A 72,089-nucleotide genomic window follows, 5' to 3' on the forward strand; every position below is an offset into this window, starting at 1 on the left:
AACTGCTGTGGAAATTAATTCTTAGTAAGAAATTAATCGAAAAATGATACATTCACATGGAACAAGATCTGCCATACTTCTATAGGGACAGCAGCCAGATCCAAAGTTGTTGATATTCTAGTTTACAAATGACTGAAGTGCAAATACATACATATTTTACTTTCCACGGAAGTCTGGAATAGGGCTATAAAGACATGGGTGCTATTGTGTTAGTGTATTGACAACCTGGAGATTGCAGTTAGTTCAAATCAAAGCTGCCCATGAGTTAGGTGGGGCAGTTTAATGTGAAAATATTACATTAAAAAAAAATCTATATCTGACTGCATAGTCGGTAATGGGGCCATTTCAATGTCCAGGCTCTTATCTACTACAAAGGGACCTCTCACTCCATGCCCAATTCCAGCAGATGTATTTGATAGGTACAGAGTGAATGAGAGTGTCCATGTTCAAATTGGCAAGGTCAGGATGTCCTCAGTGGACAATCTTGAGCAGTGGATTTCACTTCTGCTGGAGGTCAGAGCGACTCTAAGGGCTGGTCCACACTACCCGCCCAATTCGGCGGGTAGAGATCGATCTTCTGGGATCATTTATCTCATCTGGACGCGATAGATCGATCCCAGAAGTGCTCCCCCGTCGACTGCGGAACTCCTGCTCGCCGAGAGGAGGAAGCGCTGTCGACGGGGGAGCCTGCCTGCGCCGCGTGGACCCGAAGTAAGTAAATTTAGTTCGATATAGGAAACGTTGACTTCAGCTACGCTATTCTCGTAGCTGAAGTTGCGTTTCCTATATCGATCCCCCGCCCCAGTGTGGACCTGCCCTATGTGTTACCACTTTTACTGCACTAAGTAAGGCCTGAATCCTGCAAACGCTTATGCATGTGCTTGACTTTACTACCATGAGTAGTCCCATTGATTTCAGTAGAACTATTTACAATAGTCATGTTAAGCATTCATGTAAGTGTTTTTGGGATCAGAGCTTAACTCGTTTTCCAGTAAGCTTTCTTAAGCACTGAGTGCCAAAGGGTATATCTACACTGCATCTGGGAGTGAGCCACCCAGCCCAGGTAGACAGACATGCACTAGCCCTGCTTGAGCTAGCATGCTAAAAATAGCAAGGTGGACATAGCAGCATGGGTGGTGGCTCAGGCTAGTCACCTGTGTCCAAGCCTGCCTCATTCCCAGGGTCTGAGCTCAGATAGCTAGCGTGAGCTACTGCCCATGTTGCAATGTCCACAGTGTTATTTTTAAAGCACTAGCTCAAGCTGAACTAGTGAGAGTCTGTCTACCTGGGCTGGAACTCGGGAGGCACTCTCCCAGCTGCAGTGTAGACATACCCAAAATGGCTGTGGCTGCATGCCCAAGGAAATTGCTCTTTTTCTCCTCAGTCTTGTCTTAAATAAGTTGTTTTAGTCTTTTAGGGAAGGGAGCAGTGTACATTTTCCTTGAGAAAATTGATGTACTTCTGAATTAGCATACAGGCATCTAGATAGCATGATAATGAGATTTTTAGAAATACTGTTATGTTATTATTTTGGTACATGTATTTATAAGGTCTGTAGTCAAGGGGGAGGCTTGCATTTTTGTGTGGACATTTAAGGTTGAATTTTGACCCTGTGAGGATAGGGTGACCAGATGTCCCGATTTTATAGGGACAGTCCTGATTTTTGGGTCTTTTTCTTATATAGGCTCCTATTACCCCCGACCCCAGTGCCGATTTTTCACACTTGCTGTCTGGTCACCCTATGTGAGGATCACACACAAACTGATTGTGAGCAGCTTCCCCCAAAGGATAAAAAATAAGACAGGTGAAAAACTATTATTTTAAAAAACTTCACTATTTTAAGCCAATTTCATGAATGGGGGGGGGAGGGGGCTTTTGAACTTTTGGAGATCCCTTGGGCCAATGCATTGATCACTGTAGGGTCGCGGGCCTAGTTTCTTGACTCCTAGTCCCTACTTGCACCTCTAAACTATGCTACTTCCTCTTTTAGGCTGAAGGTTGGAAAACAGTTTATTATATGACATGACTGGTTTGCACCAGTGACAGGTCTTCCATGTGGAAATGTACAGCCACCATATGCCACTAGGCTGGCTGCTAGAGTCTTTTCAAAAGCATTATAAAATACTCATCTTTTCAGTAATACACATTAACTTATATATGTATAGAAACACACTTTTTAAAATCATACACCCAATTGCTTGACAGAAAAACCGCTGCTGATCAACGTCTAATGTGAGTTTCTCAACCTGTACACCAAAGCCTTTTCTTTTCTTTGAAGAGACATGGTTTGTAAGATTGCTAGATGGGAGCTGTGCCCATAATGCTACGGGCTGAATCACCAGCCTGTAGCCTCAGCTGGTAGCACTACCCTTGCCATGTGGGAGTCCCAAGTTTGGAGCAATCTTTGCTCCCTGCGCTAGCTGAAGGGTAAACACAAAAGCTTACACTTGTTAGCTTAAGTCTGTTAAATTCCACATTAATTTTCAAACGTTGGGACTCCACAAAAAAGTTGGGTTTTTTTGTTTAAAGTAGAAAAATCAAATACTTGCGCGGGCCTCCACTTGTCCATTGCACGGGACACCCCGGCTACGAGCCCACACCGTGCAGGCTCTATCACCCCGCCTCACGCCCTGAATGGGACGCAGCCCAGCTGTCACGCGCGCAGGCCCTTGAAAGGGCCTGGCTCAGCGGGCCAAGCAAGAGCGAGCCCCGCCTGCTGTGCGCTGCCTAGTGGGGCGGCCCCGAGGGCAAACAGAGACGCACGCAGACGCCGCTGCTTGGGGCCCGGTCATGTGGGGCTGCCGTGGGCTGAGCTGCGCAGCCCGGGTTCTGCTTGGTGTCCCGCGGGCGGCCGGGGGCTGGACCAGCGGCCGCCGCCCGCTGCAGCCCGGTGAGTAGGCGCCGTGCAGCCGGCTGTCCCGCTGGGAAGAGTGCCGGGCTTAGGTCGGAGAATGTTCCTAGCCCTTTTTGGAGGAGCGCCGGCAGGAAGCCGAGGCCATTGTGTGCGGCAGGCGAGGTTCCATTCTTAGCGCATTGCTGCGCGTGACAGTAGCAGTGCTGGGGGGCGTGTGTCTGGAAGCTGCGGTGTGATGTTAAAAAATATGGCACGGCTGGGACTGAGCAGGCTCATGCGAAGTGAGGTTACTCAGTAGCATCTGCTGAAGCTGCTGCCCCGCCACTGACTCTGGTATTACAAGTTCATAGATTTTGTTTGCAGTGTAGTTGTAGCCTTAGGTCCCAGGACATTAGAGATCCATGGTGTGTGTGGTGATACGGTAGCCAAGTTATGAACTGACTGATCAACCACACATCTCATTTGGAACCGGAAGTATGTGATCAGGCAGCAACAGAGACAAAAAAAAAGAGGCAAATACAGTACTATGTTAAATGTAAACTACTTAAAATTTCATTTGACAAGGTAAGGAAACTGTTTCTGTCCTTGTTTCATTTAAATTAAGATTGTTTAAAAGCAGCTTTTTTCTTAATTAAAATTAATTAATTTTCTTAGTAAAATTCCAAAGCTGTATTAAGTCAATGTTCAGTTGTAAAATTTTGAAAGAACAACCATAATATTTGCTCAGAGTTATGGACATTCCCTTATCTGTAATTGCTAAGGAAGTTCTAAGAAATGTTGGCTTTCTATAATCAGGCACACAAGGCCTGAAGACTATAGAACAGAGGGTAGTGAATAGGCAGACCATGAGCCAAATCCAGACCATCAGATGCTTTTGAATGGACTTGGAAATCTTTTTATTTTATTATTATTATTATTATTATTATTAGCATCATTATTGTTGGGTTGTGTGTTTGTTTTTTCCTCTCTCTCTTTCTAGAGTCTGGACCTTGACAAAAAACTATACCAGGTTCAAGAAACTTGGACCTTGACAAAAAATAATTGACTACCCTGGCTCTAGGATGACTGTAAAGGTAGACAAGTGGTATCTGGAACATCAAGAGAATTTTAGCAATTAAAAAGGAAAGTGACTCTTAATCACTGTTAAATTTTATGTGAATACTTCTCTAATTTAAAATGCCTATGGCCCAGATTTTTTTTAAAGGTGTTTAGGTGTTGCTGATCTCAGTCCAATTGACTGTCAATGGGATTTTGGCTCCTAAGTGATTAAACTGCTTTTGAAATGACACAGGCTCCTAAATCAGTTAGGTGTTGGAATGCTGAGCGCAGCAATACCAAAATACTTAGACTCGATTTTTAAGGTATCAGTCCTTTATCCAAAGTGGTAATTTCAGAAAATTTGTTCCTTCAGTTATTAACACTCCCAGTCAATATGCATCATACCTTCAAGATGTCTTCCAGCAAAACACAAAACAAGCACACACAACCAAAATAAGTGTCTTTTCAGGCCTTTTTCTTATACATCAAATTGCTTTTTAAAGAAGATTTCTGTTTTTATTAACCTGATGGTAGCAATAAAAATGACTATAAGTGGAATGGGTCTATGACCAGCCAGTAGGAAACCAAGGATTTAAAATACATTTTAAATAAAAATCCATGTTTTAGTGCTGAAGAGTGTATTTAACCCTTTCCTGCTAAGAGTTTTATTAAAATACAAATGAACCTGAGGGACAAGCACAATCATTAACATAAATACTAGTAGAAAATACCAGGGCTTTGGAGCTATGCTCCAGCTCCAGGCAAAAACCTGCAGCTCCTCTGCTCCGGAACTGCTCCAGCTCCGGTCTCCACTCCAAAGCCCTGGAAAATACAGCCTACATTTTTGTGGTTAAGGCCTGCACCTGTGTTGATAGTAGGTTTCCCTCATAATTCTCAAGTTGCAAAAAGAAACAATTTCATTGTCAGTATTGATCAAAGGTAGGAAGCAATTCCCACTTCTTTGATTAAGCCATCTTACAATACCTTTTAAAATCCACTTTAGAACCTCATCAGAATAAACAGCCCAGTCCTTCCTGACTCTTGGGAAGAGAGAGAAACGTATATATACTTTATTTCTAATTTTGGGAGGCACTAGGATAACCATGGTGACACATAGTGGAATAACTCAGGCTCACCTTAACATCTGTAAACTTGCCATTTAGTGAATTTTCAGTGGGAAATTCCCCCAGATTGGAGCATCTTAATTTTTTTAGCATGATTACTGGTAACCACCTTTTCCAAGATTTTTTTGAATTTTTTTTTTTTTTTTCCTGCTTCTTGTGGGATAACAGTCCTTTTTCTTTTCCTAGGTCTGAGAACTGTAAATGTGATCTTTCGTAATCTTGACACTGCTGCTGATTGTAGTCTTTCCTATAAAGAACTCAAAGGCTTGCTAAAATCCCAAACAACTCTTATTGATGTTCGAGAGAAGTGGGAAATTGGACAGTTTGGAAAAATTCCTGGATCCGTCAACATACCATGTAAGTTATATGTATCACTACATAGCAACAAGATCAGAAACCTTTAAACCTAAACTTGCAAGTGAACCCTGGTGACTTGACAAAAACAAGTTGCAATACATATGGCAAACTCTTCTGGGAAACTAACTAGTGTAAATCTTCACCAACAAAACTCCTTCATTAATTACACATAAAAGAGGCTTTGCATCTATTCTTGCAGTGGGTGAGGTTGTGGAAGCTCTACAGATGAACCCAAAAGACTTTAAAGAACGGTACAATCAAGATATGCCTGCTAAATCTGACCATCTAGTCTTTTCTTGCATGGCAGGAGTGCGAAGCAAGAAGGCATTGGATATTGCTATGTCTTTGGGCTTCAGCAGGTAAGCAATTGAGGTGCTGGCTGGGTAAGCTCCTGTATAGAGAACAGGATTAATGGGGGGGAAAAGTCACTTTCTGAAAAGTAGACCCCTTCCCTGGTGGGCTCGGAGATTAGAGAGGCTGCAAAGACAGATGAAATCCCCCATTATTATTGACTGGGTACATAACACCTCAGGAAGGAATGCAAATAAAACTCCTAGAACCCATAAATGACTGCCCCTTCTCTTGTGGGTGCCAGGACAAGCAATCTTTTATTTCAGGGGTAGGCAAACTTTTTGGCCCGAGAGCCACATCGGGGTTGCGCAACTGTATGGAGGGCCGGGTAGGGAAGGCTGTACCTCCCCAAACAGCCTGCCCCCTGCCCCCTGACTGCCTCGACCCCTATCCACACCCCCTGCCCCGTAACAGCTCTCCTGGGACTCCCACCCCCTATCCAACAGCCCTCTGCTCCTCGTCCCCTGCCCACCCCGTCCCGGGACCCCCCGCCCCTAACTGTCCCCCAGGATTCCACCCCCTTATCCAACCCTCCCTGTCCCTTGACTGCCCTCCCAACCCCTATCCACATCCTGCCCCCGAGAGGGCCCCCCGGGACTCCCACTCCCAATCCTCCCTTTTCCCCATCCCCTGACTGCCACGCCCCCCCCCCCCCCAGAACCCCCCGCCCCCTTACCAGGAGCTTGCAGCCATGATGCCCGGCCAGGGCCAGCTGCGCTCCCCACGCTGCCTAGTGGGAGCGGCAGGCCAGAGTGTGGCCCGCGCGGTGGCGTGGCTGCGAGGGAAGGGGGACAGCGGCCGGGGACTAGGCTCCCCGGCCGGGAGCTCAGGGGCCAGGCAGGTCAGTCCGGCGGGCCGTAGTTTGCCCACGTCTGTTTTATTTAGTCCTAAGTAGGAGCACAGCCTCTGGTCCAGGAGGGAAATATAGCTGGACTGTTTGGTAATAGTGAGCATAATGTAATTAAACTTAACATCCTTGTAGGGGGGCAAATACCAAAGAAACCTACCCCAGTAGCATTTAACTTCAAAAGGGGGAATTACACAAAAATGAGGAATGTAGTTAAACAGAAATTACGAGGAACAGTCACAAGGGTGAAATGTCTGAAAACTGTAGGGAGTCTAATTTAAAAACACCATCATATAGGCTCAAACTAAATGTATACCTCAAATCAAAAACAAACAGTAAAGGAACAAACATAAGCTAAACAGCAGTGTAAAAGGAAATTACAGGCAAAAAGTCATCTTCTAAAAATTGGAAGTCAGATCCTAGTGAGGAAAATAGAAAGGAGCATAAACTCTGGCAAATCAAGTGTAAAAGTATAATTCACTGTTTCTCAAACTGGGATCACCGCCTGTGTAAGGAAAGCCCGTGGCGGGCCAGGCAGGTTTGTTTACCTGCCCCATCTGCAGGTCCGGCCGATCACGGCTCCCACTGGCCGCGGTTTGCCACTGCAGGCCAATGGGAGCTGCTGGAAGTGGCGGCCAGTACGTCCCTCGGCCCACGCCGCTTCCAGCAGCTCCTATTGGCCCGGAGCAGCAAACCGAAGTCAGTGGGAGCCGCGATCGGACGGACCTGCGGACGGGGCAGGTAAACAAACCGGCCCGGCCCGACAGGGGCTTTCCCTAAACAAGCGGCACCCCAGTTTGAGAAACACTGGTATAATTAGACAGGCCAAGAAGAAAACTGGAAGATCAACTTGCAAAAGATACAAAAACTACCAGTAAGAAAAATTAAGTACATCAGAAGAAGGATGTGCCAAAGGATGATCAAGGTGCTAAAGGAGCACCCAAGGAGGACAAAGCTGTTGCAGAGAAGCTAAATTAATTCTTTTCATCGGTTTTCACTGCAGAGAATTTGGTGGGATGCAATCCCATACTCAAGGTGTCCCCTACACCTCTAACTGCCAGAAGTATTTGGCACTAGCCACTGTCAGAGACCAGATATTAGGCTAGATGGACCCATAGGTCTGACCTAGTATGGACGTTATCATCTTAAGGGTACAGGTGAAAACAAATAGAATAACTAGTACCTAAATTGTAGCTTTTCTTCTTTAAATTAAAGATGGGCTATATGAAAATGGTACTTTGCAGATATGCTCCCAGAATCTATTCGGAGACATCTCTGGTCAATCAGTAACAAGACTTTTCCCACTGCTGTCTGCTCTGCAAAACTAGAACAGCTCTGGGAGACTGAACTGAATTCTCTTGTTATATCAACAAAACTATTGGCTGACTTGCAATTGCAGTGCCATCTGTGCAATGCTTTGTCTTCAAATCATGCCCTCAATTATATAATCCTTTGCTAGATTGCTCAGGTATATGGTAATTAACTGCATAACATGATTGCACAGGTGTAAGATGAAAGCAGCACTTAACTGCAGAATTCTTATTACTCAGGTTCCTCTTATCTAGCCATCAATCTGACTTTCAGGCCGCAGGCTGAGTTTGGACTGCTGGCAGTCTTTGTTCTTGTAAACTGAGCAAATATTGAAGTGGAAATAGTTCATACCAAAATGGAATCCCACAATTCCAATCTTGTACTCTACTCTTCCGAGAAGAACCAGACTAAACCATCTACGACCCCACATTTGTTATGTGTGTGGTTTCTCTTCCCCCACCCCCACCCCCACCCCCAGTAGAGTTTCAACATCTGTTTTCATATTGCTTCATGGAGAAGGCTCTTGTATCTTTTCCTTTTTTAAATTTGGTTACTTTGTAGATTGGAAAAACCTCCTTAGTTAATGTCAGCACACAGTTCTTTTTAAACTGTCATTCTGGCCCTAAATGCTCCACTACCCACCTACCTGCCCCTTTATGGTATCTTCTAGATCAGTGGTTCTCAAAGTCGGTCCGCCGCTTATTCAGGGAAAGCCCCTGGTGGGCTGGGCCGGTTTGTTTACCTGCCGCGGCTGCAGTTCGCCGCTCCAGGCCAATGGGGGCTGTGGGAAGCAGTGTGGGCCGAGGGATGTGCTGGCCGCTCTTCCCGCAGCCCCCATTGGCCTGGAGCGGTGAACCGTGGCCAGTGGGAGCCGCGATCGGCCGAACCTGCGGACGCGGCAGGTAAACAAACCGGCCTGGCCCGCCAGGGGCTTTCCCTGAACAAGCGGCGGACCGGCTTTGAGAACCACTGGTCTCGATAGAATAGCATCTGGGAAGGTGTCGGAGACCAGTCAGATATTGAACCTTCTCTCCCTCATCTACATTAATATAGGGAATCTCGTTAACAATCTGAAATCCATATTGCAAACATAACAGGTTTTTCATTAGCTAACCCAGGGGTAGGCAACCTATGGCATGCGTGCCGAAGGCGGCACGCGAGCTGATTTTCAGTGGCACTCGCACTGCCTGGGTCCTGGCCACCGGTCCGGGGGCTCTGCATTTTAATTTAATTTTAAATGAAGCTTATTAAACATCTTAAACCTTTTTTTAAACACCTTTTAAAAAACCTTATTTACTTTACATACAACAATAGTTTAGTTATATATTATAGACTTATAGAAAGAGACCTTCTAAAAACTTTAAAATGTATTTCTGGCACGCAAAACCTTAAATCAGAGTGAATAAATGAAGACTCAGCACAGCACTTCTGAAAGGTTGCCGACCCCTGAGCTAACCTATCAAACAAGTATGCATGGAAAACATGAGTGGTGGATTTAAAACAAAAATTCCAACTCTCTTAAACTAGTGCACATGTGAGGCCAAAATGGTCTTCACTGTAATGGTTTGAAATGTTAGCACTCTATTACCAAGGCATTCAAGATGTTTATAAACCTCTCCTTGGAGAATGTATAGCTCAGATATAAATCTGGGATAGCTCAGTGGTTTGAGCATTGGCCTGCTAAACCCAGGGTTGTGAGTTCAATCCTTGAGGGGGCCATTTAGGGATCTGGGGCAAAAATCTGTCTGGGGATTGGTCCTGCTTTGAGCAGTGGGGGTTGGACTAGATGACCTTCTATGAATCTGGTCTCTGAAAGTGAGGTTTGGACAGATGAAATATTAAGTACTAAATTGATACCACTTAAATCTCCTAAAGTAAAATGAATCTACTCCTATAACACAACTACTTGTTCAAACTTTATTTAAACATGGCCAGTGCTTTCATTTTTTTCCCTCTGAATGTAATATGCATTGACATATGCCACCACTTGCTTGATATTTAATCCATGTTGTTCATTTTCTCTAATTGAAATAGGATTACTAAGTGAAAGTAAGCCATAAAAATTACTGCAAAATACTTGCATTTTGCTCTGTGAAACCAGGAGCAATTACATTGTTTTGCAATAGTGAACACTGCCACTATTATGCAGTGTCTCTCAGAGAAACTAATTTTTTTTTTTTTTTTTTTTTTAAATATAAAAGCAACTAGGCTTTAATCTTTTTTCACAAGATTACCAGCAGTAGTATCTCTATAACACTGACAATCTTCTGTATACTTTCAGAGTTCAGCACTATGCTGGTGGCTTGGAGGAGTGGGCAAAATATGAACCACCAGAGAAAAAACAATGAAGATTAATTTTGGAATATAAACCTTGTTACATAGTGTCCTGAAATTTACACAAGCCTAGTACTATCTTGTATGAAATAAGATTGAGAATGTACTGTGAAGGGGAATGATTGTTTAGTTAATACACACTATTAAATGTAGCTGGTTATTCTGAATTTAAATTGATTGAGAGTTGAAAATTACTCTAGTAGACTGTTCATTCTCCTTTGGTCATATGTTAAAATTACTGTGGAACTACTCCATGAAGAAAACTTAAAGCTACAGACTTCAATGTAAAAACTGAACATACTGTACATATGATATATACATCATAGTAATGTGTACAACAGGGGATCATGATTAAACTTATGGTGAGGAGTAACTGACTTTTAATTTTGTTATATATTCCTCTTGGCACAGTTACTTTAATTGGGTTGGAATGATACTTTGCAGATAAGTACCAATTTACTCTGAGTATAGCAGCTGTTCTTAACCTGTCCGTCTTGTCAGGAAGGCAAATAGGAAGGGAGGAACAGATCCTGCAAACACAAAAAGTGACACTCTCAACTTTGACTGCAAAATGTAATGAGTTTGGCTACAGAAGCTATGCCTGGGTACGTCAAGAAAGTTTAGTAACATTTCTTTAAAAGCAAATGTAGAGTTTTGGACAGAAAACTACAGACAATTCATATACCTCCCTTATGAGCCTAATGTGAAATAAGAATTTAGGCGTATAACTTGATAGAATAGATGTGATTGATTTAGGTTAGGATTCTTCAGAGCCCAACGGAGTTAGACACTGACTAGATCTACAGTGAGAAACACAAATCAACAGTTATTAGCAACCCTGCTCAAATAAAGTACACTTGCTATTGTATTACAGTAGAATCCCCATTTTATAAACTAATTTGGCATTGAGTTTATAAAATTGAACATTATGAAGTTATAATAGGTATGGTGCACAAGTTGTAGTATGATGCACTGCATCATTTTCTTGTCCTTCATACTACTGCAAAGTGACTTCCAATGCACTGAAGGAATCAGAATATGAAGGGATGTCAACTTGCTGCTCTGACATTTTCATTATGTAACACTTTCCCCATCAGGAAAAATGGTTTGTATAACTTGTAGCTTATAAAACTGAAATTCTATTGTGCTTAAATTTGCAATTTGTTGCAGGTTAGATCACAAGCTACTCAGTGAGCAGCTTTGCCCCATAACTTTCCATGTGCATATAGGAAGAAATGTGGATTTTTCTTTTAGATATGGGTCTTACTGGTTACTTGTGCCTGACTAGACAACTGTAATGCTCTCTAATGGGGCAACAACTATTGAACCGTGGGTTCAGTGTGGGGTATACACCTGTTTATTGTATATTGCTAAATGAGGGAGGGGAGAACTACCAGGATAGATTCTTGCTAAATAGGAATAGAGGGGTTACTATATAGGGAAATGTTGAGAACCACTGCTTAAGTCCATTTGCAAGTTATTGGAACATGATTTAGCAGTGCTTCATATGATAAGTGAACTACACATGTCCTCTAATCTGTACAAATAGCTTCCCTGTGGAGTTGGAGTTTTGACTTAGCCCTGGTCTATGCAACTTCAGCTATGTGAATAACGTAGCTGAAGTAAACGTACTTAGATCGACTCACCGTGATTTCTTCACGGCAGTGAGTCGACTGCTGCCGCTCCCCCGTTGACGCTGCTTGCTCCTCTCGTGGCGCTGGAGTACAGGAGTTGACGGGAGAGCACTTGGGGGTCAATTTATCGCGCCTAGACTAGACGCAATAAATCGATTCCCTGCTGGATCGATCACTACCCGCCAGATTGGCAGGTAGTGAAGACATACCCTTAGCCTTCTTTGGCATACTACTTGACTATCTGACAGACCACCTCTTTATGTGCAACCCCTAAAGGTGGGACTCACAGAAGCACTAAGCTAGCCATCCCCTCCTTTTAAAGGAAGAGGGTGCTTTGGAAAGTGCCCTTCCAACAAAAGAACTCTTCCTCCTCTCCACCCAAGTTGTTTTGACAGAACCTTGATTTGTTGGTGAAAAGGACACACTTAAAAGTTCTCTCTCTTGCAGGTTTTTATTAAGGGTGTTAACATACATTTACCTTAGAGGGACAGTTGGGGTGTTTTTATGTGTATCTTAAATGTTGTACAAATGAGGAGGGACAAGTACTTTAAAAAAAATCTAATTAAAAGGTATAGACATCCTACTAAAGGGTACCAGAAACCAGCTTGTCTATTTCACCTTAGCAAGGCTTTCAGTTTATGCTGTTTACTTCATGTATTGTGTGTGTGGACACAGTTCTGTTTGGAGGTCAGTCTACAGTATCTTAAGTCAGAGCTATTTTAGGTCTATAACCTGTTAAACTGTTTCTCCTCCTGCTCTCCCTCCCTCCCTCCCGCCCCCCAATATCACCTTCAGGTGGGGATTCTCTGGTCACCATTTTCTTGTATCTGCTGCAACAGTGTAATGGCATTTTAGCGCTGAGGACCAGAGAAGTGATACTTGTCTAATGCAATTAGTGAACTCTTTAGAACTACATGGAAAAAATACTTTCACCACTACAATCATGAAAACATATTTACAGGCAGAAGCAAGAAGTTTTGAAAACAAATGGCTAACTTTCTAGTCTAAAACATTGTATTAAAACTGTAGATTGTGTAAAATACTTATTTTGCTAGTACAGCTACTCCTGAGGAATACTACTTCAATAAAGCTTTAGTTCAGGAATAATCAGTGTTAAGAACTACACACAATCATTGTCAGTTTACATTGATTTATTCTTACTCATCATATCCACGTTACAAACAATACACTGTTTAAGTTTCAAGGGATAAAACCAACAAGCCAATTTCCAGGAGTAGGAGGACTAAGTGTCTTTACCAACAAAAGTAATGTTATATAAGGCTAAAATGCCTGTTTTCTTACTATAAAGCAGGTTTTAATTTGCATTAAATGTTTTATAAAAATAACTTGAATAAGTGCAAGTAGCCTCATTGATTGCATACAAAACCACATTTTAGTTGCACTTCATTGAATGAGAGTCCAGTAGAGGACTACAAAAAAATAAGGTGGTTTTTAAATGGTCAAGTTTTAGAATTAACAAGGTCCATCTGGCTAGGTTTTTCAAGCACTTATTGTCTATATTTTAGACCTGTGTAATGTGTTACTATGCTTTGGAAAAAAATTAGATTGGACAAAAACTATTGGACTTCAGTTTTTATCATTCAGCTTTTATTTGTGGGCAAATCAGCATTTTCAGTTGAGAATTAAATAGTACACAAGTTGTTAGGCAAGGGGGACAAAACATTAAAATCTTCAGGGCCAAATCCTGACTTGTGTGGGAAGTTCTGCATGACTCAGGAATGTAGGCTACAACCGGTGGGTTGAAGGAAACTCATTTTGTCCAGCAAGTAGGTAACAAAAGAATCCCATTGCAGTAATTCTTAAGAGCTACTCTTAGTCACATTTTAAAACAGCCAGGACGAAGCTTGTTCCTTTCAGTAAACTTCTACAAAATCTCAAATTCATAACATGAAGGCAGACTAACAGTATATACCTTTTTGTACCAAAAAAATCCACAATAAAAAAGATAATCATATCTGGATAATATTGCTATGTGCTTCTAAAACATTTGAGGATTGCACAGTGTAGTACTTGCAAATAATTTATAAACTTTTTAAAATTCCTAATATTTGAAATGGTGAAGAAAACTGAGGTTCTTTTCAAATGTCCACTATACATATTGCACTTTTCTGGTAAGCTGGGCTACTAGGTTTTGTGGAAAAATATCCAAGCTACATGTACTGAGTAAAACAGCATCACTTCAGTCCAGAAGAGGAACTTAATTTCTTTCCTGCACTGTTTTCATTGAAACTCACAACATTTTTTACAGGTTTTTGCAGCCTTTGTTGCTGAAAGATTAGTTGTTTTTTTTATAATATTCCTTAGCTATAAAACAAACTAGGTAAATGACAAGATTTATACCAGGGGTCGGCAACATTGGCACACGGCTCGCCAGGGTAAGCACCCTGGCGGGCCGGGCCAGTTTTGTTTACCTGCTGACGCGGCAGGTTCGGCCGATCGCGGCCCCCGCTGGCCGCGGTTCGCCGTCCTGGGCCAATGGGGGCGGCGAGAAGTGGCGCGGGCGAGCGATGTGCTGGCCGCGGCTTCTCGTCGCCCCCATTGGCCCAGGACGGCGAACCGCAGCCAGCGGGGGCCGCGATCGGCCGAACCTGCCGCGTCAGCAGGTAAATAAAACTGGCCCGGCCCGCCAGGGTGCTTACCCTGGCGAGCCGCGTGCCAACGTTGCCGACCCCTGATTTATACACTGTCCTCCTTCAGTAACAAACAAAATGATAAAAGACACAGGGTCATTAAAATCAACGAGCTTCGTTACTGTAATTTAAAAAATAATCTTCACTTTAATGACAATCTACATTTTTCTGAAAGCAAACAAACAAAACAGTATTCAGCTATTAATACTGAAGTGGATGTGTGAATCTTTTGAAGCTCTGTTCAAAACTTTTGAATGCCTTACATTGAAAAATCTTGCTAATACGGTTGTTCCAGTGTTAAAGGGGTTCATGCAGTTTTAAAGAAAAAGCTTTCAACATGCTTGATAGAAACAAGCCATTTATTCTTCAAGTTCTTTGTCAAAGACATTATTAAAACCTTCTGTCCATTTCATGAACACAATTAAGTTCCCAGTATGTCTTGATCCAAAGTGGTCCATAATAAAGTTCTTTGGAATGTCTTAAGACTGGTTATAGCTGGAATTCTGACTTCCATTTGGACCCTGTTCTCCTTCACTGTTTGGAGGGAGAAATACATATTTCAGATACAAAATGTATATTCGTTACATTGCTAGCTTTTAAGAAAGGAAGAACTATTGTTGTGCACTAGAAGATGAAGCACTAAAAGCCTCTTGAAATGAAGAATCTTTAGACACAAAATTCAGAGCATTTTTTTTTTTTGCCTCTCCCAACTCTATGCAATTAAAAACTCACTGTTTTGATAACTAGGTCTACATAAATTAATTCCACTAGAAAGCATGCAAAACAACCAGTACTTGAAGGACCTGATTTTCAAAACTGCACATGCAAAAACACCGTGTCCAATTGCGCATCCAATTTACCTCTGCAGTTACCGTAATTAAGCTCACATATTTGCACCTTAGTTTTGATTTGCATGTGCAGATTGTCAATTTACACAACACCCAATCACAGTACCTACACAAGCAAATTTTGCATAAAATTGTACATGCACAGTTCTGAGCAGTCAGGCCTTCCTAGTTATAGTGAACTCATGTAAATGAAGTTTCTTATGTTTGCTGAACTGAATCGAAGATGTTCTCATTAAATGAATTTAATGAGAACATCTAACATTAAAAAAATGTTTAAAACTACTCTCTTATCAGCCAGAAGCAACTCTTCTTCGTGGCTCCCAAACTAATAAATAGGAGTGAGTCTATCATGGAAAGATCTGCACTGTAAACATATTTACTATGCCCCAATGAAATATTCGCTTGTGTTTTAAGAGGAAGTGTCTAGTTTAAGACATTTGTACAATATATGAAGTGGTATGAAAAAAGAAAATTAAAAACATTATAGTACCTGTTTGGAGGTGGTTTCGGTTTAGGCATCTTACTAAGAATAGTAGCCATTTCTTTCCTCTCATCAAAGTTCTTCCACTGTTCGTACAGTTTTAGAATGACCCTGATTATTTCCAAAATCTAATTAGAAAGAGAGATTTGAGATCAGATACTGTAGTGGTTCTGTGTTCATCACTACCCATACAAATGTGTAGCCACCAACCAACCAAAATGTAAGTATGATGCTTTCTCTATATCAGAGTGGCTTTCACATCAGTCTCAACAATTTAGCAATCTTAACTATTTCCACAGATAGCTGAGAGCATCTTGGTCTAGCTCAGGGGTTCTAAAGCTTTTCCTTAAGGTAAATTACATCATAACACTTGTCAGGGATGGTCTAGATTCACTTGGTCCTGCCTCAGGCACAGAGGGCAGGACTTGATGTCTCGAGATCCCTTCCAGCCCTGCATTTCTATGATACTGCAAACAGAAAGTCTCTCTTGGGCCACTTTGCCTCCCATTCAGAATTACGCAAACCACTTTTTTTCTCCCCAACAAAAACTGAACATCCCACCTGTTACATGGAAAAATAATATTAGGAATGTATTTTTAGCTTCTTTTAAGGCTATTTAGCAGCTGGTAACCAGGATAGGCAGTAGCATATAACCAGCCAGCTCTCCATGGATCACCCAGCAAGTGGTCTGCAGACCACAGGTGCTCCGTGGACCCTGGTTTGATAACCACTGGTTTAAGTATCCTAGAGGAGGGGAGGGGCTGAACAGTGCACAACTATTTTGTCCTATGAACTGTAACATTCCCAGAGCAGCTCTTTTGTTTGCCAAAGTACTGTCTACCAATTTTTGATTTTTTTCACCTATTATAATTTATTCTCTTTTTATTCATACCACTTATTTTTGCTCTGTGGTTGTCTTAGCTCTGCCCTCTCTTCCTACTAACCTCTACAAATAAGACTTTCTAGTGCAATATTTTTACTAAGCAAGGATTGCATGTGATGTATGGCTCTCACATTGGCAATCACTGACTTAAAATGTTAGATAGTAAAACAAACAAATAAAAAAAACCCTGAGTTCAGATAAAGCATTGAGCACCATGGAAGCAACATACATCTCTGAAATCAGAGTCACAATTGGCTAAGGAGTCTGGTGATGTGAACTGTTAAGCCTAGACTGTCATTAGTATCAGAAGTGGGAAGTCTAAACACACAAATATGTTCAATAGCAGGAGTAACTTGGTAGCTATGTAGCATCACCCCTTGGTACAGAGTAGTTTCCCCCTGTACTCCCTTTCGTGTTCAACTCATTTTACCTTACACTTGTATGCACAACAATCTGCAACTGTGCCGTGCAGTCAAGCCCAAAAGTGTGATTCATATAGCCTGGTTCAGCAAAGCTCTTAAGCATGAGCTTAAGTGCTTTAATGAATTGGGGTCATAGTGCTTTTCATCCAGAAAGATTTGCTGTGTGTAAAGCACTGTGGAAACTACAGAACAGTTATATTAAAAATAAGAATGGCGAATAAGCAACTGACACTGCAGGAAGAATTAGGCAGAATTGCCCACACTGGGGTTTGCCAGAATGCTTGGGCTAACACCTTTATTTTGTGAAAAATGCCATAGGCTATTTAATGACCACAACTAAACAAGAGCTCAGTTTTATGTTTCATCTGAAAGATGACAACTCCAGAAGCACTCTGTGCTTGAGCATTGGCTCAGAGGACAGAGTGCTATGCACTGAATCACCAAGTCCTCTTCCTGAAATACCTGGGTTTTTCGAGATGTCTCCCATCCAACTCCTGTCTAAGTTTAACAGTGCATAGTGTGCATCATTTAACAAGAGTATAAATCTAAATCAGGGATTGGCAACCTTTGGCACGCAGCCCACCAGGGTAAGCCCCCTGGCGGGCCGGACCGGTTTGTTGATCTGCCGTGTCCGCAGGTTCGGCCGATCGCGGCTCCCACTGGCCATGGTTTGCCGCTCCAGGCCAATGTGGGCTGCGGGAAGCGGCGCAGGCAGAGGGATGTGCTGGCTGCCGCTTCCCGCAGCCCCCATTGTCCTGGAGCGGCAAACCGCGGCCAGTGGGAGCCGCGATCGGCCGAACCTGCGGACGCGGCAGGTAAACAAACCGGCCCGGCCTGCCAGGGGGCTTACCCTGGCGGGCCGTGTGCCAAAGGTTGCCGATCCCTGATCTAAATGATAGGCATGCAAAATATCAATTTATAATATTAATGACATATCTTTCTGGTCAGTATGTATCAAGAAAAAAAAATACCTTCTCCATATCAACAGACAACTCAGCAAACCACTGCCTTGCATCCTTCTGCTGGACAACACAGGCCACATGTAGGCAAGCTGCAAAGTAAAATAAGTGTAGGAACATGTCTACTGAACAAAGATTAGTTTGTTTATTGTAACAAGAACAGATGTTTGTAAATGAAAATAATTTTCAGAATACGTTTTCTACTATTATTTCCTTCTTTATAATTCTGAGTGTTTCTGCCTCCCTTTACCACTGTCTATTCTACAACACTTCCAAGTCATAGTTTTCAAGGATTAAGCTCAGAATCAAGCTTTCCGGTTTCTTGCTAGAGTTTCAAGCCATATGACTGCACGGTCAATAACATCTGATGTGCTAATTGAAGGAGATGGTGGGGATAACAAATCAACATTCTTTAATACAGTGGATTTGCTAAGAAATGCCCATTCATGGAACACTATGCAAGATGAAACCATTCAGATACAGTGAAATAGTTGAACTTGTTACCTACCTAGGGCTATCATGAAGGGAGGGTACAGTAGACAAAGATCAGTTCTATATGTGTCATTCACTATCCTCCTGTGCAAACAAAAGTAGTAGATAAACACCCTGTTGTTCACCTTTATTCTCATTTTACTTCAGAAGTTACCATCCGTTTTTATTTTAAAAGTTAGGAGGACTTTTTTTTTTTTTTTTTTACATTAAGGCAGTCAGAAATAAAGGTGGGGGAAATCATGAATATCTGTATCCATGTACACACACTTCTCATCTTGAATCTTTTGATTCATTCCCAGGTGACCATAGTAATGGTTTGCTTCTAAGCACTACTTAGAAGTATATTTTGCTTCCTAATAAAATGTTGCTTTGCAAAGTATTTTGAAGATTCATCATAAAATTGTCAACATCAACCAATCCTCACAGCTTTCCTGTGAAGTATTATAATCCTCATTTTATGGAGGAGGAAACAAGGGCAAAAAAGCTACAGAGGGAGTCCATGTCTGAGTTTAAGTTATAATTCAGGAGCTCTTGGCTTCTACTAGACAGTCCAGAGTGGCATAGGCTAAATTTTTTATTGCATATTTTTATTTTAAAAACCAAGCTTTGTTAATCTAAACAGTGGTTTTCAAACTGGGGTACGCATACTCTCATCAGGGGGTACGCGAGAAAAATCCTGTAATGGTGCACAATGCATTTTATTTAATACGAAAGTTTTCAAACTATGGGGATCGTACCCCTAATGGGGGACCCTGAAGAAAGTTCTCAGGGAGGGCGAGTGGCAACACCAGGCGACTTGGGCCAGCGCCTCATGGATGGGCTTGAGGAGGGAGTGCCACCTCCACCCCTGACTCAGCTCAGCGGGCCACCCAGCCTGTCTGGGGCAGGGGGAGGTTGCAAGGAGTTGAGCCCCGCTTTTGAGTTACCATTTTTAGGTGCATCCCCCCCCCAACCCAGACAGGTGGGTGGCCTGCTGAGGTGAGTCAGGGGTGGAGGTGGCATTTCCTCCCCGAGCCCCACCGCGCAGGGCTGGCCCAAGCCACCTGGCGTCATTACTCACCCCCCTGAATGTTCCTCCAGGCCTCTGTGTGGGGCGGGGGGGTGCACACACCTCAGTTGGAAATCCTCTAGAAGCTATTGCTAAATGGAGGGCCATTCCAGATTTCTGCCCGTGACCCACCCACCCACACATACACACATAGAATCTGCCTATCTCAGATGGGAGCACTTTGTGTAGACGACATTATTTGGAAAGGGGTACGCAGCCTAAAAAGTTTGAAAATCACTGATCTAAAAGAACAGATCAACTGTATACTACTTCTGACGTTCTACTATGACAAGGTACAACAAAAAGCTTTCACATTAGCAGGGAAAGAGCATCTCTATTCAATGTTCATTATTTAGCAGGGCAGGCACTGTGCTACTAGTTCTGGTCTACACACAAGTTTAAAATCAGTTTAAAAACAGAATAGTTACACCACTGTCAACCCCTATGTAGACACATTTACATCAATAAATTGCTGCCACTTTGTGTTTAGACCTGGCCAAACCAACTTGTACTTGACCATCTCTGAAGTTTTTTATTTTTTTCAAGTTAGCTTTCCTACTGAAAGGATGCACTAGTATTAACCTTTGTCTTCATTACCATGCGAGGGGTAGCAGCATGTCTTCTTGGCCCATATCCTGCACATATTGGAGCAAAGGTCTATAAGGATGATACACTATCAAACAGCAATCCTAGAAACAAGTTTAAAAAAATCAAATTATAATTATAATAGAAAATACACTGTCATCAGTTTGCATTATAAATGTTGATTTAACAATCAGGTTTTTTTCCCTTTATTTTCCCTTTCAGTTTCATATATTTTAGCATCATGACACCCTAATTCTGGGATAATGAGGGAAGCACTCTCCTAAAATACCATTATATAGACTGATTGCCAGTCTGTCAATGTCCTTTTCTTTTCCCTGAGAGAGGCAAAGTGCCACATCTGCAGCACACTGAAACCTTCTTTGCCTACAAACCCGTAATTCCCAACTGAAAATTCAAAACGCTGCCAGAAAACAGTCTGTCACTAAATAATACCATACATGAGAAGCTTGCCAGAATAACTGACACTGGTTTTAAAAGTCTACACAGCTCTGAATTTTCTTCCTTACTCTTAAGGTTGGAGTATACAAGGAAGAACAAAGACCCCCCTCGCCTCCCAACAATAGTTAACTATAGGTATGCAACCCTGGAGGGCTGTGTCAGTGAATGTGTGCTACACACAAAGCTGAAATCAAATATTGCCTGTACATTGTTTCAGGGGGGAAATGTTAATTGTCACAAAAAGTAACTTTCTGTAAATAAAGTCAGTTGCAATTGATGTCTGATTAATTATCAAGATCAGAGACTGTTCCTAAGTACAGCACAGGACACCGATATTCAAAACACCTCTTTCTCAACAAAAGAAATATTACTCCTTTTACAAAAACACCGAAAGTCAAATACAGGGAATTTGGGACATTTCATTGCTGCAGTACCTTCAACTATTTGTTTTTCCATATTTACAAAAATTAACCTATGTTTTATATCCTTATCATGCATTTAAAAAGGCTCCTCTTTCTGGTACTAGTTATGTGAAGTGTAGTCTAGTTATCTGAGCTGACTCCCTCTGCAGCCTGGGACAAGTCACTTAACCTCCCTGCCTCCGTTTCACTTCCTCCACTATAAAAATTAAGATAATCCCAACAACCACCCTAACAAAGAGTCAAGTTAATTAAATATTGGTGTGATGCTCTGAAGATGTAGACACTAAATAAATTATTTAGTATTTGGGCAATTCCAAGAACTGCACACCTGTATTTGGTACATTTAAGTGCTTTATAGTACTGGATACAGGTAGTGGCAACATTACAAATGTATACAATTACATATTTAAAAACCTATGTTAAAATAACATTATTTAGGTTGTAGAGTAGGCATTCAAAAGTTAGGAAATGTCAAATTTTAGGTTCCCTATGCAACCTTAATTCGGCCTCCTGCACTGCATCATACTACAGTCTCTAGTTACATGATCACATACTATTTGAACACTAAATATTTAACTACATGATTGTACTGTTCCACAGGACCTCTGCCTCATTCAGTGCACAAGATGGACAATGTTCAGGGAATGAGGCAGATGTTCAATATTTATTTTTATCTTCATTATCAACATGTGGCCATGTCTTAAAAGGACACCATCCAACCCCTGCAATGAATACAGAATTATTAATTTCCTTGTGGTATTTTCTAGAGCACTAATCATTCTAATATCTGAATGCTTCAAAAATATTAATGAATTTATCTTCAGATTTGCACTGTGAGAATTTGAATGTTCACATTCAGTTATTATTTTGGCATGCTGCCAAAGTTTTGCTGAAAGGAAAATAGTGACTTTCAAAAGTTTCTCTCTGCCAAACCTGAACAGAATTTCTTGGTACAAAAGATACATCTCTATCTCTGACCCTATGGTCTTCAGCCTGTTAAATTTCAGAGTCCTTCTGCACATAATGGAAGTACTGTATTCGAGTTTTTCAAAAATGATCACTAGAATCTTTACAGTGCAAAATGGTAAGCAACCTAAATACAGGGAGTCGCTAACCTCCATATATTCGAAAACACAAGTTAATTGAGAAAAGGGGACAATAAGAACCTCAACAATGAAACTCAGGTTGAAAAAACAAATGGCAGCTCCATACATATTATTTCATATGTACAGAATCCAGAACATTCTTGCTAGGTAAAAATAAACTAATGTGGTAGTAAGAGAAAGAAAGACACCTACCATTAATTCTAAAAGATAGAATTCACATTCTAATATCTGCAAAGAATTAAAAATATAATTAAGCAACAATTTTCTCATAACAGGAAAGAGAGTAAAGGGTTAATCAGTATCCAGACCAATACATTTTTCTACATATAAGCATTTCCATATACTACGAATTGCACAAGAAATCCCAGTCATTCCCAAGAGCTTTCACCAATTCCAAAATATCTTTTATAGAAATACTACAAACCAATTAAGAAATATCTCAACAGAAAACATCTTTAGTTAGTCAACTGTCTCATCATTTTAATAACCACTCCACTTCTAAGGACAGTTTTTTTCTGTCACTGCTATGTACGTAAGTATTTTCATTTAACTGTTATATGAATATGTTCTGTAGACTATTTCATTTACAGTACTTATGCCTTTGTTCATGTGGGGCCGGATCTTTCAAGGGGTTGAGTGCCCCCAACTTCATTGGAGGTTAAAAACAGTTGAGGGCATTTGCGCCTTTGTAGGTTTAGTTTCTCTACTGTTACAGCAAAGACTGAAATGAAATATAAGGGATATCTGGCATATTGACAGATGCATAGGATATTAGAATATAAAATGTTACTAAAATATTCTGTCAAATTATAGACTTCAAGACAAGATATCTCATATTCAAGACTCAGGATGATGGTTTAGCACCACAAGAAGGGGACTAGACTGCATTTGTTCAGTTAAAGCAAGCAATATTTTCCTGTATATTAAGAAAGTCTATGAACTATAATGATGGCAATGTGTTACACTAAACTAGAAGACATTTAACATTTCTAATATAATTATGTGGCGAGTAGGAATGTCAGTTACCAGCCTCCAATCACATATTTCATTACCAATAAGTAATTTCAGAGGTATCTACTAAGAGATTGGGTATGCTGAAGTTTCCTGTGGTATCGGTTCCAGGTACCACACCTTGATGCATCATACAATTCTATAAACTGAATGCTGACTCAACAAGAACCAGAATAGCAGTGCTGGTCAATATTATACTTTTATGTGGCTTTGAGTTTGACCCTAAAATAGCAGCACAGCATTGCCCCAGGGATCTATATCAAGATTTAAAGAAGAATTAATATATAACATAGGGCTGGCCAGCTCTTTTGGAGAACCGTACAAATGAAAATGAAAAAATATATTGAGATTAGAATTTAGTAGTATCTTATTATATATCACAGTTACCAAGAGTGTATGGAGACATGCTTGGCCTTTGGGAATATAATAGTAAAAGCTAAAAGGAAGTAAATTTGAAAAAAATATATTACATTAATAAAATCTGCACCAATCCCCTCATCATTGTGAGGCTGCATTACCAAAGATCTTGCCTTCAAAACACTTGGAAATTTCTTAACTCTAAATAAGAGTTGTAGAAAAATGGACAGATTTTTACTACAGATTAAATATCGGGGACAAAAATAAAAAACCCTTAACATGAGCCAACTGTTCCCATGTGTAGGCCTGGTGAGTATCCCAGGAACTGGAATTACTTTGATCTACCCTGGAGCAGTGTACTTGGTAACCAACTGCTGTATAATTACTGCTATTTTATTCAGTCCCACTTTATTTCTCTATTCCCTTTATAATATTTCTTTCTACTAATTTAAGGAAAGTAAGTGATACAACAAGTAACTCTTTCATAAAGAAACTGCAAGCATGGATGTGGGTTACCCAAAGAAAATTTCCCTACAACCAATCCAAAGTTAATTGTGAATACTTTGAAATAACAGTGAAACTATATTGCTTAGAAATTGTTTAGCAAAGAATAGGACTTACTTTTCCATGGAAGACCTGAAAAAAAACTTGTTTCCAAAGGATTGCCTGGTGCAATTTTTGCTCAGTTGGGCCCCAAATTGAGATTTAATTGCCTCTTGTTACAAAATAGTACAATGTATTAAATTTATAAAACAGTCACAGTGTTGTAGCCATATGAATTAAATAAAAAGGCAAAGGAGCTAAATATTCATGCAGAGCCAGAATGGCACAAGTCAGGTCACTAAATTAATGACTAGGGTCCTACCAAATTCATGGTCCATTTTGGTCAATTTCACGGTCATAGGATTTAAAAAAAATTAAATTTAATGATTTCAGCTATTGAAATCTGAAATTTCACAATGTTGCAATTGTTGGGGTCCTGACCCAAAAAGGAGTTGGGGGGGGGGGAGGAGGGAGGCAAGGTTATTGTGTGTATGTGGGGGGCGGGGTTTGCGGTACCACTACCCCTACTTCTGCATTGCTGCTGGCGGCAGCGCTGCCTTCAGAGCTGGGCAGCTGGAGAGCAGTGGCTGTTCAGTGAGAGCCCAGATCTGAAGGCAGAGCCACCACCAGCAGCAGCGCAGAAGTTGTGGTATGGTAGTGCCATCCTTACTTCTGCACTGCTGCCTGCAGAGCTGCGCCCACAGTAAGCAGCCACCACTCTCTGGCCACCCAGCTCTGAAGGCAGCAGTGCAGAAGTAAGGGTGGCATGGTATGGTATTGCCACCCTGACTTCTGTGCTGCTGCTGGGGTGGGGGCGCCGCCTTCAGAGCTGGGCACCCAGTCAACAGCTGCCACTCTCTGGCCGCCCAGTTCTGAAGGCAGAAGTAAGGATGGCAATACCACAACCTCCCTAAAATAACCTTGCGACCCCCCTGCAACTCCCCTTTGGATCAGGACCCCCAATTTGAGAAATGCTGGTCTTTCCCGTGAAATCTGTATAGTAGAGGGTAAAAGCACACAGAAGACCAGATTTCACGGTCTGTGACACGTTTTTCATGGCCTTGAATTTGGTAGAACCCTATTAATGATACAGAGCTGTTCCACCTGTAAGAAAAGACAGTTACCTTTTCCGTAACTGGTGTTCTTCAAGATGTATTGCTCATGCCCTTTCAACTTAGGTGTGTGTGCTCGCCACATGCACCGGTGCTGGAAGTTTTTCCCTCAGCAGTAAAACTTCCAGCACCGGTGCATGTGGCAAGCACACACACCTAAGTTGAATGGACATGAGCAAGCACTTGAAGAAGAACATACAATTTATTCCTGCTCACACATGCTTGTCTATGTATTTATTTGTTAGAGTTATATCATACTTACATGATTCATCCTATAAGGAAACTCCTTCGGAAAGGCATAAGAAAACCTAGTTTTCACTGTAGTAAAAAGAGAGAGATATATTAAAAATAATGACAAAATTAAATCAAATATTCTTCTTTACTTATTTCTATTAGTTCATCAGTATGTAGAGCCTCAAACCCTCTTATTTGACCTCTAACCATCTACTGCTATACATAAAGAACAATCCTACTTGGCAGAGGAGAATTAACTCAATTGTATAACTCAGTTGTTTAATTCCTGAAAGGTGAAGTATTATTTGAATAAAGACTGTCAGTTCTGTCAGATCATGCATTTTTAAAGCTATTTTAGAAACTCCCCCTCTGGACACAATGGACAACATTTAACATTTTCTGAGCAGACAGTGTTCCCTGTAATACTGAGAGAGAGTAATTTAAGGCTTATAGATTCATAGATTCTAGGACTGGAAGGGACCTCGAGAGGTCATCGAGTCCAGTCCCCTGCCCACATGGCAGGACCAAATACTGTCTAGACCATCCCTGATAGACATTTATCATGCCCTTTCAACTTAGGTGTGTGTGCTCGCCACATGAACCGGTGCTGGAAGTTTTTCCCTCAGCAGTAAAACTTCCAGCACCGGTGCATGTGGCAAGCACACACACCTAAGTTGAATGGACATGAGCAAGCACTTGAAGAAGAACATATAGCTTGATTCTGGCTGAAGTCACTACACCACTGACGTCAGTGGGAGGAGGATCTATTAAGAGAGTAATTTTAATTTTGAGTTGTTTGATAGATTAAAAACAATAATGAACTGCTCAATGATTATGTGGACTATTTATTCAGAAAACTACTGCAACTTCATTTACTTGTTTTTAATTTACACCAGAAACAACATACAATGCAAAGAAGCCAAAAACTAATGTAAACAATACAATTCTATAATAATTTTAAAAAGAGAACCCTGTGTATACCACTGCCTCAAAGAAAAACAGCATTAGAAGTGGAGGAGACTATAGCTTGACCAAGCCAAGTTTTAGGAATAGACTCGGTTGCAGGTTACTGCTCTGTGTCAAACAGAAACAAGACTACAGTTCACCATCAGTGGACAGTCCTTTCATCATGGCTCTTTAATTGACTCTGAAGTTGAGCAGAAAAGGTCTCCTCACCACACTTTTTCAGGCAAGTCAGGGTAAAAGAATCCCAATTTTTTGGAAGAGTTGTGGGAAAAAGATATGATTTTCAAAGCATGCTGGAGCCACCTCTCCATTGAGCTCTTCCTGCACTCAACTGCAGGGGTAGAGTGAAGAGGTTGCTAGAGATCAATTTAAGGTGCCTTCTCCCCAAGGAGAAGTGTACACTGCCTCCTCGGTGCTTCTAGCCACTGCGAAAGGTGCAAAGGACCAAACTGCCTCAATTAACTAGCAGGTCTTCCTTTTTGTTAGTTTCCTTTTATGCATCTCCTATTTCTTCCACTCATTCTTTTTTCCCCTCCTCTCCAAAGTCCTCTACCAACCAGCTGAACCTGTACTGCTGAAGAAGCTTTGCTAACAGAGGCACAGGCAGAAGACAGACCTACAAAAGTGATGTTAAAAAAAAAAAAAGCCACCTGTGCATTGTCCTCACACTCAATGTGTGCTCCCATGTGCAGTGGAGTATTCTGTTTTTAAAGCACTACAGAGGACATTTCTCTATGGGATTCTGATGCAGGGGAATTTATAAAAAAAAGCAAGATTCCTGCAAACTAACATCAAATTTAGACTCCTTTATCTTTATCCAATACATATCTGCTTTCCTCATTGATGCACAAAGTTATCACACAAATCTGCACTCTTGATAAGATTTTAATGTAAAATGGCAAACCTACCACTAACTGCAGTACTGATGTATTTTTAGTCACAGAATTCTATATAAATATTTTTCCCATTAACTTAAGTCAGTCCTTACAAGATCATATCATATACAACCTTAGTCTTTTTTCCAAATGTCAAAATATAGAATCCTAAAGTTTGTAGAATCCTAATCTGAAGATCTTTTATTTTTAAAATGAAAATAAAATCTCAAACAGAGCAGTAGTTCTACGAAAGCTAATCATGATAAAAAGGACAAATAAGGCCCAACACTTCTGATTTACACCGTTAGTTGAATTGAAATCTAGAGCTGATTTTCAGGGTTTCTTTATTTAGGATAATCATCATGGCACCTTATTTTCAGTTGTGATTTGACTGATATGTTCCCACCAGAATTGATACCAGTGTAGAATGGTACACAGAAAGGACCTTTTCTTCCACATACACACTTAAAACAGGTGTCTTTCCCCCTAAAAGCACAAATGATGTAAATGAATTGCCCTTATGGAGCAAGGTTAAAAATCCCTCATGATTTGATAAGAAACTATTTCTTAACAAAGTGAACATCTCCTCTCCCCTGAAAATAGCCTCCTTAATATAGTATAACAAATACATCATTTACACTTACATACAGAAGTAGCAGCAGAAATCAACCTTGTGTTTGAGACCACACCAAATTCCTGAGCAAAGAAGAGCGGTAAATGAGGTGACCCAGTTAGTATTGAACTAGCTGAAATATCATTTGATCACACTATTTATCAGTTTAAAAGCACTGGGCTTTCTTCCTAGAGTTTTTTTTTACATTGTATTTTAACTAAATATTTTCTTCCCTATGAAATTTCTGTTTAGGTGATCAGAATGAGTTAATTATTTAAGTAAAGCTATACCACGACAGAGGTTACTTTTTCATTTAATAATTACTCCACTGTTCTCATTAAAAATTAATAGAAACAAACATTTAATACTCAGAAATGTCAGGTTCACAAAACTGAATTTATTTATAGTACCCATACAGAATAGGCAGTCATACTGCAAGCTTCAGCATCCCACTACCAATACATCTCAATCTTGTTTGAGAGGAAACCCTGTTCTAGAAAGCCACTGCTAATGTTTCAAGGGTAGCTCAGTCTCCATGCATTATTGTTGGCAGTATTAGCCGAGAAGACAGGGCCTTATTTACATCAGGTAATTTTACAGAAAAATTCCCACCAGTGCTAACACCAGTTCAGCTGCTCTCTTAACACCAGTGGGAGTCCAAGTATAGACAAGGCTTTGGTGGCACCCAGTGTTTTCAATACTGTGTAAATTAAAACTGTGTATCTATTATTTCTGTCTGCCATTTTCAGCAGATTAAATTAACACAACGATAAAAAGAAACTGCACACACACAGGATGCTGCCAAAGCTTCATCTACACCAAGCCTTCCACTAGTGCTAACAAGGGTTCAGCTGAACCAGCTGTAACATCAGCAGATTTTGTGTGTGTGTAAAATTCCCTTGTATGACAAGTCTGTCAGTTGCAGGTATGTTTTCTGGTGGTGCGGACACCTATCAAAGAATGACCTGAGACCATTTTATTTCACAAAGGGCCATGAACAGCCTCCAGATTATAACAAATCTCAGGCATTGCTGACCCTAGCCATACTAAAGTCAGGGAGCTTCAGCTGGAAAGACTGGTTCCTCCTTACCAATATCCTTTGCCATCCAACTACGCACACTTTTCTCAAAATAAACATCATAGCTACAGCATTTGCAATTGAAATTAAAAAAAGCAAGTGTGGTAAATTCTGGAGATCCCTTCCCATATACAGTGAAAAACACAGTAGAATATCAGTTATATTTGAAAATTGGAGTAAACATTTAACCAGTTTCTATACATAAAAGACAAAACTGAACCACATAAAAATGGAGATTTTACAGAACAGCAGCACAATTTAAGATATATAAATAACTACATTAAAATATCATCTAAACACTCTGTCAAAGTCTCCAAGATCTTTTAGGGTTGAGAAAACAGGTCAGTAACTCAGGCAACATTGTGAAAGATGAAGTACTACTTAATAGCAGCTATTGGGTCTTTTCTCTCTGATGCTAAAGCAATATGGAAATCCATAGAAAAAGAGGTCTGAACCCCCAAATCATGGAAACAACAAAAAAATCTTAAGAACCCTAAATGTTTCATCTCCCCAATATATCATATACTTTTACATTAGAAAATTATAATACATCATACCTCTACTTTGGATGCCAAAAACACACACGTAGGAGCCATTAATACTGGATCTATACTTTTTAGGGAATATCTGAAATGTTATAACAAAATTATATATTGTTTTACACATGTAGAAAGATTAATCTATCAAGAGCACCACACTTCCTTTGGAAAAGTAAAAACTGTTTAAGTTAACATTATCGACAAAGAAGCTTTACACCATTCACAAACAAAAATGGTATTTTTATTTTATTATTGCACTTTTAAAGGGCTATCAAAATCTGCCTAACAAATGCTTTATTCTTGTACCATCATAGTAAACAGTCCTACCTGGCATAGAATCTCTTGAAGTAGACTGTAGCAGTGGCAATAACTTGTTGTCTTAATTTAAGATGTTCACCTAAAGCCTGGATGACTTAAAAAAAATGAACAAAATATTTAAGTTGCGTTTTAATATGATTTGGTACCATTTATTGGGCACTCTACGTGGGGCCCATGGGAGAAACTGAATTGAAAGGGTTCTAAAGTGTTGTCAGACAGCCATCATTTTTAATTCAGAGGTTTGGCTCAACAGAGACCATGTTTCAGCAGGCCATTTTGATAGCAGTGGATGCATGCTGCACCCAGTGGTGTATGTGGACTGGACCTTTTCTTAAAGATGAGGATGACAATTTGCTCCATTATGTACAAATTACGCATGTCCCTTGGAAAGGTGACCACATACTACACAGCCCTCCACTGGGTAAAATGTGGGTGTCCACTTTACAGTCTAAAATGTTTTAAATTCAAATGTTTTAAATTAAAACCTATGACTTTTAAACGCATTGTAAATTGAATAAAGCTGCCAACATAAACATGGTCACTGGATTTGGCAGAGGCAGCAGGTGTTGGAGAAGTGACATGTTTAGTCTAGGGAAAGGGGGTGGGAGACCAGAGGAAGTAGTCAGCTGCTCCATCACAAGTGTTCTCTGCCAGTTGGCCAAGAAGCAGCCCTGGTGTCAGCTGTGCAGGTAGCTCATTTGGCCTCCCAGGCAAAGGAAAGGTGCCAAGCACATTAGATGCGTCAGTCTGGGATACAGAGTAGAGGTGGGATTAGAGAATGATGGAATGAAACATTACATTTTGTTACATGCTATTTTTCCTGTATTTCCCTCTCTGCTGTTAGTTTGAGCATGGCAATGCCATATCAGTATCGTGCCTTTTATACAGAGGTCTCAAGTTATGTCATTTAGTTTACACAAAATATATTTTAAGTATGTACAACAAAAACCAAACAGTGGTATATTAGATGGGGAAAGCAAGCCGTTTAAATTATTAAAAATTGCCAGAATCTTACACTGTATTAGAAGCATATAAGCACTTGTAATTGTCTAGTTTGCTCATGCACCATTGTCCACTGTCTCCCACAGACAACAGAAGCTCTCTCCCCACATTCAAGGACACAAACGCCTCCCAGTTGAGTCATGTGAAGTTACTGGGGGCATGGCTGGCTGGAGGTGGGATGAACCTGAGAGAAAGTCACTCTTAATAGCCTTATTCCACCCAGCAGATTTTCCAGAGAAAAAAATTATGGTATGTGTTAACATTACTCGAAGCAAGACTAAGTCCTTATCTCTGACTTGTGACCTCCTCACCCCCTCAGGGAGAGAGCCCGCGTACTGCACAGCTAAGGCCAGGCTGCCAATGGCATCAAGGCTCATAAATAAGCAATGCTGCCAGGGAAGGGGCAAAGCTGCAACATGAAATGTCTCTGCATAAATGCCTCAATAGCCACAAGCTTCCCAATTAATCTTGGGACATTTGCACAATTACAGTATTGTGTCCCCTGATCTGACTACATGCTGCTGTCCTCACACTGGGGATGATGCATCAGAAAAATCCACACAGTAAACCACACAGAATTTTATAAGTTCATTTTCCCTTCCCATGGGGTTTTTCTGCAGGAGGGAATGGTTGGGCCATATGTGACCAGAAAGAGAAATCAAGTGAGATTTAGAAAAGGAAAAAAAAAAAAAAAAAAGTTAACTGATAAGTGCCTAAAGAGACCTTATAAATGGAAGCTTTCAAATGAAGTATTTTAAAGAAAATTATTAGGTTGTTTAGCTCCAATGTTTCACAAAAATCTAATATTAACAAGTGTTTTCACAGCCATTTCAAAAACTTGATTTAAAAATGAAAACATTTCTGTTTAAAGTTGAAATATTTTTCTTAATAGCTTGTAACCCAAACATAGCTTTTGTGCTAGTGCATGAAAACCAGAAAAGGAAACTAATCTACTCCAAGGGGAGCATAAATTCTAGTAAACATCCACAATCTTACAGATGAGAGTGGTCACAAACGTCCTTCTTTGGACAATGGTAAGAGCTGATTAAAAAAAACCTAACTTAAAAAGTATGTAACAAAACAAGTGACTGTGTCATTCATTTAATCAGCTGGTAATCTTCACCAGAAAATGAAACAAACTAGTCTGTTGTTTTCTTTGTCCAAGAGGAGTGAAGAACTAAAAGCAACATCAATGGAAAAAGTTAGATTTTTAAAATATTTTAGTGTTCATAAATCTAAAGTAATCTGAGTAACATAAATAAGGAAATATGTGATTGTTAACTTATCAGTATCCTTTAAAATCTTGTTGCATTACAAAATCTGAATATTATTTTACTTTGTCCTCAAGGAACTTTAGGATAGTTAATCCATTAGATAAACACGAGTACTCACTCAGTTATTTTGTACTATATAAGTGTTAATACAGCCTAATTATTTGTGATCAGATTTTGCAGAGTACTTTAATCTTGGTAATTGTAAATAAGAATAGCTATGCCAAAGAGAAATGCATCTGAGCATAGAAGTGGGGGATGGCAAACTAGAGTGAACTCTGTAAGTGTCCTCAAAAGAGTCACTAGCCTTTCTGCCTCGGTTTCTCCTCCCAGACAACTGAGAAAATACTATGTCACCTACTTTACAGGATGGTTCAGAGAGAGTATTTAAATCGCACTTTGCACAAAGTGCTAGTTTAAGAGTCTTTTCTCCCTTAGGGCTTGGTCCTGCAAGATACTTAAATGTTCCGATCCTTATGACACAAAGCACTTAAGCCCAGATTTTTAAAGCTATTTAGGCATTGCTGTGCTCAGCATTGCAATGCCTAACTGATTTAGGAGCCTAGTTTCATTTTCAAAAGTGACTTAGGGTACATTAACGCTGGGGGGGGGCGGGGAGGGGAACTCTGCAGCAGCGAGCCTCAGAGCCTGGGTCAACTGACTTGGTGACGGGGTGGATCTCAGAGCCCGGGCTCCAACCTGAGCGGGAACATCGACACTGCTATTATCAGCCCCATAGCACAAGCCCAAATCGGTTGACTCGGGTCTGAGACTCACTGCTACATTTTTTGGTTTTTTTTTTCTGCAGTGTGGATGTGCCCTAAATCACTTCTAAAAATGAGACTTAAACATTGCAATGCTGAGTACAGCAACACCTACATTACTCAGATTTTTAAAGGTATCTCATTGCTCCAACAGGACTATTCCGGTGCCTAAATGTCAGGGCCAGAGTGTTCAGCACCTTGCAGGATCAAGCCCTAAATAACTCCACATTCTAACCTTTAAACCTCTACATATAAATTTACTTCTTTTTTTTGCCCTCCCTCCTTTTGTCTTTACAGAAACCTCCTGAAAATAAGGAGGAAGCTTATTGAAATTTCATAACATAACTGAGAAATACATATGCAGCTAGTTTATCTATAAAACCCCTCATACAACTAAGAATACAGCTAATCTGAATAATATATAAAAGATTACTTAAAGTTACATGTTAAATAGATTGAGAGAATGTATATAAGATGTTAATGAGATATTCTAAGCAACTGAAACGTGAATTCAGACATGGTAAATACAGTATGGGTTAAACAGCTAAGCTAAAAATAAAACCATTTTACCATTAGTAAAGAATATCTGCAGTTTCCAATATTCTTCTTCTGTCAGAAATTTCAAGTCCTTTTGGCGTTCCTTCAACAAATCCTGTTTATCCAAAATCCATTGTAAACTAGGCGGGGGGGAAAGCAATTTTTAAAAACTATGCACAAACATTATGTAGTGTCTCTAGCACAACTAGATTGCAGATTACATTTGGGGACCAAAAAGGCTGACAGTTCCCTTTAATAAAGTCTTGCAATACTAGAGGCACGCTTGTGAAATTAATATTCATTAGGGTCATTAAAGTCAGGCTTTTAGAAAAATACTCACAAAAAGTAAGAGGATTTCTTTTAATATTGTTGCTGAAATGTTTATAAAACTGATTAAAACATATGAATAACTGACAATTTTTCTATATTTTTATCAAATATGCTTTTTAAAATTCTGTATACTCAAATCTAGACTGATCTGCATTCTTCATTCTTGTATAATAATGAGATACTCTATCAGTTCTTCTTGGCTACCTTATATATTTAGTTCAAGGGGCCTTTCCTTCCAGGAAAGGCTTTTCAATTCCTCTCTCTCTCTCTCCTTGGTGCAGAATATTATTAGACATGAAGGGAGTATTTACACAGCCATTCCTGGAGCATTTGTGACTTTTCTTCTGCAACCCCAATATACAACTGCTTAAAAAAAATGTTTAAAACGTTGGCCTTCCACTGACTGATGCTACAATTACCTTTTTTAATTAGTTGCCAACATTTTTAATCTGACTACTTCAATTGGGATTACTCAAATGCTTCATACAAATATTTGCACATATGCTTAACCTGTGTGAGTCTAACTGAACCACTTCCACTTCCTACATATAATCATACTTCTTGAGCTTGTCCAGTCATGAGTTTTGCATGCTTATCCTATGTATAAATATGGAAAGTTCACCTATGTATACATACACTGGAGTGGGATGGAAAGTTGGGGATTTACTGGTAAATAGTTTGTGTGTACATGAACATTCCCCATTATTATAATCAGGGTAGCCAAGTGAGCAAGGAACAAAATAGAAGAGAAAGGAAATGGCTAAACTGCAGGTGTCATGAAAATTGCTACTAGGCCAGAGAAACTGATCAGCTGTTTTAAATATTTAGATACCAATATGCTCTAGCTACTAAAACATGTTTATTTTTGTTTATAAATATTTCCATTTGAGTCATTTTAATTAGCAATGAATCATCTATCATAAGTCCCTTATGAACCCTATTTTATATGGTCACATCCCTGATTTTGCTAAAAGATATTTTCCTCCCATCACACTATTCTTCCTTCTGTCACCAGTCTTAATTTCATGCTCTATATTTCCTTCTCAACTGCTTGGAAAATGTTCTTATTTTTTAATTTTGTTTTGTCTGTTTAAAAAAAAAATTCAGTCTTCCAGAACACATTATCTGGCCCACAATTTGGATGTGTCAAAACCCGGGGGGGGGGGGGAAGAGGAACGAACAGGTATTTTAATTATTATTCATAAATTATTGGCATTGTCCAAATCGAGTAAAGCGCTCCCCCACCCCCACCTTACATCTTTCCACACAAGTTTAATAAGTTTTCTATGGTGGAAACAAGGGGGGGGGGGAGCAAACTGAAGTGACTAGGCAAAGGACCGGGTTAAAGAGCGTCTGGATGGATTTAAAAGCCCGAGGTCACACTGTTGTGTCTCCACAACCCCTAGCCCAAGTCCAACTCTCCCAGATGCAGCCTGGCCACACGGACAGCTGCGCCCAGCCTTGCCCAAGCCCCTGCACATATCACCCCCCAGCACTGAGCCCCAGGAGCCCCAGCGCCACCCCTCCTCCCCAGGCGGCCCGGGCCGGGCGGGGGCCACTCACTAGTGCGAGCTCTGCCAGAAGTTCCCTGCCATGAAGAGGAGACCGGAGCCGACCGCTTTGTGTCACGCTGCCGACGACCCCGCCGCTCAGCCCGGCAGGAGGAGGAGGAAGGAGGCGGCGGCGGCAGGAGCCCGGTGGTGTCCTCGCTCCGCCGACCGGCAGCGCACACTGCCGAGCGCGCCAGTTCCCGCGCAGGCGGGTTCCGCCTGGAAACCACCGCGCCGCCGGGCGGGGGAAGCGAGAGCTGGGCTGGCCGGGGGCGCGTCTGGGTCAGGCTGCTGCGGCTGGGCTGCTGGCGAGGGCCAGGCCGGGTCACCGGCAGGGCGGCTGTGCTGGGAAGGCGGGAGCGGCTGAAGGGCGGGAGCAGAAATGTACCACCAGGAACCCTTGTGCACACAGCTGGCCGGGCTCGGGGGTGCCTGTGGGGCGCTGCGTGCTGGGGCAGCACCTTGCACCGGGGACAGCGGCTTTTCCCTGCTCTCTGCTGCACTTTGTATCCCACTGATGTCTGAGAGCAGACATAGATGAGCTATTCCCTGTAGCCATCCGAATGGAATCGTAGGACTGGAAGGGACCTCGAGATAGGGTAACCAGACCGCAAGAGTGAAATATCAGGACACATTGGGCAAGCGCGGGGTGCGGGGGGGGGGGGGGAGAGGGAGAGCCACAGCTGCCCAGCATCCCACACAGAACCCCCCCCCCCAGAGTTCTCCTCCCTCCCTGTGCCCTTCCCCACAGCCCCACCACCACAACTAAATAATGCCCCACACAGACCTCCAGTGCCCTGACACACACAGATCTCCCCCACTGCCCAGCACCCCCCAACAGGCCCCCACTGCCTAGCACCCCAAAACACACAAACCTCCCCCACTGCTCAGCGCCCTCCACACCCTCACAGCCCAGCACCCCCCACACACCTCCCAGACACTCACTCCATCACACCCTTTCCCCTTCCCTGGCTGCACTCACCAGCCCTGCTGGGAGGTCTCTGGCTCCGAGGGTCAGAGCAGCAAGGGGGGGTCTCCAGACTCTCCACGTGCTGCACCCACCACAAGTGGGAGCTCCGTCGCTCCCGTTGGCCGGGAAAAGTGCCAATGGGAGCTGCCGGAGCCGCGGAGCGGAGCTTGCAGGTGGGAGCAACCCACAGAGCCCCGTACCGCCCCCCCCCACCCTAAGAGCCAGAGGGACTTGGCGGCGGGGGGGTCCCAGCAGTGCCTACCTGGGGCGGCTGCTCCTGGGAAGGATATGGCAGGTCCCTCTGGTTTCTAGGATCAGGGGCGGCCGAGGGGTCTCCACGTGCTACGCCCGCCACAAGCACGAGCTCCATGGTTCCCATTGGCCGGGAAAAGCGCCAATGGGAGCTGCCGGAGCCACGGAGCAGGGCTTGCAGGAGCAGGCAGCGCACAGAGAGCCCCCTACCCCCCACCCTGACCCTAAGAGCCAGAGGGACCTGCTGGGGGGCAAGGTGGGGAGTCCCGGCAGTGCTTACCTGGGGCGGCTCCCAGGAAGCATCCAGCAGGTCCCTCTGGCTCCTAGGGTTGGGGCGGAGGGCTATCTGCCCACTGCTGGCACCTGCAAGCCCCGCCCCGCAGCTCTGATTGGGCAGGAGGAAGCCGGTTCAGCACGCGGAGACCCCCTCCGCCTCTGTGCCTAGGGGCTGCACTGCAGGCTCCTGCCGGTGGGCGGGCGCCAGGAGCTGCTCCACCAGGAAGTGCCACCAGCCCCAGGACTTCAGGTGCGTGCGGTCAGCTGTCCCTGATATCGGGACAAAGGGCGTCCCGACCGATGTGCGGTCGGGACGCGGGACAAATGTCTTAAAATCGGGACTGTCCCAATAATATCGGGATGTCTGGTCACCCTACCTCAAGAGGTCATCTAGTCCAGTCCCCTGCACTCATGGCAGGACTAACGATTATCCAGAGCAGTGGTTCCCAAAGCGGGGTTCGCGAACCCCTGGAGGTTCCCAGAACCTTTCAGGGGGTTCGCCAGAAAAATGTCACTAATGGTGGTCAGAGGACCCCGGGCATTGGAGGCAGCAGGTGGGACCTGGTTGCAGGGCAGACAGCTGGAGCCCTGCCCCGTCAACGGGGGAGCCAGCAGCCCGAACCCCATGGAGAGCGGTGCCGGATGCTGAATCAGACCTGAGATTTTATCTTTCTCCAGTGGTTCCGGACTTCCAAGAGCTATACAGAGCAAAGCAAGCGCATCCATCACACTGAGGAAATTTAAACTTAAATCCCTGGAAATATTCATTTTTAGGAGAGGGTTCATGAGATTTCACAATTTAGTGAACGGGGTTCGTGGGCTGTTAAAGTTTGGGAACCACTGATCTATAGCATCCTTGACAGGTGTTTGTCCAACCTGCTCTTAAAAATCCCCAATGATGGAGATTCCACAACCTCCCTAGGCAATTTATTCCAGTGCTTAACCACCCTGACAACAGTTAGGAAGTTTTTCCTAATGTCCAACCTAAACTGCCCTTGCTGCAATTTCAGCCCATTGCTTCTTGTCCCATCCTCGGAGGTTAAGGAGAACCATTTTTCTCCTTCCTCCTTATAACAACCTTTTATGTACCTGAATGCAGACATTCACTTTCTTGTTGCAATTGGTTATTATCTATCTATCTACCACAAATGGCAAGCAAGGACTTGTATTTTTGCTGCCAAGTTCTGTTCATTTTCTTACCTCATCATCCCTTCCTGCCTCCTCTCACCCTAGTTGTCTCTTTAGCCCACCTGTTACAACCATCTTACACCTAGTGTCTGACAGGACAGGAGTTATACAGTGTTATTGTAGCCCTGTGGGGTCCCAGGATATTAGAGAGAGAGAAGGTGGATGAGATAATGTCTTTAATAGATCAACTTCTGTTGGTAAGAGATACAAGCTGTTGAGCCACATAGAGCTCTGCTTCAGGACGGGAATTGCCTTTTTTATTTGCCTGCATAGTGCCTTGCTTAATGGGACCCTGTTCCTTGACTGAGGTTCCTAGGAGTGACAACAATAATAATAGTTAATAATAATTTCTATTATATAAAGTATTCAGAGTAGACACCATGTTTACTTCTGTGACTGTGATGCACATAGCCCATTGTGGATGCTATTAAAAATAAATAAGAATAATAATTAGCTTTCTAGCTAGCATCCAATATCAAGATATCTGGACAGTGATCTATAGATGTGAGAAGTGGCTTTCTTCTTTCAGATTCACTGACTGACACAACTCACAGACCATGCAAAATACTGATTGAAAGAATAGTTTGTTTTCTTCACAAGGAATTCACATGAGCTTAATTTTCCTTAGGAATTCCCCAGATATCGTGAAAGTGCTCTATAGCAAGTGGAGCTTCCTTTTTATGCCCTTATTCAATTTTCTTCTTTTGCAGGCAAAGAATTTGATTGTATCACAGTTACTGTGAACTAAGAACAATAAGTCTTAAATCAGCACTAAGGAGGTGTAAAAGGGCCACAAGAAAAACATACGGACACTAACAGCCAGACACTAACCTGCAGAAAACGTAGCAACATGCAGAATAATCACAGCAGGCACATGGACCTTATTGATTACACTATGTGTTATGCTTGCCATCAGGTAGTGTAAAATATCTAATTTTTGTTTGCTGTAGGTATAACAGTAACTGTTACTTTTCTCAAACTGATCAGAGAAACAATTAACTAATCCTGACACAGGCCAAGATCCTGCAATGTGGTTTTACCTGAGTGGGTGTGTCCAGCCACATGGGTCCAATTTCAGGGTCAGGGCCATAAAATTTCCAGATTACATCAAAGGAAATCTGTGTTAATTAATTCTGGTGTAAGTAAATTTGATCTAAGTAAATTGTGGGGGTTGGGAGGTTTTGTCTGTCTGTCTGTTTGTTTGTTTGTTTGTTTGTTTGTTTGGGGGGAAGGGGGTCAAAGTGTTGTAGATTGTGGACCTAAGAGAACACAGTAGTAGTTATTACAAGTAGTTTCATAATATACTGTTTTAAATTTTGGTTATATGAGAAAAGTATTCATTTGCCTACAAAGTGACTGACTGTTATTTTTGTAGTGTTTGTTAACACCAAAATAAACCAATTATGTTAAAATATACCTAAAACAATACTATTAACATTAGAGTGTATGGTGCATCACCTACATATACAATAAAACCAATTCACTGCACCATGTAATTTTCTGGAAGGTGATTTTCACTATATTATTTTTTACTTATTTTTTGTATTATCTTAGCATCTAGAAGCTCTGGTTGTGGATCAGGACCCCATTGTGCTAGGGCTGTACAAGCACAGAACAGAAAGACACTCCCTGCCCCAAAAAGCTTACAATCTAACTATAAGACAAAACACAATATGCTAGGACATGCTATGGTACTTCATCTAGTTAAAAACATAGAATGCTACATGGTAGATGTTATACTCAGAAGAAAAATGAAGTAAATAAAATAAAAAATCCCACCAGGAACTATATATAGAGAGGGTTTTTTTTATATATGAAATCAAATGTGTTATATGCAGGTAATAAGCAGGAAAACGTTTGCAAGGTACTAACAAAATTAAAGGGCCTTATTTTGACCCACGCTATGGCTCTTTACATCAATTGAGTGTCAGAAAATGGCCACAACGCTACCTTTAGCAGGCATCTGAGGATTCCCCCAGCATAGCTGACTATACCCCATGTCCTCTTGGCCCCCTGACAATAGTGGGTGTGGACATGCTGGATCCTTTCTAGAGGGTGCTGCTCTCCAGAGATCTGAGACCTGCGAAACCTTGGGAGCCATTAAAAGCCAGTGGCAATTACAACAATCTTGGCAGCCCTGGAGATTAAGGGAGAGCAAAAGTAAACCTTTTGTGCTCCCTTTCTCCTCAGCTGCTTTGAACAGAGCTCGGCACAGCTGACTGTCTAGTCACTATGTACAATTATGTGGCAGGGTTGGAAGACAGCATTATAGTTTACTGCAGTGGTTCCCAAACTTGTTCTACCGCTTATGCAGGGAAAGCCCCTGGCAGCCGGGCCGGTTTGTTTACCTGCCGCGTCCGCAGGTTCGGCCGATCGCGGCACCCAGTGGCTGCAGTTTGCTGCTCCAGGCCAATGGGAGCTGCTGGAAGTAAACCGCGGCCACTGGGAGCCGCAATCGGCCAAACCTGCGGACGCAGCAGGTAAACAAACTGGCTCGGCCCACCAGGGGCTTTCCCTGCACAAGCGGCGGAACAAGTTTGGGAACCACTGGTTTACTGCAAAAAAACCCGTAAAGCAAATGGCATTATGCTGTGTCAGTAACTTGAGCCTCTCAAGAAGGCAGTAAATAATAATAGAGAATGCAGAAAAATAACTGCTGCATTAAAGAAAAATCAGTGTCCATCCTATAGAAAACAGCACTTTATGAAGAAACGTGAGAATATTACACATGACATGTTGATTTGCTTATTCTTGTTTCACGGGTTGTGGTATAATTCTAGTTAAGAAATTGGGTGATACTCAAAGTCAAATGAGAGAATGTTCCCCCATATCTGTATTATTTTCTGGTTGTTTAGGACTTAATCCTTTGCCCTTCCATGGCCAAACTTCCATTATGTTTTATGTAGATCAAGCCCTACTCCTATTTCTCCAAGTTCGCACTCTGGTGTCTATCCATTACACAATACTACACAGGTAATTTTTCCATTATAACTGGTTCACAGTCATCAGTGCTTGTGTTAACACATGGTTCTGCTCTGAAAAGAGATTCTGTAAAAATGGCATTGTAGTGGTCTATATTTATTGTCTCTCAATAACTCCCAGATCCTGGGACTGTTCTCAGTTATGCTAAGGCCCTTGAATGCTGCCTTAGCAGTTGAAAAGGGTGCTTTAAAAGGGTGGAAACAACCCCTTGAGAATAGCCCTCTGCAAAGGGCCTTTGTGATGTTATCTGATTAAAATGGGACCATGTATATCATTGTTGCTACCACTGTTAAACAATTGCAACAAATCTTGTACAAAGTGTATCATGTACGGTGTCAATGGAAAAGTTAGGATTTGCTGAACATGATTATCCTATTTGTATGCATGTGTCATTTTAGTATCTGAAGCTATGAATATTGACTATGTACCTGTATTTCAAATGTGTTTGCTCCTGTGGTAACATCCACAAGGTGGTTTACATCCAGTCTAGCCACACATTGTGAATGGACTATTCAAGTTGAAGGTCCATCAATGAACAACATGGGCCATGGAAGAAGCTTATCCCCACCTGATGAACTTGCTTGTGGACATTCTAGCTAGAATATGGGTAATGGCCCTATTATGACTCATTGAAGCATGCAAGGGCATGTGACCAGCTCGTGTGACACTAGACTACTCCAACTTGTGCCTGTACTTTTCCACAAACTGTGCTGACTGCTGAGGGCTTTGCTTGGAACAATGAGTTTCCCTCCACATGGCAGAAGCTATAAGAGGCCCTGGAAACATCTCCATTTTGCCTCTTTCCTGCTCTGATCTCTGGACTATGGACTTATACTAATGGGAGCATTCTAACAAAAGGACTGAGGACCTTCCAATCATTTGAAAGCAACCAGCAACTTAACAAGCCAGCAGTTTATACCATCACTGCTTCACACCTGATCCAAGAATGCTGCAATTATTGTATTTGATTCCTTTAACCAATTTTAACTCTCACTTCTTTCTTTTTTCTTATAAATAAACCTGGAAATATTAGATACTAAAGGATTGGCAACAGTGTTATTATTGGTTAAGATCTGAGTTATATATTGACCTGGCTATGTGGCTGGTCTTTTGGGATCAGAAGAACCCTTTCGTTGATGAAATTGGTTTTAAATAACCACTCTTCATTAAGTCTAGTGTCTGGGTGTTGAAACAAGGACTGGAATACCTAACAAGGCTGCATTTCTGACTTCTTGTTAGCCAGTGTGGTGAGACGGAAGTTTACTTTTGTTGCTGGTTTGGTATATCATAGAAGAATAACCACCAGTTCGAGGGAGGAGGGGTGTCTGCCCTATTTCCCACTAGTTTGTCCTGAATTTGGTATTCTTGGTTGTGACCCACTGAGGCACGTTGACACCCTTCCTGGCTGATGTAAAGCTGGTGTAAGAATTCTATATTGGCCCATAGTAGGTGGGGCTTGGGACACATCAAGGGTGTGGCTGAACTATATTATTACTTCAGTTTTTCTCTGCTTTCAGGGACCCATAAGGGCCTTGTTGATGCAACATCATGACAAAAATAATCTCATCACAATATCTGGACATTTCTCTGTGATTATTTCAGAAGTCAAACATACAGTTGTGTTAATAAATATAAATAAATAGGATATGTACTAGGTAATTTACTCCTCATGCATGAAAAGTCAGTTAATAAATTTCCTTCTGGCATCACGATAAAGTTAGGTCTTCAGGAGTGACATACAGATGGAGAAGTTGGGGGCTTTTGAGGATGAACTCCTGGAGGTCTTTCTGTGCATATGAGATAGCATAGAAAAAAGCACAGAACAATATTGTGGGGTTCTGACAGGTGGGCAGTCATGGGGGGAGTGGACCCAGAATAAAATTATGAAACAAGGGAAGATAAGTAAGGGGGGGGCGGGGGAGTCATGCAGGGTTTTGAAGGTGGTAACAAGAAGTTTAAATCTAATGAGTTGGAAAGAGAGCCAGTAGTGGGACTAAAAGAATATGGTGGTCTGATCAAAGCAGGGGGCAATAAAGGATTATTTTAGTAGCAATGTTTTGTATGGATTGGAGGGGGCAATGAAAGTGATAGGGGAACTAAAAAGTGGGATGTTGCAAAAGTCAAGACAGGAGATGATGAGAGTCTAGGTGAGAGATTTCATGGTGTGGGTAGAAAAAGAACAGATCTTAGAGAAGTGGAGGAGGAAGAAGCATCAGGATTTGCTCACCTATTAGACATGAGGGGCAAGGGAGAAAGAGGAGACAAATATGATCCCCAGGTTTCAGGGTTGAGTGACAGAGAGGAAATAGCTTCCTATTGTCACTAAACAAAGGATGGAGACAGATACTATAGTCAAAAGAGACAAATGCTTTTTCTGCTTTGGTTATCATCATTATCACTATTTATTTGCTTTGCGGCAGTGCCTAGAAACCCCAATCACGGAAGAGGGCCCCTTGTGCTAGGTGCTATCCAAACATATAAGAAGGCATGTTCCCACTTGAAGAGTTTGCAGTCTAAAAAGATGGATAACTGACAAAGAATGGGAGAAAGGGATACAACATCCAAGCACAATAATCAGGTTGATGATAGGCACAAGTCATGTTAGTTCCCTTTTCCCCCAATTTTAACTGTTGCACCTAACCTAATTTCTAGGTAACTTTTATTAAAAAATTGAATTTATTTTGCCAACATTATGCATCTTGCTACTGGTTAACTATTTAAAAAGAAAAGTACAAAATTCTCCTCTCATGCAAAGCCCTACAAAAGTGCTGAAATAAAACCTACTCAATAGTAACATCCCTCCAATCTCTCTTTTAGGGTCAGTCTTCTAGCCACCTACTTTTCAACAGTCATTCCTATCTGTAAACAGAAATTAGCACCATACTCATGACATCACTGGGGCATGCTCCCAGTTTGAAGTTGCAGCAGTCCTCTGAGTGTTTTTGACCTGCTGGGGGTTCCTGCCTTACATGGTTGCTCCTAGAAGGGGATGGAGTGGCTGCTGGGGTGTAGTCCTAACTCCAGGTTTTAGGCCAAAATGAGAGAATACTCAACCTGAATCACTCCCTCCCACAGTGCTGCTGCTGCTAGTTCCCCTCGTTCTTAATTTAATTAACTCATTGCATGACCACTTCTGATCTAGATTAAAGCAAAAGATCACATTATTTTAATATTATATTGGAATTCATTAATGATTTCTTCAGGTGTGTTTTTGTTGTTTCTGTGGGTTTTTCATTACATTAGTGGTAGAGTGGACTGGCTTTTCGGCCTCTGGATGTGTAATAGAGCCCTTGGACCTTATTCATCACTGTGTTTTGCCAAATATATGTTGCCATAGCACCGCTGAAATCTATGGCATTACACCAGTGTAAAACTGGAGCAATGCAGTGACCAATCTGACTCTTTATCTGAGGTTCAAAGCTGTATCTAATCCAGTTGGTAATGCAGACCCCATCTCCTCTGTTTATACCTACTGTATGAAGCCACAATCATTGCTGGCATAACTTCATTGATGTCAGAGGAATTATAGCATGGATGTATCTGGCATAGTCTGTCAGAATGACGAATGGCTGATACAGGGGGAGGTGTGATTAACCACTGCTTGCCTGATAATGAAGATCCTGGGTCTGATTCTCTTCTTACTTACAACAGTTTGTACAGCTGTAACTCAATTAACCTCTGTGGAATAACTTCTCATTCACACTGGTATAAATCAAAGGAAACTCAAGCTCCAGTCTCTATTGCAGGGGTAGGCAACCTATGGCACGCGTGCCAAAGGCGGCACGCGAGCTGATTTTCAGTGGCACTCCACTGCCAGGGTCCTGGCCACCAGTCCGGGGAGCTCTGCATTTTACTTTAATTTTAAATGAAGCTTCTTAAACATTTTTAAAACCTTATGTACTTTACATACAACAATAGTTTAGTTATATATTATAGACATATAGAAAGAGACCTTCTAAAAATGTTAAAATGTATTACTGGCACGCGAAACCTTACATTAGAGTGAATAAATGAAGACTCGGCACACCCCGTCTGAAAGGTTGCCGACCCCTGCTCTATTGAATACTAGCAAAGGAGGCAATACGTAATAATTTTACTGAAACTTTGGCTAAGTATGACCCAATGTTCTTTCACAATGTCTATAGTTTAATTGTTAAGGATACTTGTTACTCTCCCAGTGACTATGGCTTCTGGAGAGCATTATTTTTTTCTCTCTTGCGTACCTGAAAAAGTAATAATGTACTACCATTCCTGAACAACGTTTTAATCTTCATCAAGAGCTGACAGAAGACATAAGTAGACTAATAGAAAACACAGCTGACCACTTTCTAAAACAGTCAAGATCTTGGGAAAGTTTTGCTTTTTAGAAATCAGCTATTTCACTGTTGTTAATAAATATGCAGCTTATTTACATACTAATTTGCATACAAGTCCCATTCATCCACACCCCATAGTGAAATTCTGTAATCATGACTGTGAGTAAATATCTAAGGCAGTGATCACCCACCATGGCATTGCCCATCAGCATTTTCACAAATTTCTTCAGAGTTGGCATAGTATTTGTTAAATTCTGCAATGACATTTGTTTTTTCTACTAATTTAGGGTGGTTTTGCCACCATTTTAGAGCTGATCATCTTCAGTGCTAGATGTAATCTTGTGGTAGACGGAAATGTTTATGTCATTCTGGCCATTCACTTCTAAATGGATAACTGCATTATAGGTGTAATGCAATGACTTTACACAGTGGCATAATGCAGTAAACCATCAGTAAAACATTTGAATCAAGAACATGTAGTTTTTCCTTGTTAGAAGATTCCGTGATGTGTGAAGAGAACTCTCAGCTACCCCATTTGTTTGTGATCATATGAACTTGATGAAACATATTTAAACAGATGCTTTCTAGACAATTGGTGAACTGTTATTTATATATTTTAGTCCACAATCAGTTATTAACCCATCAGGAATTACATGGCATGCAGGTTATTATATGCAATAGGTTAGAACATATATATGTATCATAGTACTCATAGAATTCAAAAGAATAAGAGTAGTAGAGATAATACTTTATGTTAGGCTTAAACAGATATGCTTCCATTTGGACTGTGAGTACTACAGAATTTCTCGTGACTTGTGTGTTTATTCCATATTATGGTAAATTTTGTTTTATTTATTTTAATATAGACTATAACCTGATTGCTCATTTATATCACTGTAAATCTTTTGTTGTTATACTTTCTTGTTGGTACAACTAATGTGAGATCACAATTGGATCCTATATATCGTTATTCCTAAATCTTCTGAGAATTGATTCTCCTTACTACACCAAATCCTGAGTAGAAGGCTGATCCAAACTGGGTTCTTGAATTCCCTAATGTTAATGTGTGAATTGGTTGATGTCAAACATCACTCTTCCTTCCCCTCAGAACTCTGGAAGGTCACCTCCACAAAGCACCGAACTCCGGTGAATATTGAGAATACTTAGGTCACTGCTGCTCCAACTCCCCCATATGATACGGTGAGATGCTGTTCGGTACACCCAAAACTGTAAGCCACCTCTCTGCCTCAGCAAGAGTGAGCTTTGCTGCAGATAAGGCTGTGTGTCAGCTCTCTGCCACACCAGCCTGTCTTTCTTATGAGCAAACTCCTCAAGACTTAACCTTGCTTTGCAGCTAACTTACAGCACACTCCAGTTTACGAGTTCCCTGGAGACATCTCTTTGCAGTGTCCAGCCCTCTCCTGAAACACTCACAGACATTATTAAGTTCATTGCTTCTTTAATACACTGCAGACAATACATTGCGACTCATTAATTTAACTGGCGTTTGACCAACACACTTATTTCAACCACAGTACTGTCTTGGTTTATATTAAAAGTAAAACCCATTTATTAAACAAAAGTCATAGATTTAAGTGATACCAAGTATAAGAAATAAAGATAGAAATGGTTACACAAACAAAAGTAAAAATATGCCTCTAAGACTAAAACCTGATTTAAATCTCTTGTTCAGAGAAGTTTCTCACCAAGTCTCTTCCAGCATGGCTGCCCAAACTGTCTTGCCAGGACCCTTCACAGAACATAAAATGCTCGGTTTCTTTGTCTCCTCAGGTGAAGAATAACTTCGGGGTTTGTTCTCCCTCTCTTTGTAGTCCAGTAAACCTGTGAAATGTATCTTCTGAAATGTTTCCCCAGATAGAATTCCTTTTCCCTGGTGGATGTGGATGCCACGCTGTCTGGTGTAGACTCTGTGCTGTCTTCTCCCCCACTGGTGACTTTTACAATGCAAATGATCTCTTCCTGTAACCTCCACTACAAATGAATAGCCTACTGAATTTGGCCACACCTGATTTGAGGTGTTGGCCTCTTTCCTTTATCTGGAGTAAACTTGTCTGGAGTGAACTCTCCCTGACATGCCTGGTTTAAACACCTTTTAGTCTCATATTTCCAGCCCATCTGTAAAGTTCTGTGTGGGTTGATCATACATACATCATGCAAGAATGTTAATGATAAGTAAGTTATTGGTTTTCCAATTATATATTACATTCCACCTTTTGGGTAAATATCATGACAACAGTGTTCCTTCTGGCCTTGGGATGCTCTAAGTGTCACAGATAGTTCTTCCAGTTTGTAACCAAGGCAATTCTATCATGATGTTTCAATGAGCTTCTATTCTGTGAGCACCCAGACACTATGTTAATAATGGGCACCTTAAAAATCTGTGTAAATAATAACTAATAAATAGAGTCAAATCATGACTTTAATTATCTTCCTCTCAGTCCTTACTTAAGCAACATTCCCTTTGACTTAACTGAGAGTTTTGTCTGAGTAAAGACTGAATACAAACATAAAAACTGAATAAGGATGTCAAGCTTTGGTCCATAATATTTAAGTCAGTTTATATGAAATCTATATGCCTTATACACCGGTATTCATGCTTTCCCAACATTTAACACCTTGTGATAGTTATTTATATATTTGACAGCTAAGGTGCTGCTGGTTCAGTAAAACACAACTATTCAGGACGGCACTTGAGCACTTAATTTAGTGCTTTCCTAAATCTGGCCCTAAATGAACATTGCATTTCTGTGAGCTCCCACAACTCTATTGAAGGTTTACAGGAATAGAAAAAGAAAATGAATAGTGTAGTTGTGTCTAGAAAAATTAGCAAGTCTAGTGGGAGAGCTAGACACAACAGAGCACATAAACCATGCTGACACATGGTAAGTATGTCTAAAGCATGCTTAATGAAGCTGGGGGAAGTACCAAACATAAGAAGTTGATAAAAGTCACTTTGTATAGTGAAGCTGTTGAAGTACTATCTAATCTGAATTGGGGGAGAACATTCACAGTAGGTGGTTTTTATTTTTCCGTTTCTGTTGATTCTTGTTGAAGTTGACTACATAAAAAGCAATGTATAGATTTTTGTGTTGATTATTGACACCTCTTTCCAGTCACTCTTTATATTTTGTTTTAATAGGATGACAGATAACAGGAGCAGTAGACAACCTGATAGCTTGCTGAGAGATATTTAAAGAGAGAAAGTGGGGGGATAATATTCTAACTGGATACTTGGCTGATCTGCACTGGATAAAATATGACATCTGAAGAATAACAGTTATTGAGAAACTTTCAAAGCAGAGAACTGTGCTGGGTGGTACTGCCAAGGTGGATCCCATCTCAATGCCTGTCGCACAAATTAGTAAACTTTCTGATCAGTTTCTCTCTTCCCCCATATGTGGCTCCAGCCATTTCTTCCTTGGATGCTCTTCCCCCCGAGACATATTGAGAGGGAATATGTCTTCCTCTGAAACTTTCCCTCATTGGCCACTATTGAAGCTAACATAGTTAGGGCCCTACCAAATTCATGGTCCATTTTGGTCAATGTCACAGTCATAGGATTTAAAAAATTGTAAATTTCATGATTTCAGCTATTTAAACCTGAAATTTCATTGTTGTAATTATAGGGGTCCTGACCCAAAAAGGAGTTGGGGGAGGGGTTGCAAGGTCATTGTAGGGGGGTTGTGGTACTGCTATCCTTACTTCTGTGCTGCTGCTGGCAGCGCTGCCTTCAGAGCTGGGTAGCTGGAGAGCAGTGGCTGCTGGCTGAGAGCCCAGCTCTGAAGGCAGAGCTGCCACCAGCAGCAGTGGAGAAGTTGTAGTATGGTATTGCCACCCTTACTTCTGCGCTGCTGCCTGCAGAGCTGGGCCCTCAGTCAGCAGCCACCACTCTCTGGCTGCCCAGCTCTGAAGGCAACAGCACAGAAGTAAGGGTGGCACAGTATAGTATTGCCACCCTCACTTCTGTGCTGCTACTGGGGGGGTGCTGCCTTCAGAGCTGGGCATCCGGCCAACAGCCACCACTCTCTGACCACCCAGCTCTGAAGGCAGTGCAGAAGTAAGGGTGGGAAAACTGTGACCCCCCATAAAATAACCTTGCGACCCCCCCTGCAGCTCCCTTTTGGGTCAGGACCCGCAATTTGAGAAACTCTGGTCACTCATGTGAAATCTGTATAGTAGAGGGTCTAAGCACCCAAAAGACCAGACTTCACGGTCCACGACGCGTTTTTCATAGCAATGAATTTGGTAGGGCCCTTTTTACCAGATTTGCCCATTACTTTGGGGGTATGCTTATTTATTAGGGTTACGCTTCGGGGGGGGGGTGTTTCTGTAATTCTATCAATGTATTGCTTGTGTCACTTGTGTTTTCATACAGAGCTCTACTTCTCTCTTCTGCAAGTTCCCTCCCAGTGGAGCTATCCTGCAGGACCTAGGTTCCCCAGGGCTGGGTTCTTCCAGCCCCAGAATCACATGAACATGCACACACATATTAACAGAGCTCGGCTGAGTGGATTGGGTTAATCAGGACTCCCAAGCTAACCCCTTATATGTCCCTGGACTCAGCAGGCTGGGTCGAGCAGCACTTCCAAGCTGTCACCCTCATATGCCACGAGCACCGCACTGGAATAGAGTATGCCTGAACAGGCTGGGTCGAGCAGCACTTTCAATCTGCCACCCTCATATGCCCCTGGACTTAGCAGGCTGGGTCAAGCAGCACTTTCAATCTGCCACCCTTATAGGCCCCTGGACTCAGCAGGTTGGGTCGAGCAGCACTTCCAAGCTGCCACCCTCCTATGCCACAGGTTCTGCACATCCCTATCCCCACTTTCACATTACAATTGTTCTGGTAGTAACCCACTGGATGAGTAAACCCCACAGGAGTTTTGGGCGCTACAGAGATATTTATCTTAGGCAAGATGAGCGTTGCTGCAGAGCAAATGGGGAAGCCAACAACACAAAAGAAAGGGGGGGGGGGGGAAGCAACCAGCTTAACCATAAAAGTTATTTATTGCCAGGTAATAACCATAGAAGGAGAGCCAAACAAACAAAACAGTTACAATATTAAATCTAGCTTAAATTTTATTACAAAAGTCAGGTTTAGAAAACTATACCTGAGCACACAAGTCAGGGTTAGAAAGCTGTACCTAGAAAACCAGAGAGAGAGAGAGGTGGTTTCCCTCCACTCCCTGAAGCTTGAACTGGTCAGGGTTCCCAGATGGTGGTGGTAGCTGAGGGTCTGGAGTGCTGGAGACAGGCAGAGCCCCCAGCATGATCAGTCAGGAGAAGATGAAGTCCCCATGGAACTGATACAGATGTTGGATACAGGCATCAGAACCCTTACTTCAGCATGGGTAGTGTTTTTTGTAGGGAAAGAACAATGGTTCAAGGGAGAACACTGGATTTGTTTATAGGTAAACTGATGGCTCAAGGGAGTATACCAAGATTGTTTTGTTCAGGCTAGACAATAGGAGCTGATCATTCCTGGCTATTGGCGGTGTTCCTTCTAGGGAGCTCACAATGCAATTAGGCAGCTTCAGTATTTTGGATACCAATAAAGGATTTATTGCTAGAATTAGTCTGATAACTACTGAGCTGGGTGTGTGCAGGCATTGGTTCATTAACATCTGAAGCAGAGATCCCCATCATGCAGTGCTTCCCTGCTTTTCTGGTCCCAGAGTTCAGTGCGGTTCTTGCCTTGGAATCTCTGTTCTTCATTCTGTATGCTAACGGAGATGCCTCCCTTTCCCATCTTTGATGCAAATGAGGCTAGGGAAGTTGCCTTAATCCAGTCACCCTTGTCTGGATGGGGTGTCTCCTGCTGCCTTTTCATTGCTTTTTGTAAGTCTTTCTTCTGATCAGTTTTGGTTCAAGTAGAGGCAGGCTGTGTGTGTGTGTGTGTCCTTCCTGAGTCAGACCAGGGCCGGCTCCAGGCACCAGCTTGCCAAGCAGGTGCTTGGGGTGGCCACTCTGGACAGGGGCGGCAATTCGGCGGACGGTCCCTCACTCCCGCTTGGAGCCAAGGACCTCCCGCCGAATTGCCGCCGCAGATCGCGATCGCGGCTTTTTTTTTTTTTTTTGCCCCGCTTGGGGCGGCAAAAACCCTGGAGCCGGCCCTGCGTCAGACAGGCTGGATACTGCACCCTGGTTCCCCAAGAACACAGACCTGACAGGTAACACCCTAAACACAGTAGATTAGATGGACTTTTGCTCTGTTCCAGTACTGCATTTCCTATATTCTTAAGATAACAATGGTCTATCCATAATATCTTTATGTTTTATACTACTAAGACTTTAGATTATTAAAACATACCCATTAGAACAAAAAATAGGACCAAACCCAAGACTGAAGGTTAATCAGTTGTTTCAGTTTTGAATATATGTCCTAATAAGTTTGAAGGGAGCAAGTAACAGCACCATTTTATTTCTTTTAACTCTTTTGCACATTCAATCTAGTGATTGTAGTAAAAGCAAAGCACAATGTGTCATGTGTGTCATATGATGTCATGTAATAAAAGCTATTTTTGTATTAATTTATATTTAATAAAACATGAAGATCTATGCAATCCCTGCAAATTAATGTGTGAGCTCCTGTATGAATTCTTGGGACTTTTTTTTTGGCTCCTTTTCTTGGAATGGTGAAATTGGTGATACAAATAACTCGGGGGGGGACGGACTTAAAATCCATATGCTAAAGCAGTAGTAGCCATGTTCTGATCCCGCTGCTTCAAATTAGCTATTAGGAACGCTTTCTGTGCTTCTTTCTTTCTTTCTCCTCTGTGATTCATCAGCCTTGTACATGTTTACCTTGGCATTATAATTTGCTCCGCTGCAGTGCTGGAGATGCTCCCTACATAGCCGATGTTTTTAAAAAGCACCCCTTTCTCACATAGCCCGCTGTGTCTCATACAGGGCAGACAGAAGGTAAGAGTTACAATGGTACTGTACATTTCACGTATATTCAGACTCTTGCTCGCACGCTTTGTTCTCCAGCTCTCCTGCTGGACCTGGCACGTCTGACTGAGGCATTAGATCAGCAGCAGGAGGGAAGGCTGCTGCCGAACCCTTCCCTTCTCCTTTGGGGATTTGGCTTCTGAGTGGGATTTTGATAGGGAGGAGAGAAGGGTGAGTCCGCCTGCTGCTGGGACCCGGCTAGGACATTCCTGATCTGCTGGCGCTGCAACAAGGGAATGTCGCTCCCAGGCTGCCAGCATCGCCACTAACTACACACTCAGCTAGCTCCAGCCAGCTTTCCATTGCTCTGGCGCTAGTCCCTCCAGCCAGGCATTCCTAGACACCCAGCCTGGTGACCATCCACCCATCTGTCCCGGCCGGGATCCCTCCCTCCTTGTCTGCACCCTCCTCTCCCTTCACCCCAGTACCACTCCTCTAGCCACCCACCCCTCGCCCTCCAGCCAGCCTTCCGCAGAGCCGCAGCCCAGCCAGGTCTCCTCCTACCGCCGACCGGCGCTTCCAGGACGGCGGCGGTGCAGCGGCTGGTGTCCAGCCCCCACCCCAGCGCTGCTCGACCAGCAACAGCAGCCGCACGCAAACCCGGAGCCTCTCGGCTGCGGAGCGCCTGGGCGAGCAGAAGGACCAGCTCGGCCACCGGCGGGCCGCGCCTGGCCAGGTAAAGGGGAAGGCGGAGGGGTGGGGAGAGGCGTGGCTACAGCTGGCCTGACAGCTGCTGCGACTGCCGCCGAGCTCTCCGGCAGCAGAAGGCACCAGCTGCCGCTGACAAAGGGGGCTTGCGCTCTACTTCATGGGAGGCTAGGGAGGGCTTCCGCTCAAAGGGGACTTCACCGCGCTCAGTCTCGGGCCCCAGTGAATATTAGGAAGGTCTCCCTCGCATTAGAGCGGATTGCGGCGGGGGGAATCAGGCCTGTCCCTTTAAACTGAGAAACAGTTCTCCTGAAGCATAGCTATCTACAGATATTGAGAGCTATTCAATACCGGTGCTGCGGTTCATTGAAAGGGTTCAAATGATCGGAGTAGTTACATGTAGAAAATTAAAGGTTAGAAAAAGATTGCTCGGCATCCGCGGCGTGCCCAGAGAGACACCCCGGGTCCGATACACTTTTTACATCGAGGTTTGCTACGCAGGTTGTGTGCTTAGAACTTAAAAATCTTGCTTCTTCCCTCATCTCCCGATCAACGATCTGTAGACATTATGGAAAGCATCTTAGCAAAATCGAAGTGCGTTGTTCCCCGGGCTAAGTGCCATGAGTGAACATTAAAGGGTGAAAAGGACAATGATTTAATTAGAAAGATTCTTTCTAATTCGTTAGTTGGCTAATTTAAGTGTTTTTAAGGGGAGGTGAAACAAACTCAGCAGCTTGGGCTATTCCTGATGAACTCCTTGGGATTTCTTCATTTTCCCGAGGTCCGAAATAGATGTATCAATATTTACCCTGCCCTTTTTGTTTAAAATATTTTAAATCCACTTTCGAGAGATATAAACTGAACTATTTTACATAACAGTGACTTAGCATAAGGTAAAGAAAGGAGCTATTGCGACAATCTTTGGGTCGCATACACACGGACATGTATATAATTACACAAATACAACAGGAATTGCTTCACTATCCCATTAAGATTTCAAACACCCACAAGACGGGAGTATGAAGCCCCTAACTCTCCCCTTGACAGAGCTAATGAGAAGCGTACAGAATGAAAAAACAGCAGCATGGTGCTTGCAGGATTTCCCTGACAGTCCGCAGAGTATATTTATAACAAGGAAACAAAATCAAGGGCTTTTCTGTGAATCTTTGATACAGAGGGCAAGTAAACCGCCCTAACGCGGTATCTCGCTTTGTTATTGTTGACCGCTTGATTTAAGCACTCCTCATTGGCTTATATATTTGAGATGTATTTTACTCATGTTACGGTATGAATATTGATTTATATTCCAGAAGTGCCTTAGTTTTGGAATGCATTACAGGCAATCGTGAAGCTGGTGTACGGCGTGCCACTGTATATGCAATAAAAGTGACCTCTTTAGTAGTTTCCCAATCTGCTCCCTACCTAGAGCCTTTAAAAAGAAATACAATACAGTGGGTTATCGTGATGGCTATCATTTCTGATTTACAATTAGCAAGCTTTTATTATTATTTACTATTATGTATTAAGATTCTATTCACGTGTTGGTTCGGTATGTATTAAGACATTAATCCAATTGATTTTGTATGAGCTCGTTTCAATGCATTTTCTGTTCCATTTTTTTAAAGCGTTGTGGGTGCGCACGTGTTTAGTTTGGAGGAGTAATTAAATACATGACGTCGCTCGGACAGGCGCTCACGGTGCCCCATCTTGCTGACGCTATGGGCCCAATCTTGAAGTAATTGGACCCGATCCTGCACTCATGGAAGTCAATGGCAAAACTCCCACTGTCTTTAATGGGAACAGAGTTGTGCAAAGGGGAGGGGGAGCAAATGCATGTAAGCAACATCTGAGCCAACTCCACATCCTGCATACCAAAAAGGTAACACACAAACCTGATCTGAAAGGGCTGTGCAACCGGGGCATTCCATCACCAGCCCTAGATGTGAGGATGGGGATAAGGTGCCCATAGATGTTTGAGAAAAAAATACGTGTAGAAAGGCGTGTTGAGGTTTAGCTGGTAAGGGAGGCTTCCTTTTCAGTATCTAGTAAAAAAGGAATGTTCCCAGATACTTATGTACCTGGCAAAACCCAAGATCTTTCCTTTCCTTTTCCAGTTACCAAATCTACTGCTTCAGGAACTCCTGGAGTTTGGGGGTGGGGTTGGGGGTGGGGGTGGGGTAGTTCCTTCCCACGCGCTGTTAATAAAGTTAATGAGGGCCACCAGAGCCAGTAACAGCAGTTTCATGCCCCCCTACTAAGATTGGTAGATTAAATAGCATTAATAATGGGGTATCTTCCACATCCAAGACCCCCTTCTGGGAACTTGACAGCTAGGTTAAATTGGCGCTACAAGTAGCTCTAAACTTGTGAAGTGTAAATCCACTATTTGGGAGACTCTCCTGCAGACCTCCATCAGAAGTAGCTGTTTAGGCTTACCCCCGCTCCCATTGACGTCAATAGAAGTTTTGTCATTGACTTGGGAGCAGGATGGATTTCCATAAAGGAGCTCCCTAGTTAGATGAAATATCAGAGGGGTAACTGTGTTAGGCTGGATCTGTAAAGCAACAAAGAGTCCTGTGGCACCTTATAGACTAACAGACGTATTAGAGCATAAGCGTCTGACGAAGTGGGTATTCACCCACGAAAGCTTATGCGCCAATATCTAAGTCTATAAGGTGCCACAAGACTCTTTGTTGCTTTTTAGTTAGGTGAAGGTATTGGGGGGGGGGGAGGGGCTGCGGTACGCCTGTCATGCAGAATGTCTTCGCTTGGCCCCAGACACGTCTCCATCCCGAACAGCCCCGGTTTCCTGCTCCCAGGTGTGTGTGAGCTGAGTGAGGCGTGAGTACGTCCTGCCACGTGAAGCAGGCATTAGTACTTGCTCACCGGAAGTGCCGCGTGAAATCGGCCCGCCGTATCAGGCTCTAATAGCAGCTTTGAGACAGCAGTACTCTCCTGGGGCCTTCAGCGCGCTGGGATGAGAGACTGTTTGAAGAGCCACGTGGAAAGGTCCCGGCTGATGCTGCCATGGCGGATCATCAAAGAAAGGACTTAGCAGCTAACAGTGCAATTGTGAACACGTTTCATGAGCAAATCGTTGCGAATACGGATGGCTGACAAATGCCACCTTTCTTGGGGGGGGGTCTCTGAGGCTCTCCGCGTGCTGGGCGCTGTGCTGTAAAGTGGAAAGCCATCTGACGGGCTTTCGGGAGAGAGATGGGGGCAGGCCTTGAGTGTTTCACTGCTGCTCCTGCTGTACAGATGCGCTCCCTGAGCTGCTCTCTGTGTCCCCGCATCATACAGAGGGGTCCTAGTTTGGGGCTGCCATGGGGCCGGAGCAATGCGTGGGGATCTGGAGGCGGCCACAGCAGTAAACCAAGAATTCCCGAGCACCTGGAAAAAAGATAAACGCCAGCTGATCATGCTCCTGATCATGGCCAAGTACAGCGCAAAGGCGCACGGACCCCCTCAGCTCGGGGCTACTGCAGGCTCGCAGCATGGCTGGAGTCACAGGGAGCATGAGAAAGCTTGGCCCTGTCGTTGACACGTTGCAGGATCGAGAAATAACTGTTACGTCTGCAGCCAGGATCACCAGCCCGCCTCTCCGCAGATCGCATAGGAAGGGAGATGGGCGCAAGCGAGGAGCCGGGTTGTATGGGGAGCTGTAATGCGGGGAGGGCAGGTGTGGGGGGCAGCAGTGGCGGTGGTGTTGGAGACTCTGGGTTTGGGAGCTCGGTTTGCGCGGGGCGGGTGGGAAGCTGGTTCTCGCAGCTCCATTGGGTGTATTGTGGCGGGTGTTTGAGGATCCAGTGTGTGTGGAGCCGGTCAGGGGGTGGATGCTCTGGTTGATTGATTCTTCTTTTGCTTCTAGGTAAGAGACTTGGAGCAAGGAAGCAAACTGCTGGAGACCGAGCTCAAAGCCCTGCGGTGGCCTGAGAGATCTGTATCGAGAGCAGCTGCTAGACCTGTGCAGAGCCGCGGACCTTAGGAAAGGGCAAAGGGCAATAACCCTATTCTACAGCCTAGCCTGCTGTAGCAGAACACACTAGCTTGCCACAGCCACTGGGGAGCACCACAGCAAACCACACCGTCCTTCCCCCATCTGTCTGTCTGTATCCACCTGTTGTCCTTCTTATACTGTGCATAGATTGTGAGTCATTTGGAACAGGGCGTGTCTGTTTGTTGCGTGTTTGTTCAGCACCTAGAGTAACCCCCACACCTCCTGGGTGTAGTGTTCTGTCCCCTCTGCTGGGAGGGGTGGGGAGAGAAACAGGTGTCTGCTCTACAGCCTTAGCTAACAGGCAGTTGGCTTTTAGCTCATGCCGTAGCGGCTCATGCACGAAGCTCCAGAGACCCCCGCAAGGTTCGATCCCGCCCCTGGTGGACTGGGGTCTGTCGGTGTTACACTAGCACAATGGGGTCAGTGTTCTTGGTCCATGACTCTGGCTCCTCTGCACTACAGTAATATATATAAGGGTGCTCCACACCCAGGCAGGACAGCAGCAAAGTGCTCCACACAGGACCATACTATACCATGCCTGTGTGTCCCACCCACACAACAACATGTCACAATGGTGCCACACCCACAGCAATGCACCACAGAATGCCATCGTGTAAAATGCCCAGGAAAATATACCCGGTCACCACACAACAGTGCTTCTTCACACCGTACTATAGGGTGCAACACCACACAAGAACATGCCACAGGACAGTTGATACACCACAGCTACAACACACACAGGACTACACAGAAAGCCACCCCTCCCATATACAAAGGACACTACAGTGCTTTGCGCCATCCTGACTGCACCATCACCACTGCAGAGAAAGTGGGGCCCACCCATCCCTCAGTATGTCACAGGCCACATACTGCTTTTCCCGTGGCTTGGGTATCAAAGGATTCATCAGTCCTTGAAAAACCTATTAGCAGTGGCTGCCAAGTAAGCTGTGGCCGACCAGCTGCAGTCCATAAAGAAGCCCTATAATGGTGCCTTTGAAGGGAGGAAGAAAGCGGAGAGAGACATTGAAGCTTTTAGCCCTGTAGGACTGAGTTTATAATTAAGAAAAGCAGTTGCATGGAATGCAAACTATACTCTGCATTGATCCTATCGTGCACTGAAACAATACCCCGATTTGGGATCATTCTCATCCGGATATTAGTGCGACCCGAAGCCAGCCGTCCTGGCGACACAAAATGGCAAAGGAGAGAAAGGGGGTGGAGGGAGAGAGAGAAAATTGTTTATGAAGATTATTTCATCTGTTCAGCCATTCTGTCACATACGTTTTATTTCAGAGTGTGCTGTGCAATCAGAAGAAACCATTCTATACCTACAGAGTGGAGTTCGAAAAGCTAGTATTGGTGTTAAATGTGAAATCCGTTGCTAGATCTTTATTTTATATGTATGCCTATTTATGTATTTAGTTAATTGGAGGATGGGGAGGCTGCCACTTCAGCTCGCATCTCCCTGGAGAAACAGCTGGATAATCTGGAGGCTGAAATTGCATTCCTGCAGAGAGTACACAGTGAGGTTAGATTTAGAGTTTTGTACGTCTATTTGTTTTAAACATCACTTTCCAATCTTTCTGTTCTGGAAGCTCTGCAGAAGTATCGTATTATTTACCATGTACTCTGTGTGTGTGTTTCTGTCAGAACAGGAAATCGAAGATTTGATGAAACAGAGCTACAGTGCTTCAGCGTGTGTTGATGTCTCCTGCTCAATCCCAGACCTGGCTTCTGCTCTGAGGGACATTCAGATGGAGTCTGAAGGAATTGCAGCCAAGAACCTGCAGGTAAAATTATACTTCATCGGATCTGCAAAATGAAATTATCTGTCAGCCTTTGCTGATAAAAAAAATCCTTGTTCATGACAAACATGTTTAATATATTTACTATGCCATCTCTAGAAACAAACATCCATAATATAGACAGATATCTTCATAAGAGAAATATTTCTCCTACTACACATCCCACAAAGGCATAGAAATGCATGGAGGGAGAGTCTACTTTCAATGGCTGTACATTGCAAGATTAATTTTAACATTACAAGCAAATTTTGCTTATTTACTTACACTTATCTATAGCCCTCCATACAATAGATGGCAATATTCCCATTACTTTAAATATATTTATGTCTTAATAAAATAACTGAAACACATATTTTCTTTTATAGCTGACTATAAACATTCATGTTTGCCATATTCTGTTTAATTTCCCCCCAGGAAATAGACGAGTGGTACAAAACCAGATTTCTTGACTTTAATCAACCTTCCACAAAACATGCCGAGAATGTGAGACGTTTCAGGGAAGAAATAGGGAACTGCAAAAGAAGTGTAAGTGGATTTGAAAACCCCTTCTAGCTTATGTTATGTCACTTCTAATGCAACCCTTTGTTCTGATTTCACAAAGTTAGGTAATGTGACAGTCCTCTGATATATTTTCCAGTAATGGTGGTCTTTTAGGCTATATTTGCAGAGAGGGAGGTGGACTGGAGGAGTGATGTCTCTATATATGACCCCATGTCAAACCGGTAGAAAGCATACACGAATAATATTTTATATAACTTCGGCTACTTATTAATTCCCACGTCTGAAATCAACGTGTAGGTCGGTTCAGATCATCTGAAAAAATGACTGACGGGGTTAGAGGACAATTAGTTTGCAATAGAACATGTCTTGTTTGGAAGAAGGTGACACTTCTAAAGACAGACAGCTCCTTGGGGTGGAGTCTAGGTGCCATTCGGGGTAGATTTATTAAGCTGCGAAAAACACATTCAAGTAGCAGTTGCTAGTGAAGTTCACACTTTAATTTCCAGAATAAGGACAAATACTAAGGTAAGTGCCAGAGAATGGGGTGTTATTAAAAGTCATTGACTTACAGATCGCTAGATCCCTTTGTCAGGTAGGGTCAGGGTACAAAGTCCAAACCTCCTCCCTAACCCACATTTAAAATCAATCAAGCTGCAAACCTCCAACACAATAATTTATTATTTCAAAGGATTTTCATTTCTGGGCCCCAGAGACTCTTTCACTTTATTTACCCCCACCTCCTCCCAGTAAAACTTTTGCAACAGACAGAAATGCAATACCGAATTTCAAGTCAATGCATTTTCTTCTGATTTCCACATATTTTGGCCAGCTAGGAACATATTCAATTTCCCCGTGGCTTAGGTACATTTATATTAAGTGTATATTTGATACAAAGAGGGTGTGCCCAGTTCTAGCATAGAATATGTGGGATGCAGACATGCAGGATTCAGTGCAGCACAAACTGTTCATATTGAGCAGGTGTTTACATTGGTCTCAACCTCTTCCTTGCAGGTGAGATTCATTTTGCAGAGGATTTTTATTTCAGTATGATGCAGCTTTATTAAATTTGAAATCTGTGGTCGCAATGGAAACTTTTCTCATTTCTGTCCAAAACCATTTCAGTTCTTGGGATACTTGTGGGAGATAAAAGACAAGATTCCAAGGCTCAAAGCCTGGCCCCGTTAAATCCATGGGAATTTTGCCTGTGACTTCAGTGAGGCCAGGATTTTATGGCAGGAGTGAACAGATCGGTGATTTCGCATTGCACTCTTCTGGTGCTACAGATTAAGGCCCTTAAAACGGAAATGCAGCATTAGGGATTCAGATCAAGGAAATCCAAGAGAAATACACCGAAGTGGCTGAAGAATTACAGGCAAACTACAATTCGTAGGTTTTAATTTAATTTATTTTTTTCCCTCTTTGCAAATATTGAATTAAGCCAATAGGTAAATTAGTCCAATCTAAAGTTATCCTGAATTTTAATTATTAGGAGCCACTTTTGGAGTAGGCAGTCACTAGACTTAAATATACGTCCTCTGACTGCCTTGTAGATCTTTGAAAAGCAGGAAACTTGGCACACCTTTCTCTGTCCTCACTTATCTTTGCTAGTCCTTTCTGCAGTTAACAAGAATTCTTTACACGGTAACCTTTGCAGAGCTCATTCCGGCATATTAACACTCTAGACCGGCTTTTGATTAATTGCTCTCTTTGGATACGATCAGACGAAAGATGTGTGTTGATCTTTTCAGAAGAAAACACAAACACTGCAAGAGGAACTGAAAGCAATGAAGGAGAAAATCGCCCTCCATCTGTGTGACTAGCAAAATCTCCTGCACGTGAAAAAATGGCTTTGGACGTTGAGATAGCCACATATAAGTTATGATGCTGATGAAGAAGCGGATTTATGCCAGATTCACACGCGATCCTTGTTCGCTTTTTTGTGCTTTCTTTAGCTTTCGGGGTCTCCTTCGTTCCACAGTCACTCTCAATGCTACGGTGCTTTTTGTTTTTTTAAGGAAGCTGATTGAAAGTGAGGATAGAAGAGCTGGTGACCTCTTTGAGTGGGATACATCTCATAGGCAGGATGACAGGCCATGGGCAGGGCAGTACCATTGAAAGCATTGCCGAAGGTCAGGCTGTAGATACCACCCCCAGCAAACCTGTGCTTATCCGGGAAAGGAGTCATTTGCACCGGAATAGGGACCGATAGGAAAAACATATGACAAAAATGCAAGGGAATAAAAAAAAAAAAAAAAAATTCACAGGGATGGAGGAAATTGTGTGTAATTATTGGGACTCAAACTACGTCAGTATAATATTTTCTCTCACAAGCCTAAGTAAGGACTGACCGAGGTACTGATGTAACCATCCCGCTAGAATAATCCATTGAGGCTTGCACTGTATGTATTTAAAAGTATTTCTGACCCTGTATCTTCAGTTAACTTCGCACCACTACTAATGCGTTGGCACAGTCTAGGAGGTCGTGTCTGTGATTTGCACAGGGGTTATTAGTGCTTCATTAGTACCTCTGAATGTTCATTATTTTTGCTCCACCGTTTTTCATTCATTACCAGTATTTTCCCCTTAAAACAGTTGAGACAGACAAAGCCTAAATCCAGGAAGGCACCCGAAAGAGGATGTTAAGGATTACTGGTGCTACTGCTGCTGAGAGCTAAGAAGAATACATCACGATGATAATTTGCTTGGGATCAAAGAAATGAGAGTCAAATGCCACGCGCTTCAATCTTTCTAACTTTAGCGCCTTTAGTCAAACCGCATTTCCAAACTATGCATGGTTTTTAAACCTGATTTGTCGCTTTTATTAAATTAAATAAAATTATGAGCATGTGTTTTTTGCCTGAGTTGGTCCCCTTTTCTTCTGCTCTGTTTAATGATTATCTAAAGCAAGGCATTGTGCATTATTTCACAAAGGTATTTGTTAGCCTTTAAAGGACCTGACAGTTGTTATAACATTTTGCATCTCTGAAACAATTACTAGTAACCTTTTTTCCAAGAAGTGTCATGTGGTAAAGTGTAACCTTATGAGAAGTTTCCATCCCGAAAAATCTCTAACGTTCCTGAAGATAAATGAATAGAAAACAGAGGAACATGTTAATTAATTAGATCTTACATAGATCACGCTTGAAGAAAATTTTTTACAAAAGAAGACCTGACTTTGCCGGAATAATTTTCATTCCCATCTATTAAAAATTATTCGGCTCTAAACTAGAAGCTCGCATTAGCTTTCTGAGCAGGGTCCTATTATTTTTGTATTATATGTTTTCTGATCTATATCGCTACACAGACACACTCACACGTATTACTTAAGAGAGAGAGAATGATTTTGACTGAGTTTTTTGCGATTTCATGGAAAGGATTGTTAAGAAACTCTCATCTTAACATCACACCAAACTTCAAACGTGTCTCTCAAACACAAAGCAGCGCCTAAATCAAAAGCTTCTTTTCAGCTCCATTTCTGAAAGGTTCACTCAGGGTGAATTACAATTTATTCCAGAGAAAATAAACTGATCTAGTTAAAAAAATGCTTCCACACTTGCAGAAAGCCAGGGAGGATTACAAGGAGGATTACATCACCAGCACTGTAGGTACAGTATAATTATAATAATACACTTTCCACACAGACATACTTATTTGCGCCAAATCCCGGCTATTCGACAACAATTTCGAAGTTACATCTCAAGACTAATCAGAGTATTGTATCCCTTTCTTACAAAGGTGACGTGCTATGTTCTGCGCAACACAAACTTGAATGTTGCACAGCAGTAAAGCCTATTTTTGTTTTGGCAGGCTATTTGTTTAGTGCTAACAGATCCAGTGATGAAAATGTAATTTTATTTCTTTCTGAACATCGGACCTATGCATGTTCCCTTCTAATGATGGAAATAACTGCTGCTTTCCCCCGTCATCAGAACTAGGAACATGTTATTGAATGACAGGGTGATTTTTTATTCAACACCGGTAGTTATCATCAGAAGTTTTATAATGCGCCTGATTCTGGATTCCTCAAATGTCCAGACAACTTCCCTCCTCTTCCGCCTTTTGGATACTGAGGTCCATGAGGAGCTCAGAGATGTATCGTTTTGTCTTAACTCGGAAGTTTTGAGTACTGACGTTCAAAGGAAGCACGTGAGATAAAGAGGGACCCTGTGCTGGTCCATTGTAGTGAATTCTTGGTTTGAAGAGCATGCAGAGTTACCCAAAAATTCCACAGGTCCACTGAAGGATAGCTCCATCAATGGCTATTAGTCAACAAGGTCCGGAGGCAACTCCACGCTCCAGGTGTCCCTAAACCAGCAGCTGCCAGAAGATGGGCCTGGAAGACAGGGGATGGACGACTCAGACTGTTCTGTTCAATCCGTCAAGCATCTGGCACTGGCCATTGCCAGAGACTGGATACTAGGCTAGATGGACCATTGGTCTGACCCAGTATGGGTCTTATGTTCTTATGGTTCTTATTCACACTAACAGTACAACCGCTTACAGTGTTTATACGGTAAACCCTCATAAGTTGCCAAGGCAGCCTGGACAGTCCTCAATCAAAGCAATCGGAATAGTTTGCATTAAGAGCAGCACGCCACAAAGGAGTTTTGCTTGCTTCAGTTGTGTGTTGGGGCTATTCATAAGTGAGTGTCTGTAATTTTGATACTTATGTGAAATGAGGGCCATGTAGACCAAAACTTGATATGACCACTGGCACAATAGTCCATAATGACAGCTTCAGGTGTTTTGTGATGAAAATGCAGATATTCTTCTGCTGGGAAGTCATCTCACGAGACAGATTTTTGTTATAATTTCCAGAACATAATAAATATTTGGCCTTTTATACAAGGACAAAAAAACAAACCAAAACAAAAAACAAACCAAAACAAAAAAACCCACCAGTGGAAAATCCAGACACAGACACCTCCACCCGAGGTGCAAAGTTAAGACCCTGATTATCCTTTTAGAATAAGGGCATTAAAGATCTATATGGCGTCATATGTACATGTTTTTATGAACCAAGAGCATCAATGCAAGCAACACGACATGGCCCGCAAACGGCAGGTCTATTCTTTAAAAGTGTTCGCTGAATATTAACAGCTTTCTGAAGAAGTGTGTGTCTGTGTCTGTGTGTGTTGAATATGTGTCAATTTCTTTTGAAAGCGCGGTCTGAGCATTCAGTAATACTGTGTACATTCCATTTTGAAGGCAATAATATGTTTTAGTGGACCCAATCCTGCAAATCTGCATTCATGTGAATAGCTTCTACACATATGAGCAGTCTACCGAAACCAAGGGTCCTGCTGCAGTGAGTAAAGGCTATTGGCAATCTTCGATTGTGTCAAGCTAGGTGCTTTACACATCCAACTTGATTTTCCCTTCCATTCTACTGGCAAGACTTGGGGGAAACGCAGCTTTTAATTATAATGCTAGTATTTCCTCATGGGAATAAGCAACAATGGACAGGAAGACAGCCTTGACTCTAAAACTGATAATAAGCAAGCGTCATCTTAACACAAGAGTTGGCTGGCATCAAGTCGTTTTGAATGCAGGTTATTTCAAGCCTGGCTGGCAAAGATTTTAAGGCGAGAGATTTGTTTACATTAAGATTCCGTGGCAGAAGCATCCAAGTAGCAAAAGGATCTTTCTTTCTAGTTAGGCTATTCCCGGAGAGAGAGAGAGAGAGAGAGAGAGAGAGAGAGAGAGAGAGAGAGAGAGAGTGTGTGTGTGTGACAGAGACAGAGAGACCGAAACTTTTGAGTTAAAGACTCTCCTCTATTCCATACACATTTTAATACCGCGATTCAGAGATGATATTGGATGGGAAGAGGACAGCGCTTCAGCAGCAATTTTAAAGTATTTGTATTTAGGGATTTTTAAAAAGTAGCACAACAATGAATAAGAGGCAGCAACATTTATATTAAAACTAAATAAATTACAAGGAAAATGACTCCTGACAGATGACACCTAAGAACTGCTTTAGCTTCCTTACCACAAAACCGTCATCATCAATAGATTTTTTCAGTTTGAAAAATATGACAAGAATGAAGGAAAAAGGCATTATACTTCCTCCTGATGTACTTTAAAACGAGATCTGAAAACAGACTTAGCCACAGAGCCTATACATTGGAGGTAACGTGGTTGTTCTATATATCCATTTAGTTTCCTGTTTCAGATATTTCTACTTATTAAAAAGAAGTCAAGTCACTTTAAGCAGGAACCAGAGGAGAAACCTTCAGTTTGTCAAATTCATTAATTAGAGAGCTGCATATACTAGAAAAATACTCGGCTTCTTCCCTGACTCCCGACTATTTCACCATGAGGAAATGTTTACTAGAGTGTAATGAACAGTTTCTGATAGCTGGGTTTTTGCAAAACTTCCATTTGTCCTTGCTGATAGTCATGTCTTGCAAAGCAGAAAATGATGAAACCCTTTACAGCATTATACGTTCTCATTAAAAATCCAGCTCTCACAGCCATTTCTTCGTCTTACTGGCAAAACCTATCACTTTCCCCATTTAGGTCATTACCAGCCAGCCAGCCCGCCCTGTCTTGCTCTCTGGTGCCGCTACAGAAAGAAATCTTCCTTCCAGCAGCTACCATTCTCTCTCTCCTCTCCCTCCCCCCCCCCCCATACCGATGGTTTCCCTGGCTCTTCTCAGATCAAGTGCTGAATTCAATAGGAGTCTAAGGGGTGAAATCATACTCAATCTGTCTGTCCCCAGCACAGCATTTAAATGCACATTTATTTATAGTAAGGAAATCAATGGAATAGGACCCAGGAAATTTGAGTTACATGCCCCAGGCTCTGCCACTGGCCACTTGGGCAAGTCATGTCCTTCCTCGTGCCTCAGTTTCCCCATTTGTAAAATTGGGGTTATTCTACTTGCTTCGTAAGGTGCTTTGAAAGCACTATATAAGAGCTAGGTGGATTATTATTGTTATTAACATTATTATTAAATATCCAGTAATAATATTTTGTATTATGATGCTGTTCAGGAAGAAGGTTTATCAGAAAATTAAGTGTTTCATATTATAGCTACAATTACTCAGAAAATAGAACATTTATTCTACAAGATATGACAACCCCTGATAAACTCTTAAGGAAAAATGTACACTGTGTATAAAGAATCAAGCGAAACATTGCAGAGGGATTATGTGAGTGGGGAAGTTTGACAGAATGCACTCTCTTTGGTTATATATTTTAGCTTTGTGTGTCCTTCTACAATTTTATTATCCTTGGGTCAGATTCAACAACAGATTTGAAAATATCAAGCTCCCCACTATTTTCAGAGAAGTAGTCTAAACAGAGAGAATCAGTGAAAATATTCAAATCAGAAGAGTCCCAGCATGTCGTCTTTATATAGGAAAAATCATATTGATATGAATGATCGTTTTGTCTGCCTCAAAGCTGCAGGATCAGACCATTTAGGTGATACAACATGTTAAAATGCCATAACAATACTCTAAAGGAGTTAACATAGAGACTATACCACTATAAAATGTATTTCAAGGGCTTAGGGAGACATTATACAACAAATGTATCAACGGACACAAAAAGTTTCACAAATATTTCCTGGCACATTTGTGAAACATCTAAGTTAATCTAATCACCAGTTTGCCTTTTAAGTTATGTTTTTGAATAATACACGTAAAAGCTTCAGTTAAGCGTGCGCTAGCTATGTCAAAAATAAGCAGCTCCTTTCACTCTGCGTTTCAACTGGCCTCACACTGGGGTTGATCCAAACTCTATGAAAGCCAGTGGAAAGTCTCCCATTAGCTCCAATGAGCTTTGGATCAGACCCACGGCCTGCATTTGCTATTCTTTGCCAGTCATAAACAAATCTGTAAAATCTAACAGAAAGACCATTTTACAAAGATCAAAGGCCTTTACTCATCACTCCACACTTAGATATACCCCTGATGTAGTCAATAGGAATTTTTGTTGAGTGGGGAATGCTAAATAGAGCCATTAATATCTATTTTTCAGAATAACCTTACTAATGAGGATGTAATTTCTGAAGGGAAAAGAACCCTTTCTTGTGCTGTGTACCCACTCGTGCTGTGTACTTCCCTGGAATGCATCCGTAGCAATGCATCCAGCCTGCAATTTTATACCAGTGATCAGTTATATAGTGGAACAGTGTTTCTATGAATAGGTTCTCATATCTGATTACAAACCTTATTTGTGTCAATCGGTCATGACCGCATAAAGCTCTAGTAGGACAGTACTAAAGAGATAAAATTAAAATAACCAATCTGTAACACGAGTGCGGATCCTTGGTTAATCCTAAAATGTTGTATCTGGGCTGTTTATTTCTTCTCCCTAGATACCGGGCTTGACATTTATTAGTACCAAATCTCCCCTATTTATCTGCACTTTCCATTGTTCCAACCTCTCCAGGTCACTTTGCGGTTTGGCTCGGTCATTTTGTGTCATTGCTCTTTCTCCTATTGTGGGGTCATTCATAGATTTGATCATAGATTAATCTAAAGATCAGGAAAGGACGAGGTTGCCTAGGGACAGAGTGTAGAAGGAGAAGAGGCGAGAACAGAGGAGAAATCCCTTGGAGGCAGCAATAATGTGGCGGAGGGAGGTGCAGTCAGAGAGGTCAGAGGAGAACCAGGAAAGGTAGGGAGCAGCTTCCGGGACAGGGTAATATTAAAGGTAGTGGATAAATCAAGGATAAGGGTGGAGAAGAAGCCTTGAGGTATGGCCTAGAAAAGGTCACTGTAACTGATGAGGAAAATGTCATGGGCGTGGAAGGAGCAAAAACCAAATGTTAGGAGCAGAGCAAGAGCTTGGGGAGAGGTATTCAAGGCAGTGTGAGTAGCAAGTATGTTCCAAATTAGAGGCACAGGAGAGGAATAGGTGTTAGAAAGAAGGATGGCGGCAGATGGGGTCAAGAGAGGGCCTTTTGAGGACAGAGGAGAGGGCATGCAGAGAAGATACCAGATTGAGAGGAATGAGGTACGGTGGGGCAAGGAAGGTCAGGAATCAGGAGGGCGAAGGACAAGTAAAAGATACTTGGAGCAAATAGCATCAATCTTCTCTTTAAAAGCCTCATCAAGAAGCCGGGCAGAGAGGAAGGATTATAAAATGGAAGGGAGCTGTAGAAAGAGGGAGAAGAGGCCACGAGAGAATTAAGGAAGGACGGAGAAGTAAAGTAGTTTGGCAAGGGAGTAACCGTGCAGAATGGAGAACACCCAGGTTCTAGCCCTGGCAGTTTATGAGACATCTTGACATCAGACAGGCTGGCTGAGAGAAAATGTCAGAAAATGTAAACAGTTTAAAAAAGCCTCAGTACCAATTTCTCTCTCATCCATGAAGACCAAAAAGCAACTCCAAACGAACAAACCAAAAAAACCAGTCAGATAAATACAGTCCTTGCTATTAGCCATAATCAATGTTAGTCCCAGGATATTTAAAGTTGCGTATAGAACAGCACGGATTCAGTTTGTTTGATTGACTGGAAGACTGCCAGGTATCTGTATATTGCTACACTCCACTGCTGAAAATTACTCAGCTGTGTGTAGAAGTGTCATTTGTTTTACATAAGGCAAATATAATGATAGTTTTCACCAGGGCTCTCAGGAGAGAACATGTTCTTTACTAGCTAGTGGGGTCCTGCGATTTCAGCAGAATGTCGAATAGTCTTCTGGGGAGGCTTACAGAGATAGTGGCCGCGCACAGAGTTTGAGCTAAAGCTTATTGTAATCAAATGAAGGATTACCATTGACTCCAATGGGCTCGATTTAAAGCTTTCCATTGATAGGGTATTGTAGATAAATATTTGCCTTGTTCTATATCATTCATTCAATGACCAAACCAAAGCATTTTCTGATGTAATTATGTCATAGACTTCTTTTTGGTTGAATTACAAGGAATCACATGTCTAAACATATTACACCTGAAGAAATGCAAGGTATACGGTTCTGACTTTAAGCGTTCATTGCAGGCATTCAAAGGCGGGAATCGGTCATTTATTTCCACGTTCCAGCTAAACCCTTTCCATCCTGCTATATCTGGTCACACTTTGTACTACAGACAATTAAATTAAAATAAATCATATGGGATCAACAACACATAGTTCAAAGCAGAAAATACATCGGGGGCATACTTTGCCCTTGATTGACTTGCTTAACTCCAATGATGTGTACAGGACTTGTGCACAATATGGCCCAGCATGTTTGCCTGGAACAATGTTAGCCATTCCTGAGTTCAAGGAGTGCCAAATTTTCCAGGGAATATTATAATTATGTTTCAAGGGACAAATTCATCCTATGGTGTTGCACTAGGTATGAATTTGGCTCGTTAAATCCTGGATTTTGCATTTCAATCTAATTTACCCTAAAAATACCAAAATATGTGAATGGCCAGACAGCTTTCTATCGTTCATACGTTAGAGGAGACTCGAGCTCACATACTGTGTAATCAAAGTTCAACTGTAATTTACATACCCCAAATTTGAGTCTGCGCGGGAAAGGGAGCAGGATACAAAGGAAACTGTGTGGGGTATGGTAATTCTGTCAATTTTTATTCCAAAACGGCCCCTCCCCACAAACTCGGTTGTATCCGATCTGGTGGAGGACCTCAGAATATTTCCCCATGGTTTATTTATTATTTATAGTGTGCATTTGTGTTCGGTTGGTTTCAGGTTTTTAGACAGGTCCCAGAAATGTTGGCCAATAACGCTGACAAACCCTACCTTGTGTAAACAGTGTCATGGGATCTTTAATGTCCACTACACAGAAAAGCCAGGGACTGCGTTTTAAGGCCTCGTCTCAAACAGTAAACTTCACGGTAGTTAGTCCATTCTCCGCTGAAAGGAAGGGCTTAGAGGACTTTGTCTAAATTTGACCTTGTGATTCCAGAGCTCCGGGTGTTTCCCAACATTAGGCTGCATGGATAGCTAGGTATGACCTTTAGGGGCAGTATATGGTGCTTAACCAAATGACAAAAAGAGATATGTGGTGTAGATCTGGATTTCACGTTGTTTTCTGCGTAAATGAACACAAGTATCAACTGACTGCAGAAAATACAGGGGGTGTTGGAAAGCACGACTGGACATTCTGTCTTTTCAGACGATTTAGTTGCAGCTGTTTAGATGCTATTTCCCATTAATGTTCGCTAGGGATAGAAAACAGAGCCATTTATTCGGAGTAGAGTTCATAATATGCAACAAAAACAACCCGGATACATTGTCAGAAGAGTGCATGTCGTATGGCTCATTTAGAAACAGGTCATTGTTAGATTTACAATGCTCTTCAAGATGCCCATTCAACAAGTGAGAACCATCATCGCACAAAAGATCATACTAATGAGTCGTGGCATAAATATATGCATATTTATCATGCTCAATATATATGCTTTTGGATCAATAAACATTCCATATAACTTGTAGCCGAGCTGTCAGGAAAATTAAAAGGAAATCACACCGAAGAGAGATTATTACAATTATAGACAAACGTCGAGCTGTCAAAAGATTCCAAAAATCACTAAATCCCAGTTAAATCACTGTGGGGGAAAAGGGGGAAAAAAACCACTTTCCCCTTTTGGGACGACTGGCTTTGGAGTTTTAAATGAATGCGCCTTCATGATATTTCTTCACCATGAGAACGCTTCTTCGGCGTAATGATACAGCCTCAGGAACTCCTGTAAAACTCACACTCAAGTCAATGAGAGTTCTGTCTGAGTGAAGACTGAAGAAAAGACTGTAGGGATTGGCCGTAGGTTTGTATCTTATTCTCAATTAGGACTCATAAAAATGCAAACCTTTTAGCTGGAGAATTCTTTGCACTTATAAAATAACCTATTAACAGCCTATTTGGTGACATAGCTAGCTAGCTAGATGTCATGTGATTTTTATTTGTAATATTTGTCTGTGATAGTTAGCATATGGTTTCGATGCTGTGGGATTTCGAGAACCTAACTACGGATATATGGGTGTAATTGATTTGACTGAACAATTATTAAGTACTCTTAGTATATGACCGTAAATCGCTGTATAAATTACTCTACACAATCTAGTTTGGGTATGGTACAAAAAAATAATAAGAGGCCTGATGGCTACTCCTTCACCTCCCTGCTTAAGCCGTGAGATCCACCCGCGTGTGTATTTTCCTCTGTAGCAGACCCAACTCTGCAACCGCGCAGAGTCTGGGAGGAACAGCGTGTCAGTTACTCCGCGAGTGGGAGAGAGTGATGCAGAGATTTAGGAATAAGGGACAGGCCTGAATTTTTAGGGCTAAATTGTAGGACTCCGCTCCCCTCACTCCCATGGAGTTTTGCCCGTTTACAGTGGCATAGAACTTGGCCCTTTTTGTTTGCAGCATTCAGAAAACTTCTTTCTTTCTTGGTCTGTTTTTTTTTTCTGTATTCAAATCATACACACCTTACAAAAGAATAGGGTGGATTGGTTTTTAAGGGCTCCATACTATTCTGGAACAAACGGCACAATATACACTGTTCACGATTCTCGTAAGGCAGGTGCACCAAGAGCCAAGTCCTGAGCGAGCGAGCAAATAAATGCTCGTGAACTAACACAACGTAGGATCCGAGGCGTCTCCCACCGAATAGCAAATTTCCCAGTTATTTCAATGAGAGCAGAACCGGGTCCTATGAGAACATAACATAAGAATGGCCATACTGGGTCAGACCAAAGGTCCATCTAGCCCAGTATCCTGTCTGCCAACAGTGGCCAATGCCAGGTGCCCCAGAGGGAATGAATGGAACAGGTTAATCATGAAGTGACCCATCCCCTGTCGCCCATTCCCAGCTTCTGGCAAACAGAGGCTAGGGACACCATCCCTGCCCATCCTGATTAATAGCCATTGATGGACCTATCCTCCATGAATTTATCTAGGTCTTTT

At 42.2% G+C, this 72,089-nt stretch overlaps 2 protein-coding genes and 1 pseudogene across 2 annotated transcripts; 2 read left to right on the forward strand and 1 right to left on the reverse strand.

Moving 5' to 3' along the window:
* The first annotated feature begins 2,790 nt into the window (after positions 1-2,790).
* TSTD3 (thiosulfate sulfurtransferase like domain containing 3) lies at positions 2,791-10,592 on the forward strand. The gene is made up of 4 exons (XM_065400903.1): positions 2,791-2,890; positions 5,203-5,373; positions 5,573-5,732; positions 10,164-10,592. The coding sequence occupies exons 1-4, from the start codon at positions 2,791-2,793 to the stop codon at positions 10,228-10,230; spliced, it is 498 nt and encodes a 165-aa protein (XP_065256975.1). The 3' UTR covers positions 10,231-10,592.
* Positions 10,593-14,678: 4,086 nt separating this feature from the next.
* Positions 14,679-35,458, reverse strand: CCNC (cyclin C). The gene is made up of 12 exons (XM_065400902.1): positions 35,320-35,458; positions 33,460-33,566; positions 29,862-29,946; positions 29,553-29,622; positions 27,949-28,000; positions 25,492-25,547; positions 22,399-22,434; positions 20,232-20,323; positions 18,603-18,670; positions 18,107-18,186; positions 15,840-15,958; positions 14,679-15,035 (listed from the first exon to the last, which is right to left on the reverse strand). The coding sequence occupies exons 1-12, from the start codon at positions 35,349-35,351 to the stop codon at positions 14,981-14,983; spliced, it is 852 nt and encodes a 283-aa protein (XP_065256974.1). The 5' UTR covers positions 35,352-35,458; the 3' UTR covers positions 14,679-14,980.
* Positions 35,459-56,250: 20,792 nt separating this feature from the next.
* LOC135876207 (vimentin-1/2-like) lies at positions 56,251-61,425 on the forward strand (annotated as a pseudogene).
* The last annotated feature ends 10,664 nt before the right edge of the window (positions 61,426-72,089 follow it).

The sequence above is a fragment of the Emys orbicularis genome, chromosome 3 (genome assembly GCF_028017835.1).
Source record: "Emys orbicularis isolate rEmyOrb1 chromosome 3, rEmyOrb1.hap1, whole genome shotgun sequence".
Lineage (NCBI taxonomy): Eukaryota > Metazoa > Chordata > Testudines > Emydidae > Emys > Emys orbicularis.

Bases quoted from the DNA above. Each gene is read 5' to 3' on its own strand.
- TSTD3 (XM_065400903.1), top strand. From the start codon at position 2,791: ATGTGGGGCTGCCGTGGGCTGAGCTGCGCAGCCCGGGTTCTGCTTGGT. The intron at 5,374-5,572 runs GTAAGTTATATG...CTATTCTTGCAG, and splicing joins TGGATCCGTCAACATACCAT to TGGGTGAGGTTGTGGAAGCT. The intron at 5,733-10,163 runs GTAAGCAATTGA...GTATACTTTCAG, and splicing joins ATGTCTTTGGGCTTCAGCAG to AGTTCAGCACTATGCTGGTG.
- CCNC (XM_065400902.1), bottom strand. From the start codon at position 35,351: ATGGCAGGGAACTTCTGGCAGAGCTCGCACTA. The intron at 29,947-33,459 runs GTAAAATGGTTT...ATTTTTTTTAAG, and splicing joins GCAGATATTCTTTACTAATG to TCATCCAGGCTTTAGGTGAA. The intron at 18,187-18,602 runs GTAGGTAACAAG...TTTACTTTGCAG, and splicing joins TCCCTTCATGATAGCCCTAG to CTTGCCTACATGTGGCCTGT.